General features: G+C 45.3%; 1 protein-coding gene across 1 annotated transcript; it reads right to left on the bottom strand.

The window, feature by feature from the left end:
• Positions 1-14,992: 14,992 nt before the first annotated feature.
• LOC141050072 (olfactory receptor 1496-like) lies at positions 14,993-24,601 on the bottom strand. Its single transcript, XM_073546902.1, has 4 exons — positions 24,546-24,601; positions 23,477-23,581; positions 23,337-23,397; positions 14,993-15,925 (listed from the first exon to the last, which is right to left on the bottom strand). The coding sequence occupies exons 1-4, from the start codon at positions 24,599-24,601 to the stop codon at positions 14,993-14,995; spliced, it is 1,155 nt and encodes a 384-aa protein (XP_073403003.1).
• Between the last annotated feature and the right edge of the window lie 47,488 nt (positions 24,602-72,089).

Raw genomic sequence — 72,089 nt, forward strand, 5'->3', positions numbered from 1 at the left:
GTAGGTCAAGAAAGTACTCAGTCTCTCATCCGCGTACACTGGGTTTGAACGCCCACATTGCCAAACTAATCTCGTTTGAGATGATGCCCTTTCGGTTGGTGGAAAGCACACCTTTCCGCGAACTCATGGCCTATGCAGTACCACGCTATGACCTACCCAGTCGCCACTTCTTCTCTCGCAAAGCCATCCCAGCCCTCCACCATCATGTGAAAGACCGCATTGTCCATGCACTCAAGCAGTCAGTGAGCGGAAAGGTGCACCTCACAACTGATGCATGGTCCAGTCGGCATGGCCAGGGCCATTACGTGTCCATCACTGCGCACTGGGTTAATGTGGTGGATGCAGGGTCCACAGGGGACAGCGGTGGTGGGACAGTGCTGCCTAGCCCACGGTATAGGAAACAGTTGGCTGTAGGCGTTCGACCCTCCTCCTCCTCCAGAAGCGAAAGCTCGTCCACAGAGCGCAGTCGTACGAGCACTCCATCTGCAGCTGCCACTGTTGCACACGATGTGTCCCCCTATCGAGCAGCTAGTGGAAAGCGTCAGCAGGCTGTGTTGCAGATGATGTGTTTGGGCAACAGACACACCGCCGAGGTGCTGGCCGAGTACTTGAAGCGACAAACTGAGTCATGGCTGGGCAGTGTACATCTTGAGGCAGGCAAGGTAGTTAGTGATAACGGCCGTAATTTTGTGGCAGCCATAGCCCTTTCAAAACTCAGCCATATACCTTGCTTGGCTCACACCTTGAACCTGGTGGTGCAGTGCTTCCTCAAAAATTATCCGGAGTTAACAGCCCTGCTCCAGAAGGTGCGAAGACTGTGCGCGCACATCCGCCGGTCGCCTGTACACTCCGTTCGTATGCAGAAGCTGCAGCGATTGCTCCACCTTCCCAACCACCGCCTCATTATCGACATTGCAACAAGGTGGAACTCTACCCTGCACATGGTGGAGCGGCTGTGCGAGCAGAGGCAGGCCATAATGCATTTGTGGGAGGATACACGGCCAGGCACTTTGAGAGCAGACATGGAGTTGACAGGTGTGCAGTGGTCGAAGCTGAAAGACCTCTGTAAAGTCCTTCAGTGTTTTGAGGAATGCACACGGCTGGTAAGCGCAGACGACGCCATCCTAAGCATGAGCATCCCACTTATGCGTCTGCTCATGCAAACTTTGACGCACCTTAAGGAGCAGGCGTCTGCAGCCAATGTTGATGAGGAGGAAGAGGAGGAGGGAATCCTTGATGACATTCAGCCATTGTCTGCTCAGGGACCTCTCCTGGACGAGGTGGAGGAAGAAGAGGAGGAGGAGGAGGATGATGGGGATGATTACTTATGGGAGGAGGATGCATCTCATGGGGCAAGTGAAAATGTTGGCGTGGCAAGGTCTGGTACAGGGTTTGTGCTTGACTGGAGGGATGTGGATTTGCCAGAAAGTGCTCCTCCAACCAGCACTCGCAGTGCATCATTGACACCGGGAAAATTGGCCCACATGTCAGATTATGCCTTGCAGATCCTAAAAAGGGACCCACGCATTGCCAAAATGATGAACGATGACGACTACTGGTTGGCCAGCATCCTGGATCCACGCTATAAAGGCAAATTACAAAACATCATGCCACAGGAGAACCTTGACCTAATATTGGCTAATAAACAAGCAACTCTGGTAAATCGGTTGCTTGAGGCATTCCCAGCACACAGCAGCGGTGATGGTTCTCACACGAGCCGTACGGGCCGGGGGCAGCTTGGCAGAGGTGTTCGTGGTGCACACAGCAGAAGTGGCGTTGGAGACAGGGGTTTCATGACAATGTTGTGGACTGATTTTTCAAGTACCGCTCACACAACTGGTAATACTGCATCGATGGAAAGTGACAGGAGACAGCAGTTGTCAACAATGGTTACAAACTACTTTTCCTCCCATATCGATGTTCTCCCACACAGGTCATTCCCCTTTGACTATTGGGCCGCTAAACTGGACACCTGGCCTGAATTGGCCCAATATGCCTTACAGGAGCTCGCTTGCCCAGCTGCAAGTGTGCTATCGGAAAGAGTCTTCAGTGCAGCTGGATCAATCCTGACAGAAAAAAGGACCCGTCTGTCAACCCAAAATGTGGATGATCTAACCTTCATTAAAATGAACCACGCATGGGTTTCCAAGGATTTTGTCCCACCTTCCCCTGATGACACATAGGGTGACAGAAAAATGGCTTGCTTTGGTCCACCTCTTCCTGGGATTTGACCTATTTCACCTTTTGCATCAGCTGAATGTCCAACATCAACATATGCCACTTTCTAAAACTCCCTAACTGTGCTGCCTCCCCCCCCATGGCCGGGGTCACCACCTAGCGCACGACACCATGCGAGTGCCGTTGCCCTGGACAGGTGGGTAGGCCGACTCTTGGGCGCGGGCACTGGCACAGGGTCCTTCATAGTGCAATCAAGTGTCTCTGACGGTGGTGGTGCACACCCGCCGTCAGACACACCGCCGTACTATGAGGGGCCCAGTGCCAGTACCGACGCCCACGAGTGGGCCCCCCTTGCTTGGGCAGGGCCCCAGCATTTGCAATCTTTACCTCTACCTGCTCCTCCCCTGTGTAGTCTGGGCCGTCAAATCCATACTGTGCCTGACACCGTCTGAGCCTGCCTCCAGATGTATAGACATATATTTTGAATGTGTACGCTATCCATACATGTTATCTGGGGATACGGTACCCTTTCTCACCTTTGTGCAATCACGTGTAATCCACACTGGGCGTGAGAACGGCTGGCGAGCTGTTAAGCAAGCTACAGCACCTGTGGCTTGCACACGTAAGTTTTTCATTTTTTCAGGAATGACGGTTAGGCCTAATTCCGGAACTGCGGTTGACCTGCACTTACTGGGAAATCATTGTTCGCGGGTAATAATTGTAATCAGTGACCCCCATCACTAACGTTGTTCAGCGGGTTATCTGCACCTGTAAGCGACAAACGCTGGCCTTTTCAGTGTAGCGCACATGCAGCCACGGACATGTAAGGGCATGACACACCAGTTATTGGCCATCTCATGTGCCAGAGCCTCACGTGTCCCTGTAGTCTCGTTCGTTAACGGAATTAAGCTTGCAATGTGTGCATCTGTTCTGTAGCTGGCATGGTTGAGGTTTCCCAGGTGGAGTCGAATTTAACCGTAGGATCCACTCCTGGTGGTGCCCTTCTGGACATTCCTTTAAGGTTCAGCTTTGCAACCATACTGCCCACGTAAAACAAACACTTTGCCTTCATGAACGCTGTTTGGAGGGTCATGACTCGTGGGAATAACGCCGCCCAATCAGTTAACCTGCTAGAGAGATCGTTCGTTGCTCCCAAGCATGACATCACACTCCCTAGGAAGAAGGTAATGCCACTGTGGCGACCGTACTCCTGGGGGCGACACAAGTGCACTGATGCCCAGCCACTGCTCGATGAATCTGCTGGTACATTGACCCAGACCACTACATTCCCCTCGCACACTACACGACCTGAATCTGACCCTGATGAAACTCAGGTTACCCTTCCCATATACAGTTCCATCTTACACGGTGACAAAGAGGAAGCTGCAGATGAAAGTGCAGGTTCGGCCCACCCGCCATCAGACACACCACCGTACTATCAGGGGCCCTGTGCCAGTGCCGTCGCCAACGAGTGGGCCCCCCCTGCTTGCTCAGGATCAAAGCACTTGCAAAGTTGAAATACTGTGCAGTGAGATGGAAGATGGGGACGACGAGGAGTCCAGACAAGTACAGGGATTCCCTAGCGAGGAGACTTATTTGATTGTTTTCAATGTTGGGACAGCAATATTTGGGGAGCACTATACTCTGGAGAATGATAGATGGGGCCCACCATACACTGGAACATTCCAAAGGTGGACATCAGACACTGGAGCAACATTTACAGGGCCCATTATACACTAGAGCATTAGAAATGGGGCCCATTATGTTTGGAGCATTATTTGGGCCCATAAGACAGTGGAGCTTCATCCATGGGGACCAACATATACTGTAGCATTATGTGGAGCTCATCATATACTGTTTCAAACATTATATGGGAGCAATGATTTTGTATGGAGAAATAGATGGGCCTCGTCATGAGATGTAAAAAGTGAGGTATTTTTCATTGTACTATACCGCTATTTCTCTGCCGTATCGGAGCATTATGAGTTGTGGTATGTGTTAAAGGGGCGCTCTTTCACCCAGGGCACATGAAAACCTGCAGCCAGCCCTCCCCCCCCCACAACTTTAGCCAAATAACCCCCATTTTTCTGTGCATTACTTGTATTATGAAGTTAATTAAGGTTGACAAGCTTAAGTAAGAAGAATTGATGCTTTTGGCATTCAAATGGGCACTGTAGGTGTGTTTCCTGTCCTCCTCTCACTGCCGACTTTTATTCCCCATTGACTTACATTGGGTTTCGTGTTTCGGGACGACCCCGACTTTTCCCTATAATCGGACGATCTTGCTCGACCCGACTTTTGGAAAAGTCGGGTTTCAGAAACGAAACGCGACCCTAAAAAACCAAAAGTCGCTCAACTCTAGTACCAACCAGAACATTCACCCACTTACATTCTATGATATCTAAATTTCTTTGGTTGGGGAAAAGGCCTAGAATTGCGCAGAAGGCCATGTTCCTCCATAGGAAATTGGGAGGATTGTCCTACCCTAATTTTGTACTTTACTATGGATCAGCCCAGATTGCCCAACTAATCAACACCTGTCAACACCGGAATACACCAAAATGGGTTCTCCTGGAATCCTTTCTATCCAGACCATACTCATTATCAGGCTTAATCTGGTCAACAGAGCATTTACCACAGAATCTAATAAATATGGCCCCTTACACAGTCCATTCACTAATGCTCTGGAGGAAAATTAGGTTTAAATATGAGATGCAATCCAACCCATAGAATCATAGAATCGTAGAGTTGGAAGGGACCTCCTGGGTCATCTGGTCCATCCCCCTGCTCAAAGAAGGATTCGCTGAATCATCCCAGACAGATATCTGTCCAGCCTCTCTTTGAAGACTTCTATTGAATGAGAACTCACCAACTCTCGTGGCAGCCTGTTCCACTCATTGATCACTCTGTCAAAAAGTTTTTTCTAATATCTAATCTGTGTCTCCTCCCATTCAGTTTCATCCCTTCACCACTCATCAATATTTTTCATAACCCTATTTTCTGACCAGGGCTGGAACCACAACTCTTTTCATGGTGGTTGACTAAGGGGATTTACCTACTCATGAACCTCTGCTCTCCATTTAATGTATTGTGGGAGAGACAAGAATTTATTCAAAAATTCACACCTCCTGCAAGGGACATGATGTGTATAAACCAGGTATTTCTCCTTCGCCTCATAGGGGGACACAGGTACTGTGGGTGTATGCTACTGCTGCCAGGAGGCTGACACTAAGTGAAAAAAAGAGGTTAGCTCCTCCTCCGCCATATACACCCTCGCCCCGGTTGCAGGCGGAATCAGTTTTTGCTTAGTGTTCATTGGAGGAACACGTCTGGTCTTTTTTTCTATGTGGGACATGATGCCGGACTGAGCCCTGACCACCCTAACGTCGAGAAACCCTAGGCTGTACAGAAGCCTGCTAACAGTCCGTGTGGCCCCCACTGCATCACCAATGCCAAACAGCAGTGATGGAAGATAGCAGATGGTTCTTCTCCTCATCCCCTTTAAGGGAAGATGGAGCTAGGGTGCTTGCATCATCCTTAAACTTTTTTTCGGCCCTCCTTCCCCCCCTAACCTGAGGATGAAGATGGACATTGAGGGGTGAGGCATGGAAGGAGGTGGGCTGGAAGGGCTCCTGCGGACCCCCGTGGTCGGCGCTCCTGGTGTCGTTCTTAGGCTGGTTTCACACTTGCGTTTTTTTTGCACCTGTATTTTAGCGCTAAAAAACGCATGCGCTTTTTTCCCTATCTTTTGCATGGGATGCGCTTATGTGCGCATACACATGCGTTTGTATGCGTTTTTGCGCGCATGCATTTTTTGTGGTATGCGCTCAGGCGCACAAAATGCATCCTGTTGCATTTTTTGGGCGTCCGACTTGCTGTAAAAAATGCATGCGCGCGCAATGCGTTTTTTTACAGCAAGACACCCATTGTAAGTCTATGGGTGCGCACACATGCGCATTGCGTTTTTTTGCCCATGCATTTTTTTTTTGCCCTTTGGTTAGACAATGGAAATTATGGGTTTGGGTTAGAGTTAGGGTTAGTTAAGGGGGTTTTGGGTTTGGGTTAGGGTTAGTAGGGTTTGGTTAAGGTTAGGGTTTGTAGTGTTTGGTTAGGGTTTAGGGTTAGGAGTTAGGGTTAGGGTTTAGGGTTAGGGGTTAGGGTTTAGGGTTAGGAGTTTGTGTTAGGGTTGGGGTTTAGGGTTAGGGGTTTAGGGTTAGGGTTTAGGGTTAGGGTTAAGGGTTACGGTTAGGGTTAGGGTTGGGGTTTACGGTTAGGGTTAGGGTTTAGGGTTAGGGTTAGGGTTTAGGGTTAGGGTTTTGTAAAGTCATGGTTTGGGTTACTGTTAATCCTAACCCTAGGCCAACTAATGTTGGAAAAAAACACAAACGCGGTAAAAACGCACTAAAAACGCATACAAACGCATAAAAACGCTGCATTTTTTTCATGCATGCGCATAAAAAAGCTTGAAAAAAACGCAGCATTTGTATGCTTATGTATGTGTTTTTTACATGCGTTTTTTTGCGGGGAAAACGCGCTGCAAAAAAAAGCAAGTGTGAAAGTAGCCTTAGGCATCCCCAGGCTCCCTGGGTGTGCCACATAGCGTGGCAGCCAGCGGCGCAGGCTTCTGGCCCGGTGTCGGTGGCCCCGCCCCAAGTCCGGGCACACACCAGAAATTTAGTACCCGGCTTTTCCCAGAGCTAGGCCGCGGGCGGAAGTCCCACCCCCCGTGAAGCGGCCACTTCCGACGAACACACCCATCGGGGCCTCTGGCGGACGACAAAATTTAGTCCCCGACTTCTGCTAGGGACTAGGCTGCGGACAGAAGTTCCACCCCATGACACCCCGGGGCCGCCTCTTCATCCGGAGGTCCGACCACATGCCATTGCGCGCTGTTTTTTAAAGAAGAAACAGCTGGGCGGCGGACTGGACATCTGGCAGGTCAAGGACAGGGGACACAGGACTTGGGTAAGTGCTACCCCTGGAGGAAGGCCACCCTCTGTGTGTTTTCCAGAGGCTAAGCAGCGTTTTGGTCCTTGGCATATCACTTAGCAGCCATTATGTCCAGAAAAGCAAAGGCACACACATTCTTATATGTCGAGTGCACCTCCTGTCAGTCCACTTTCCCATGGGCGCAAACCAAGCAGATTTGCGAAGCCTGCGATTCTGAATGTGCCCAGAAGCCCTCCCCTGCGACTGAGGCCAGTGTACCGAATGGGCTCTGTCTCTGTCGCAGTCCATGGCATCACTTACGAGAGCAATCGAGTCCCTTCGGGTCCCAGATAGGGGCAGGGATAGTGGCTCACCTGTGTTAGAGGGGTCCTCCACCTCACAGGAGCCTCCGGCCTGCAGGGGCTGCTCTCACTCCAGGCAGACGCGGGGGAAATGAACCCACACAGCGTCTCCCAGTCCATCTGGTGCTTCGGCATCCATAAGTTCGGCCTCTCGCTCACCTTCACCAAGGGTCGTTAACGGGAGCTCAGATTACGACTAGGATGAGCCGCTTGATTCAGGTACTCCAGAATACCGGGAAACAATTGACAGTCTCATTGTGGCCATCAACCAGACCCTTGGGATCGAAGATGATTCCACCTTGACCTCATGTCACAAGATCTCATTTAACCCTGCTGTTATGTTCGGTCAAAAATGACCGTTTTTGAACTTTGAACTTTTTAAAAAAATTCATTATGCGGTTCTGAAACTTGTGGTTACTTCTATTTTCCTAATTTGAGGTGTCCTTTTTTTTTTGGTTTAGTTTTTGCCCCACATTTTTTTTTTAAGTTGCAGATTAACACGTTCTTAATGCAATTTTGAATTAGTAGAGGACTGCAGTTTTTAACCCTGCTGTTATGTTCAGTCAAAAATGACCGTTTTTGAACTTTGATATTTTTTAACAAATTCAAAGAGACATGTGTATTATTGTTTTCCTGAATGTAAACGATAGAATTAATTTCCAGAAAAAAACTGATTTTTTTTTTATTATTTTTACTATTTTTTTCAAAATGTTTGCACGCAGTTAAATTTTATACTATTGTTAATTTTAGTTATAGTTATAGTTACAGTAGTTAAAGTTGTTATAGTAGTAGTAGTAGTAGTTGTTTTACTTAGTTAGTTAAGCTCAAATTTGTAATTTCTGTGCAGAATTCAATAAGCCCTTGTAACCTTTATAAACACAAAATAAATAAAAAAAATTGAGTTTTTTACGTAGTTTTTTTTTTTATAATGACCAACCATGTTCACATACAGTATAATAATGCAACAGGTATTCCAAAAAAATTTTTTAAGTAGCTTAAACAGCATTTTAATAGGTCCGGTCAAAAGTGTTTATTTCTCACCCAGAGTTTGAGGACATAGTACAACAACAACAGAGAGCAGCCTGACAAACGGTTCTCAGGGCAAAAGGCGCTCGAGGCAAGGCATTCGTTCACCCCAATCTCCGTAAGAAATGGGCAGAGTCCCCAATGGTAGATCCACCCATGTCACGCTTGGCCTCTAGGACCCTGTTATCCATATCTAGTGGGTCCTCTATCAAGGATCCCACTGACCGTCTTATAGAGAGCCTAGCTCGCTCAGTATTTGAGTCATCAGGTTCAGCACTCTTCCCCTCATTTGCAGCAACCTGGGTAGCAAAAGCCATGATGGCTTGGTCAGAATCATTGAACAGAGCCCTGCATGGTATGGACCTACCAGCATAGGTATCAGAGATCACAAATCAGATCACTTTGGCCGGGGACTACCTAATTAATGCATCTTTAGATGCGGCCAGCTGCGCGGCTCTCGCTGTGGCAAATGCGATCTCCATTAGGAGGGCTTTATGGTTGAGGACATGGCAGGCAGACACAACTTCCAAGAAATCCCTGACTTCCTTGCCTTTTCAGAGCGGTCTCCTGTTCGGGGAGAAGTTGGATCAGCTCATCTCTGATTGCACAGGTAGAAAGAGCAGTTTCCTCCCTCAACAAAGGGTTAAACAGCCGTTTCATCACCAACCTTAGACATGGTTTCAGTCATTTCGCAACCCCGGGTGGGCTGCAGCGACCAATCCCACCGCTTCAGGTCATCCCAGCCAGGACAGGGATCAGCAGGTCTCATATAGAGCAAACCTGTTGGGGAGAATGCGTACCCACCAGCCCAGATCAAGAGGACCTAGGTCCCAGAGATCTGCAGCCAAATGACTTGAGGAAATCTCAAGGCGAATTCAGCAAGATAGGCGGCCGCCTGCTTTGGTTTTGCCACGCCTGTCTCTCTGTCTCACATGAATCATGGGTAACGGAGCTGGTATCCTCAGGGTAAAAGATAGAATTCATAAAATACCTCCCAAGACGGTTTTATCTTTCCCGTCCTCCAAAAATAATCGCCTGAGCAAGGGCTTTACTCAAGGCCATAAAATTACTCCAGCACAACAGAGTCATTGTTCCCGTACCGGAGAACGAAAAATCTCAGGGGTTCTACTCCAACCTGTTCACGGTGCCCAAAATGGATGGGGCCGTCAGGCCCATTCTGGACCTAAAGCTCCTGAACAAGTTTATCAGGATTAGATATTTCCGGATGGATTCTATCAATTCAGTCATATCTGCCATGGGGCGGGGAGAATACTTGGCCTCTATCGACATCCAAGACGCCTACCTACACATCCCCATTTTTCCCCCGCACCAAAGGTTTCTGCGCTTCGCCATCAACGGCCTACACTTTCCGTTCGCAGCACTGCCCTTTGGATTGGCCACCGCTCCCAGGGTATTCACAAAGGTCCTGGCAGTCATCATGGCCACCCTGCACTCCCGGGGCATAGATGTCTTTCCTTATTTAGACGGCCTCTTGATCAAAGGCCTTTCCTTTCGGGCATGTGAGCAGAGTGTCAGCATCACGCTAGATACCCTTTCTCGATTAGGATGGTTGGTCAATCTGAAAAAGTCATCCCCTGTGCCAGCTCAGAGGATCGCCTTCTTAGGAATGATCTTTGACACTTCTCGAGGGTTGGTAATTCTCCCTCAGGACAAGGCCTTAGCTCTCCGTCAGGGAGTCCGGAAGCTACGCCATCCGGTCCCTCATACTATCTGCTTCTGCATGAGGGTCCTAGGAAGGATGATGACAGCAATGGAGGCAATTCTGCTTGCCCAGCTCCATCTTCGCCCCCTGCAGCACTCCCTGTTATCAGTCTGAGACAAAAACCCATTCTCTCTCAATTGCCGGTGTCGGTTACCCACGCGGGTCAAACGGGCACTCAGGTGGTGGGCAGCCAGTGCCTCACTTCTCCAGGGCAAGCCCTTTCCCCCAGACCATTGGTTGGTGGTGACAACCGACGCCAGCCTCCTCGGCTGGGGTGTGTTTTTTTGCCACCACACAACCCAGGGATGGTGGTGGCCACAGAAGGCACGCCTCCCAATCAACTTGTTGGAAATACTGGCAATCCGGCTAGCTCTGCAATGCTTTCATCCCCTTCTAGCAGGCCGGCCTGTTCGGATTCAGTCAGACAATGCCACGGCTGTGGCTTACATAAATCATCAGGGGGGCAACGGCAGCAGGGCATCCATGTGCGAGGTAGGGCATGTGCTTCATTGGGCCGAGAAAAACCACTCAGCAATATCGGCAGTCCACATCCCGGGCGTGGAGAACTGGGCGGCAGACTTCCTCAGCCAGCAGGGTCTTGCATCCGGGGAATGGTCACTTCACCCCGAGATCTTCCAGCAGATTTGCCAAAGATGGGGGACTCCGGATGTGGACCTAATGGCCTCCAGAGTGAACGCCAAGGTACCAGCGTTTGTCGCCCGATCCGCAGGCAATTGCCGTGGATGCGCTGGTTCTGCCATGGAACCAGTTTCACCTCCCATACCTATTTCCCCCTGTTGCCACTACTTCCGAGGGTCATCAAGAAGATCAAGGCGGAAGGGGTGCCAGTGATTCTGCTGGCCCTAGATTGGCCTTATCGGGCATGGTACGCAGACCTAGTACAGCTACTCGCCGACGTTCCTTGGTGCCTGTCAGAGCGCCCAGACCTTCTGTCCCAGGGCCCGATCTACCACCCGAACTCAAGGGCCCTGTGTTTGATGGCTTGGCCATTGAATCCTGGATTCTAACCCGGGCTAGGTTCGGCCGCAATGTGATCGCTACAATAGTTAGTGCCCAGAAGCCGGCCTCAGCATGTATTTATCACCACACCTGGAAGGTTTTCTTCAAATGGTGTCGGAACCAGGGTTGTTCTCCACTGAGATTTTCTATTCCCAACATCTTCGCTTTTCTCCAGTCTGGCCTAGACTCAGGCTTGGACACAAGTTCCCTCAGGAGACAAATATCGGCCTTACCCGTTCTTTTCCAGCACAAGATTGCTACCAATCTGCAGGTGAAGACTTTCATTCAGGGAGTCTCCCACTTGGTACCTCCTTATAGGGCGCCCCTGGATGCTTGGGACCTTAACCTGGTCCTACGTGTTCTACAGGAGGCTCCATTTGAGCCGTTACAGGAGGTCTCTTTAACCTACCTTTCTTGGAAGGTACTATTCTGGGTAGAAGGATTCTCCAAGCAGTGGTGGCACACCTTTAGACAGGAGGTGCATGCAGATTGGATCGGTGAGTCAACTTCCCACCCAGGGACTGCTTTAGGACGTCCCACAGTACCTGTGTCCCCCAATGAGGTGAAGGAGAAACATGGATTTTTGTGATAAACTCATCGTAAAATCCTTTTCTCCCAGACGCTCATTGGGGGACACAGCACCCACCCTGATAGCCAAATTGGCTTCTGTTTTGTTTAATTAATATACCTTTTTGAATGATATTAGGGTAGTGTTTTTTCTAGACATGTTGTTACCTTTATTAAGGTTGATATTGTCTGATTTTTGTTTGATCTCCTATTGCACCAAACTGATTCCGCCCGCAACCGGGGCGAGGATGTATACAGCGGAGGAGGTGCTAACCTCTTTTTTTCACTTAGAGTCAGCCTCCAGGCGGCAGTAGCATACACCCACAGTTCCTGTGTCCCCCAATGAGCGTCTCAGAGAAAAGGATTTTATGGTGAGTTTATCACAAAAATCCATGTTTCATTTTGCTAAGCAAATTCTCCCAGGAAAAACTCCTCTCCGGATAACAGGTTTTGAGAACAAATGCTTACACGATCAGTTGGGGAAAGGAATGATTTCTTTGATTACTCTGCTATTAGTCCACTTTACGATGAAGGAAAATTAGATGATATGTTACAGTGGGAGGAAGATTTAGGATTTGTCATGTCGATTGATGACTGGTACTGTAGTAGTGAGACATTATCTAAAGGTAGTTATCAAACTCCACTGGTAGAGACTTCTTTGAAGGTTCTACATAGATACTACTATGTACCAGAGAGAACTCATAATATGCTCCCTAGTGTCTCGCGTGATTGTTTCAGGGGCTGTGGGGTATCGGGGGACATGAAACACATCTGGAGGTATTGAACAGTGGTCTCGGAGCTGTGGAGGAAAGTGAAATGTCTGGTAGAACAAATGTTTGAGGAGCAAATCGATTTTTTTATTGGGTACTAAACCACCGAGGTTCTCAAAAGTTTTCATAAATTGGTGAATTATTTGTGTATGGCAACAAAGATTCATATAGCCACAAGATGTAAAACCCCTTCACTATCGATATCTTAGGTAAAAGAAAGAATGAATACCATCATGCTATATGAGCGGATAGAATCCACTAGATCTAATACATGGAACTTATTTCTCAAGGTCTGGAATCCTTGGATATAGTTACATCCAAATACACAACTAGACTTGGCCTTGCGACTTTCCCCTTGACCGTTTATGACTTATAGAAAAGGCCTTACCAGACCTCATAACAAACATTGGATGTTTACTTGAGGTGGATATTTCAAATTGATTCTTCATATTAATATTAAGCATTGTATGGCTGAACTCCTGCTGTCTGTCCTTCCCGTACCCCTGTCTTGTCCTTTTTCTTGTATGTCTAATTTGTTACTATGAATATAATAATATATGCTCCCTTGCAAAGGGAGAATGGTTATTGTTTTTTGTGTTTTCATATGATGTTTTAAATAAAACTTATTGAAACAAAAAGAGTTCATAATACAAAAATTTTAACATCCTTTTTATTCCTTTATTAACCTACTCAAAATATGAACAGGCCAAAAAGAGTCCAATTAGATGAAGACTTAAAAATATTTTTATTTAATTACACAATAAAAGGGAAACCGAACAAACCAAACTCCTTGAGAAACTCGCTATAGGCGAAAAGTACGTTGGAGGGAGCTAGAGACACATTGAGCCACTTATCACGGGTATTTACGATCATTTTACATATCCTATGCACTTTATTTGGGTATACAGACTTTTAGTCTGTCTATTATATGCACTTTATATTGTCCATGGATTTTTTATGATCACAGTTACTTATGGCCCATGTGTTAATCATGTCATTATCTCCTTACTATGATTAATTATGGTATTATATTATGTCCATTTGTTTGGTTTCTCTTTTATTGTGCAATTAAATAAAAATATTTTTAAGTCTTCATCTAATTGGACTCTTTTTGGTCTGTTCATAATTTGAGTACGTTAATAATATCTTTCTTGAACATCCCTATATGTTATATGATAAGTGAATGCTTCTCACTAAGTTGTTGGTGTTCCTTTTCATACCTGGTAAAACTTAGTTTATAGGGAGGTTGAATAAGCATGGCTATCCAATACACGTGTCAGATATACAAATTCCAACAATTAGCTCGCCATATTCACCACCAAAATCAAGCAATCAAGCATCCTTTTGACTAACTCACCCAACTCCTCCTTTGAAGGCATGTGTTATTTGAGGCTACATTCACATGATGAGTGGTTGGTGAGTTTTTCATGTTGAAAATTTTCTGTACCATTTCTGAACCCACTGAATAAGATACGATACTTGCATTTTTTGAGAATATGAACCAAAAATTCATCATGAGAACGTAGTAACAAAGGGAATCTGCCAACCTTTTTTTTGGAGTATGAGCTGCCAGCATTGACATCAGGGGCTTTTCTACAGCATTCTGTAATGCTGTAGATAAGCCCCCGATGTAACCTGAAAGATAAGAAAAAAGAGTTAGATTATACTAAACGGAGGGGGCGGTCCAGTCCGATGGGTGTCGCGGTCCGGTCCTGTGCCTCCCATTTTCACACAATGCCGTCCTCTTCTTCCCTTCCTGTCGTGGCTCTGGCGCAGGTGCACTGCTCTGCCCTGTTGAGGGCAGAGCAGAATACTGCAGTGTGCAGGTGCCAGACCTCTTCCAACGCCTGAGCATTGCAGGACTCTGCTCTGCCCTCAACAGGGCAGAGCAGTGAGCCTGCACCGGAGCCACGACATTAAGGGAAGAAGAGGAAGGCATCTTGTGAAGATGGGAGGCGCCGGACTGGACCACGACACCCATCGGACCGGACCGCCACCTCCGGAGAGTATAATCCAACTCTTTTTTCTTATCTTTCAGGTTACATCGGGGGCTTATCTACAGCATTACAGAATGCATTACAGAATGCTGTAGATAAGCCCCTGATGTCAATGCCGGCAGGTCATACTCCAAAAATAGGGTGACAGATTCCCTTTGCTCATTTATTTCACACTGACTGACAGTCTCATTCCCTGTCTGTGTCTGTTATAACTCAGTGTCTCTCTCCTCATCGACTTGTTGCTGCTTTTCCTACTCCTCATTTTTATCCACAAATGAGGGCCTAATTGGTTCTTGCCTTAAATTGCTACTTTACAGACAAAACTCTTCTCTAAAATTATATTATATAATAATGAAAAAAAAAATCTGTTTCCAAAATCTAGAAAATTATTTTCCAACCATATAAAGTTTCTAGAGAATATCATATAGTTGATAAACTTGCGCATTTCTTTATTATTTCCTGTAGAGATTTTTTTATGTCCTTATTTCTCAGACTGTAGATAATGGGGTTGATCAATGGAGTGAATACAGTATATAGAAGTGATAGGAATTTACTAAAGTTTAAGGTCTCTTCTCCTTTAGGAAACAGATAAATGCTTAATAGAGTGAAGTAGAAGAAGGAGACTACGATGAGGTGGGAGCTACAGGTGGAGAAGGCTTTCTGTCTACTGATATTGGACTGGAACTTTAAGATAGTGACAATTATATTAACATAAGATATTATAATCACTGTGAGAGGGATGAAAAGGATCGGGAAACACATTATGAAGACTTCCAACTCAATAGCGTAAGTGCTAGAGCAGGCATTTTCCAGTAAGGGGGTAAGATCACAGAAAAAATGGTCAATGATATTTGGTCCACAAAACGTCAGCATCGATATTGTTATACAGTCCATCAGTGTAATTGAAAAACTCAACCCCCAACACATGGCGGCCAATACCACACAGCGGTCACTTGTCATGATAGAGGTATAATGGAGGGGTTTACAGATGGCCACATATCTGTCATAGGACATCACTGCGAGGAGGAAACATTCAAATGCTTCTGCTGCACAGAAAAAATAAAATTGAGTGATACATCCATTAACCGTAATGGATCCCCCATTATTCAGTAGGATGTGAAACATGTAGGGGGCAATATCTGTGGTCAGCATGATGTCACTGATGGACAGTTGTGAGATGAAGTAGTACATCGGAGTGTGGAGGTTCTTGCTGGTGGACACCAGGGTGATGATCAGGAGATTCCCACATATTGTCCCACAGTAAACCATCAGGAGAAGACAGAAGAAGAAAAAAGATAAGTGTGGGTCATTTTGAAATCCCAAGAGGAAAAATTCCACAGTCAGATTGTTCATCTGAATAGTGAGCAAAAAAAATATGTTAAGTCATACAGTGCAAGACTAGGAACGTTATGAATTTTGAGAAAATAAAACTAAATTGAGATATTGTTTATGTGAGTAGATGGGTAAAGGGGCATCCGGATAACACAAAGTGGTTTTATTTTGCTTAAATATATCATTGTTTGTTCCTATGATCCCACCATAGATCCTGAGTATTACGGGGCTACATTGTAGTTTACTGCAGAGTGAGTGACAAAGGCGGTGACAAGGATACTTGTTATGATTAGGTAATCGAGGAGGATAGCCAGGGAATAAGCTAGGCAACCAGATAACCAGAGAGGTTGGTAGCTAGTGGATTGCAGACCCCTAAATTAACAACACAACTAGAATTAGCCGTGGGACGTACCTACGATGCCCTAGACGCCTCGGCACAGCCACAGAATTAACTAAGCCTAAAGAGAGAAATGGGAAAGCTAAACTTCCCTGGAGTAGAACTCTAAAGGAATAGATAGCCCCTGAACATATATTGCCGGTAAGAAAAGATGAAGCACAAAACACAGGCAGAAAATAGAGTAAGCAAATGATGGGGCCCAAACTGTCTAGATAGAACAGGACAGGAAAGGATACTGTCTGCAATCACGCAAAAAACCCTAAGAAAAATCCAACACATCTGATATGCAAAAATACTGAGGCCACTCAACCTCTCCCCCACTAGATCAGAACTGGTTACTAAAAAGACTAACATACGCTGTGAGAAATGGAACAGGGTCCAGCACAGGTCCCAATAGGGAACCAGGCTGAACTAACACCGGCTAAGCAAAAATCAGAGACAAGCAAAAATGGATCCAATGCAAAAAAAGATTCAAGAACACAAATAATTTATCTGAAAGATGCAGGACGGAGCAGGAGACAAGCAAACTTCAAAATATGCTCAGCAAGCAAACCAATTCACCGGCAAGAGCTGAGGGAAGGTTGTTCACTTAAATCTCCCCCCATCTGTAACACCTGACCTCCAATCATCCAGCTCAGGTGATTGACTTCTGTCAGGTAGACCAGCTCCATCACCAGGAGCAACCACCAGAGGGAGCCCAAACTCAGAAGCCAGGTCAAAAGTGTTTACAACAGTTACTATTAGAGGGTTTCAACTAAGCTGCCACACTTTCTCTTACATACACGTATCGGTTTCAGGATTTTTGTTTAGTATCAAAATCAGGGAGAGGGGTATTAAATTATGCTCCTTGTTTTCAGTGTGAAAGGAGTAAGAAAATGCTGCTCTTAAGGTTCAGATACTGTAGTATAACACAGATCAAGCAATTCACAGTCACACTGACTATGCAGGTCCAGCACTTCCCTATCATTGCTTTGTTTAATTATTCACAAAACTTAGACTACCACTGTCATTTTCAATGTGCTGCAGTGATGCATCAGTATACCATCATCAGATTTAGTCCTTTTTCTATCACTAAATGTAATGAACTGAGCACTCTGAATTGTAAACTGTTTAATCCCAAAATGGCGCTGCTTGGTTGACAACCATCTTTCATTCTGGCTGTGATAATCCTCATTGGCTGCCTGCCTTAGATTATGTAATGAGGTAGCCACAAGGAATTATGGGGAAGCCTGTGTGGCTGGGATTTAAGTTATACTTCTTTTTGTTTATGATTAGTGTTGAGCATTCCGATACCGCAAGTATCGGGTATCGGCCGATACTTGCTGTATCGGAATTCCGATACCGACTTCCGATATTTTTTCAATATCGGAATTCGGCATCGGAATCGGAAGTTCAAAGTTGATTGACAGCCTGACGTCATCATGATGCGCGGTGTGTGCGCATCATGATGCGCCGTCATTTCGGGCCTTCCGGGGGTCTCTGCCGGCCTGCCGGGGGCTGTGTGGACTGCCCGGGGTCTGTACCGGCCTGCCGGGGGGCTGTGCCGGCCTGCCGGTGGTCTGTGCACCCTGTGGGGGTCTGTACCGGCCTGCCGGGGGGCTGTGCCGGCCTGCCGGTGGTCTGTGCACCCTGTGGGGGTCTGTACCGGCCTGCCGGGGGGCTGTGCCGGCCTGCCGGGGGGCTGTGCTGATGTCCGGGGGTCTGTGCAAGCATCGTCCGATGGGACTACAAGTCCCATCTGGCGATGCCTGCTACCATGACAGTGATTGACACATTAGCCAATGATGGGACAGTAGTAGTCCCATCATCCGGCTAATGTGTTAAATGTTAAAAAAAAAAAAAAAAAAATACTACATACATACTACATACATACTACATGCATGCTACATACATACTACATGCTACATACATACTACATATATACTACATGCATGCTACATACATACTACATGCTACATACATACTACATATATACTACATGCATGCTACATACATACTACATGCTACATACATACTACATATATACTACATACATGCTACATACATACTACATATATACTACATGCATGCTACATACATACTACATATATACTACATGCATGCTACATACATACTGCATGCTACATGCATACTACATACATACTACATGCTACATACATACCACATATATACTACATACATGCTACATGCTACATACATACTACATACATACTACATGCTACATACATACCACATATATACTACATACATGCTACATGCTACATACATACTACATACATACTACATACATGCTACATGCTACATACATACTACATATATACTACATGCATGCTACATACATACTACATACATACTACATGCTACATACATACCACATATATACTACATACATACAATACATTCATACAATACATACATAGACATACAGTACATATAACATAGAGTAACATACTTACCAATACTTGTCACATTGTTCCCCGAAGCCATTGTCTTTTCCGGAATAAATATTAACATAACAAACCACAAAAATACTCACCCACGATCCGAAGCAGTCCACGAGTGTGTCCCACGACGATCTTGGGTAGAGAACGGCAGCATCAGATGATGCTGCCGTTCTCTACGGGCTGCAGGAATCCAATGACGGAAGGTAGGTATCCTTCCGCACTGTATTCCTCCGCCACTTAAAAAAAAAAAAGTCCCTAGTCTCACTTTATGCCATTGCTGTGTGTGGCCACGCATACCTACCTTCCGTCATTGGATTCCTGCAGCCCGTAGAGAACGGCAGCATCAGCTGATGCTGCAGTTCTCTACCCAAGATCGTCGTGGGACACACTCGTGGACTGCTTCGGATCGTGGGTGAGTATTTTTGTGGTTTGTTATGTTAATATTTATTCCGGAAAAGACAATGGCTTCGGGGAACAATGTGACAAGTATTGGTAAGTATGTTACTCTATGTTATATGTACTGTATGTCTATGTATGTATTGTATGAATGTATTGTATGTATGTAGTATATATGTGGTATGTATGTAGCATGTAGTATGTATGTAGTATGTATGTAGCATGCATGTAGCATGTAGTATGTATGTAGCATGCATGTAGTATATATGTAGTATGTATGTAGCATGTAGTATGTATGTAGCATGCATGTAGTATATATGTAGTATGTATGTAGCATGCATGTAGTATGTATGTAGCATGCATGTAGTATATATGTAGTATGTATGTAGCATGTAGTATGTATGTAGCATGCATGTAGTATATATGTAGTATGTATGTAGCATGTAGTATGTATGTAGCATGCATGTAGTATATATGTAGTATGTATGTAGCATGTAGTATGTATGTAGCATGCATGTAGTATATATGTAGTATGTATGTAGCATGTAGTATGTATGTAGCATGCATGTAGTATATATGTAGTATGTATGTAGCATGTAGTATGTATGTAGCATGCATGTAGTATATATGTAGTATGTATGTAGCATGTAGTATATATGTAGTATGTAGCATGTAGTATGTATGTAGCATGCATGTAGTATGTATGTAGCATGCATGTAGTATGTATGTGGTATGTATGTAGCATGTAGTATGTATGTAGCATGCATGTAGTATATATGTGTTATGTATGTAGCATGTAGCATGCATGTAGCATGCATGTAGTATGTATGTAGTATGTATGTAGTATGTATGTGGTATGTATGTAGCATGCATGTAGTATGTATGTAGTATATATGTGGTATGTATGTAGCATGTAGTATGTATGTAGCATGCAGTATGTATGTAGCATGCATGTAGTATATATGTAGTATGTATGTAGTATATATGTAGTATGTATGTTGCATGTAGTATTTATGTAGTATGATTGTAGCATGTATGTAGCATGTAATTTTTTTTTTTTTTTTTTTACATTCAACACATTAGCCGGATGATGGGACTACTACTGTCCCATCATTGGCTAATGTGTCAATCACTGTCATGGTAGCAGGCATCGCCCGATGGGACTTGTAGTCCCATCGGACGATGCCTGCACAGACCCCCGAAGCCTGCACAGACCACCGGCAGGCCGGCACAGCCCCCCGGCAGGCCGGCACAGATCACCGGAGCCTGCACAGACCACCGGCAGGCCGGCACAGCCCCCCGGCAGGCCGGCACAGCCCCCCGGAGCCTGCACAGCCCCCCGGCAGGCCGGCACAGCCCCCCGGCAGGCCGGCACAGCCCACCGGAGCCTGCACAGACCACCGGCAGGCCGGCACAGCCCCCCGGCAGGCCGGCACAGACCACCGGAGCCTGCACAGACCCCCTGGCAGGCCCGCACAGCCCCCCGAAAGGCCCGTACAGACCCCAGAGAGGCTGTACAAGGCAAAAACAGGGTTTTTCTTATTCCGATACCGGAAGTCCCATAGACTTGAATGGGACTTCCGGTATCGGAATCGGCGATACCGATACTTTTTTTAAAGATCGGCCGATCCATTCCGATCCGATACTTTGAAGTATCGGACGGTATCGCTCAACTCTATTTATGATCCTTGTAATTGAATTGTAAAGCAGCCTTTGAATTTGTGGAAATTCTATTTGAATGCAATCCACAGTTGATCAATCCATGTAAAAATATGATCTGTTTAATAGTAAGGAATATGGCTAATTGTAGAGACTTGATGAGAAACATTTCTCAAAATGGTGGCTAAAAGTCATGGACGGTGTTAGAAAACCTTTACAGAGCTGAAAATTACTATATGCATTGTATGTTTCGATTGAACTTGAGCATGACTTCTATCTGAGATCAGAAATACTAATTCATTTCTCCTGTTGATCTGAACTCATTCCTCCTATACAGTGGGGAAAAAAAGTATTTAGTCAGTCAGCAATAGTGCAAGTTCCACCACTTAAAACGATGAGAGGCGTCTGTAATTTACATCATAGGTAGAAATCAACTATGGGAGACAAACTGAGAAAAAAAAATCCAGAAAATCACATTGTCTGTTTTTTTTTCATTTTATTTGCATATTTTGGTGGAAAATAAGTATTTGGTCAGAAACAAGCAATCAAGATTTCTGGCTCTCACAGACCTGTAACTTCTTCTTTAAGAGTCACCTCTTTCCTCCACTCATTACCTGTAGTAATGGCACCTGTTTAAACTTGTTATCAGTATAAAAAGACACCTGTGCACACCCTCAAACAGTCTGACTCCAAACTCCACTATGGTGAAGACCAAAGAGCTGTCAAAGGACACCAGAAACAAAATTGTAGCCCTGCACCAGGCTGGGAAGACTGAATCTGCAATAGCCAACCAGCTTGGAGTGAAGAAATCAACTGTGGGAGCAATAATTAGAAAATGGAAGACATACAAGACCACTGATAATCTCCCTCGATCTGGTGCTCCACGCAAAATCCCACCCCGTGGGGTCAGAATGATCACAAGAACGGTGAGCAAAAATCCCAGAACCACGCGGGGGGACCTAGTGAATGAACTGCAGAGAGCTGGGACCAATGTAACAAGGCCTACCATAAGTAACACTACGCCACCATGGACTCAGATCCTGCAGTGCCAGACGTGTCCCACTGCTTAAGCCTGTACATGTCCGGGCCCGTCTGAAGTTTGCTAGAGAGCATTTGGATGATCCAGAGGAGTTTTGGGAGAATGTCCTATGGTCTGATGAAACCAAACTGGAACTGTTTGGTAGAAACACAACTTGTCGTGTTTGGAGGAAAAAGAATACTGAGTTGCATCCATCAAACACCATACCTACTGTAAAGCATGGTGGTGGAAACATCATGCTTTGGGGCTGTTTCTCTGCAAAGGGGCCAGGACGACTGATCCGGGTACATGAAAGAATGAATGGGGCCATGTATCGTGAGATTTTGAGTGCAAACCTCCTTCCATCAGCAAGGGCATTGAAGATGAAACGTGGCTGGGTCTTTCAACATGACAACGATCCAAAGCACACCGCCAGGGCTACGAAGGAGTGGCTTCGTAAGAAGCATTTCAAGGTCCTGGAGTGGCCTAGCCAGTCTCCAGATCTCAACCCTATAGAAAACCTTTGGAGGGAGTTGAAAGTCCGTGTTGCCAAGCGAAAAGCCAAAAACATCACTGCTCTAGAGGAGATCTGCATGGAGGAATGGGCCAACATTCCAACAACAGTGTGTGGCAACCTTGTGAAGACTTACAGAAAACGTTTGACCTCTGTCATTGCCAACAAAGGATATATCACAAAGTATTGAGATGAAATTTTGTTTCTGACCAAATACTTATTTTCCACCATAATATGCAAATAAAATGAAAAAAAAACAGACAATGTGATTTTCTGGATTTTTTTTTCTCAGTTTGTCTCCCATAGTTGAGGTCTACCTATGATGTAAATTACAGACGCCTCTCATCTTTTTAAGTGGTGGAACTTGCACTATTGCTGACTGACTAAATACCTTTTTTTCCCACTGTAACTCCTCATCCAAGTACAATACTACACATCAGATATTTTACCACTTCCCATCTAGCTCTCCCACCTCCGCCTCCTCTAACTTTTCTACCTTTTATTCATCAGTGTCTCCACCACCCTCAATTCTGCACCTTCATTGGCTGCTGTGTAACCAGAAAATATGAAATTAGACGGCCTGATTCATCATACCTTTTGCTCCAGACTTCTGAAGTAAAAAGCTTTGAAAAGTCACAAAGGTTTGGAGCAATGCAAGATCGCACTAAAATTTTACAACTTTTGGCATTCTCATGTCATTTTCGCCCAGCTCTAACAGAGTGCGTGGACCTGGGGCAAGACACTGGCGTGGCAACTCTTGTTTGTCAAATTCATGACAAGTGGTGCATTCGATATTTCACAATTCTTGCTGGATTTGTGGCGAGGCACACAAGGATGCACACACCACTTTTCAGATGTGCCTGACTCATTAAGATGCGCTTGTCTTTAAATGAATCAAGATTATATGACACCAACATGCATCCACAATAAGGCCGGCGCCGAATCTTCCAATCCGCTTAGATCTTCCCGCATCTTATATTGATACATTACAACATCTTAGGTACTTGGGTAAAACTCGACATGTACTGAAGGTCAACAACAAGCAGTTGAGAGTTGTGATTAGTGCTAGATAAATAATAATATTAATACAGCAATGACTATTCATAAAAAGAAAAAAAATCAATATTATTATAAGATATCTCACAATGAAAATATTCTCAAGTCAGATTTGATCACTTTCCTACAGTATATATTCAATCCTCCATTAGTTAGAATTATGCTGCATTCTCCTGTTTGCTTGAAAATCTTCCTGCGAATAAAAAGCTCAAAAAAGAGTAATCAAGCAGACATAAAATAGGACAAAATGGATTTCCTAGTGATCCTCCATGAGACAATCAGACATAATGTAACTACCTGAATGTACGTAAACACCTTACGGGAAGAGTCAGACGGCCGTATAACTCAGACTGGGATCGCAGCATAATGATTGGACTGCCCGGCGGTTCTCCCGACCTGAGTGCGAGAGCTGCATAGAAATACAGGATGTCACGCTTGGGTTGGGATTTCCAATGACCAGTCTGAGCATTGCGCTGTGATCCTTATTCGAGTTGCATAGCCTCCTGACTCTTCCTTAAAGAGAAAGTAGTAAAAAAAACTACTAGGTAAACTAATTTCCTCCCTTGTCTCCTTTTTTTTCTAGATCACTGAGGAGGACTCCTAAGATTGATTAAGTGCTGTAAAAAGGTGTTGAAAAAGTGGAGCAAGTTCAGAGAAGAGCTACCAGGATGGTGAGCGGACTGCAAAGAATGTCCTAATAGGAACGGGTAAAGGATCTGGGAATGTTTAGCTTGTAAAAAGAAGGCTAAGAGGAGACTTAATACCTGTCTACAAATATGTTAAGGGCTGTCACAGTGTAGCGGGATCATCATTATTCTCATTTACACATGGAAACACCAGAAGCAATGAAATGAAACAGAAGGTGGTGAGTTCTACATTACTGGAAGTCTTCACACAGTGGCTGGACAAAGGACATGAGGACACGAGGACTCTGGAGGGCTCTACTAACTCTAACATTCTAGGATTCTATGACTAAGTGAAAAGTAAACCTTTCCCAAATGTATGTAAGACAAAAATAATCTATTAGAAAAGTAATATAAAGTCAATCAACACCCAAGCAATAAACTGAGAAATGAGGAGAGGATGGAAAAATAAATAACAATTGTGAGCAGCTTATAATATGGCACCAATACTTATCAGAAAGTAAAGTCTAATACCTCTGCTTGGCATCAGGAGAAGCAGCCATTAATGACTGAGATGGCTCTGGAGCCATTCAACGCTGAAAGTAGTGACACCGATTGTGCTATTTCTGTTGCTCCCTTAGAAGTGAATATGGGAGCTGCACCTCTCTTATTGGCATGGCTCTAGTCATCTTCTATAGGAACAGTTATTATTAATTATTTTAGAATTTTAGAGCGTCATTGATTCCATAGTGCTGCACATGATAAGGTGTAACATACAAAATACAGATATAAATTACAGAGAGCAAACTGACAATGATAGACTGGTACAGAGGGCAGAGGACCCAGCCCTTGTGGTCTTATATTCTACAGAAAAATTGGGATGGTGAAGACGGTAGGTTGGGGGTGTTTCAGAAGTTCCGGTTTTGGTGAGGTGGCAGCGGGGTTAGTGTAGGCTGTAAGCTTTCATGAAGAGATGGGTTTTCAAATTTCACATAAAAAAATCCGATTGTGCCAGATAATCAGGCATGTTTAGGCACAGAATTCCAGAGGATGGGACATATTCGGGAGAAGTCTTAGAGGCACTTGGGTGAGGAGCTTATAATTGTGGAGGAGAGAAGGTGGTCCTCATTCTCATTCTCTGAGCAGAACACAAACTAGACATAATGTTATAACTCAGACTCCTCTTTATAGGAACAGTCTGTGGCAGCAGCACAGCTTTTCCTTAGAGATTTCTATACATATGAGACATTTCACACGGTAAAAACAGAAATACATAACTGACTTCTACAATTATTAAGAATAATAAAATTGAACAGGTAAAATATATTAATGGCCCCATCACCGAAACAATGAATGTAAACACAATAATCAACCTACAGAATAACTTTTCTTCCGAATCCAAATCTCCTACATACACAAAGCCAAAAAGCTTCTTCCCAACTTCAATCAAGAGCCATGATCCTGAATATTTCACCGATAATAATATTAATATAATCATAGCCAAGTCAAAGATCAGATTCTCAAAGAATCACTCCTTCCATCAAAGTTGTTATCCTCTTAATATATAGCAATCATCATGTTATATATCATTATGTACTTACAATTGCTCATTTTACCTTTCTACCCAGTTATTTTTTCTCTTTTTTATTAGGTCTAAGACATCATGTGATTAAGAATGAACTAGCTGAATCCATCTGAGTTCTATGTATAAGAAAGTAGTATATTTTCCCCTTTATGAGTCATGATTCACTGCAAAAGTCCTTGGAAAGAGGGGATGGGGGAATAGTTGAGTCAGGATTTGAAAAGGGGATGATAAGTGCAGGGAAAAGAGACTTGTTGTTCCTACATAGAGCACTTTGTAGTCCATTAGCTCCTAAAAAGGCACAATCCCACCAGCTTTGGATGCAGAGGGTGCCCCCTTACCTCTTGGACACCTGTACATCATGTTCACTCCTTGTAGAGAGAGTGGTCCTCATAGGCTTCTGAATTATAGTGATGTCAGGGACTCTCATAGAAAACTAACTGCAATGGTGGAAAAGCCAAAAAGCAATGTTTGGAGAGAAACATCCTTGTATATTGTGAGCCCTCACGGGCAGGGTCCTATCTACTCCTGGACCAGTCGTGACCAGTGTTGTTTAAGATTACTGTACTTCTTTTTAGTTATGTACACCCCTCATCACATGTAAAACGCCAAGGTATAAATGGTTAATAATAATAATAATAATAATAATAATAATGATGCGGGAGGTTGCCTAGCTGGATAGGAGGAAACAATCAGACACTTGGCCGAGTACATGAGGGTGGTGAAGGGTCCAACTGATACATAAGAAAATACACTAGTAGTGCAAAAGTGGTTGCCCCAGTACAGAACTTGCACTATTGTTTAGGAACTTCTAATTGCTTTGACTCAGTCCATAGCATTTTATGAATTAAGCTAGGCAGACAGCATGAAATGAGAATTCTGTCATGCTGAGATAGCTCAGTACATTTAGGTATCCTTATGCCTGATATTATTATAAAAAATTTCCAGAAAGGGCAACATGTACAAAAGGTATTACACAATAGTAACAAATAGAGTTGAGCGATACCAGCCGATACTTGAAAATATCAGATCGGAATGGATCGGCCGATCTTAAAAAAAAGTATCGGTATCGCCGATTCCGATACCGGGAACCAATGCAAGTCAATGGGGCCAAAATATCGGAATTAAAAAAAACCCTTTCTTTCCTTGTAGGTTAATTCTACATGAAGAAAAACAACTAAGAATAATGTAGAATGTATTGTGGGAGGTGGAGGAGACATTAAAGCCATAGAGGTTTAGCCCAATCAAATGGAATAGCAGGAATTAAACTTTTTTTTTAAAGACGTTAGGAGTTACAAAGATATTGACTATGTTAGCCTCATTTATATTTTGCCAGATATGTACAGTATGTCTTCTTCTTCTTTCTTCTTTCTTCTTCTTTCTTATTCTTCTTCCTTTTTTTACCTTCTTCTTCTTCTTCTTATTCCTTTTTTTACATTCTTCTTCTTCTTCTTCCTTTTTTTACATTCTTCTACTTCCTTTTTTTACATTCTTCTTCTTATTCCTTTTTTTACATTCTTCTTCTTCTTCCTTTTTTTAAATTCTTCTACTTCCTTTTTTTACATTCTTCTTCTTCTTCCTTTTCTTACATTCTTCATATTCTTCTTATTCAACAATTATTATTCTACATATTCAACTTCTTCATCTTCTTCCTATTCTTCTTCATCATATTCTTATTTGTGTCAGGCATTCCTGTAGTTGTTATCTAGAAAAGTTAGAAGTTTACACCTTCCGTTCTGCCTGTCACAAAAGATTTACAACAGGATTTGTCCGCGTTCATAACTAGTTATGGGAATGTGGACAGAGCAGGCGACATTGCCGGACACACATCAGGGGATTAACTGACCGGACTGAACACCTGTAACACAGGAACAAGTGTGGATTGTGCAGACGCCACTTCGGAGCTGTAACTGGCGGTGTTGGAGGACAGGGGAAATACGAATATCAGTGAAGCCACAGGCCTAAGTGGAGCTTGGTTAAAATTAGTAGAAGTCTACAACCGATCTTAAAATTTCTTCAATGCAGCCTCAGCCTGCTCCGTGCTTGTCCCTGGGCTTCAACACAGCCAGTTGTTGCTCGGAAGTGCCGTCTTCACAGAGTAAAACACTAGCTCCTGTGTTTGTGGGGTTCAGTAACGTCAGCTGTTCCCCTGCTGTTTTGATGGCAATCTGTCCTGCTGCCTCCCAATTGACAGCACATCAGGCCTCAGCCTGCTAAGTGCTTGTCCCTGGGCTCCAACATCGCCAGTTGCTGCTCATAACTGACTTTGGCACGGGTACTCCCTCCTGCCCAGCTTGGTTCCAGCCCTGCCTGCTGTTTCCGGGAAGTGTCAATGTCAGTTTGCCACCCGAAGTTGCCATGTCGTGTTGCGGTTGGGTTAGCCGAGGCTAGGGTGCCAGCAGTTTAGGTGCTTCCTATGTGGACTGCGGGTTCTGGTAAGAAAGGCTTGTTCCGTAGTGCCAGTAGGACAAGCACCCCCTGTAGGACTGTGTGATTCGGTAACTGCGGCCAGCTTGCGGCATGCCAACTTTGCTTTTCAGGGGTAACTTCAGCTGCCCCTCCGGGTTCCAGCACCGTCAGCTGGTTCTCGTCAGAGCCTTTGGATTAGGTACCTCCATCTCGGTATCCGAGTTCCGGCAACGTCTGCTGGTCCTTGGCAGTGCTTTGTAGCACAGGTACCTCCTGCTTAGTATCCGGGTTCCAGCACCGTCAGCTGGTCCTCGGTTGTGCCATTGGCTCTTATTCCTTCTGCTGCCCCTCCGGGTGCCAGCACTGTCAGCTGGTCCTCGCTATTTCCATTTGCTCTTGCAGCTTATGCTACCCCTCCGGGTTCCAGCACCGTCAGCTGGTTCTCGTCAGAGCCTTTGGCCTAGGTGCCTCCATCTCGGTATCCGAGTTCCGGCAACGTCTGCTGGTCCTTGGTATTGCTTTGTAGCACAGGTACCTCCTGCTTAGTAACTGGGTTCCAGCACCGTCAGCTGGTCCTCGGTTGTGCCATTGGCTCTTATTCCTTCTGCTGCCCCTCCGGGTGCCAGCACTGTCAGCTGGTCCTCGCTATTTCCATTTGCTCTTGCAGCTTATGCTACCCCTCCGGGTTCCAGCACCGTCAGCTGGTTCTCGTCAGAGCCTTTGGCCTAGGTGCCTCCATCTCGGTATCCGAGTTCCGGCAACGTCTGCTGGTCCTTGGTAGTGCTTTGTAGCACAGGTACCTCCTGCTTAGTAACTGGGTTCCAGCACCGTCAGCTGGTCCTCGGTTGTGCCATTGGCTCTTATTCCTTCTGCTGCCCCTCCGGGTGCCAGCACTGTCAGCTGGTCCTCGCTATTTCCATTTGCTCTTGCAGCTTATGCTACCCCTCCGGGTTCCAGCACCGTCAGCTGGTTCTCGTCAGAGCCTTTGGCCTAGGTGCCTCCATCTCGGTATCCGAGTTCCGGCAACGTCTGCTGTTCCTTGGTAGTGCTTTGTAGCACAGGTACCTCCTGCTTAGTAACCGGGTTCCAGCACCGTCAGCTGGTCCTCGGTAGTGCCATTGGCTCTTGTTCCTCCTGCTGCCCCTACGGGTGCCAGTACCGTCAGCTGGTTCAAGAGGACAAAGAACAGGAAGACAACCACCAAGATGCAGAACAACAAGAGAGAGAAGACAAAGAAGCATAAAAGAACAAAGCAGAAGAACATTAAGCATAAGACTAATACTCTGAGCAAATGATATCTTATTTATAAGCAGAAGAAGACTAAGCAGTGTATGGGGGTGAGTCCGTTCCTCCTCGTGGTGCCCCTGGAAAACTAGTTATGGGAATGTGGACAGAGCAGGCGACATTGTCGGACACACATCAGGGGATTAACTGACCGGACTGAACACCTGTATCACAGGAACAAGTGTGGATTGTGCAGACGCCACTTCGGAGCTGTAACTGGCAGGGTTGGAGGACAGGGGAAATACGAGAGACAGTGGAGCCACAGGCCTAATTGGAGCACGGTTAAAAATCAGTAGTAGTACGACTGTGTAGGCAGCAGGAGACTTTGCCATCCACACAGCAGGGGATCAGCTGACATTACTGAACCCCACTGAGACACGGGAGCAAGTGTCTCTTTCCGTGTGGACGGCACTTCCGAGCTACAACTGGCTGTGTTGAAGCCCAGGAAATAGGAGGGTGTAGGCAGAGGCCTACTGTATTTGGAATGTGGTGACAGCAGGAGAGACTGCCATCCACACAGCAGGGGATCAGCTGACGTTACTGAACCCCACTGAGACACGGGAGCAAGTGTCTCTTTCCGTGTGGACGGCACTTCCGAGCTACAACTGGCTGTGTTGAAGCCCAGGAAATAGGAGGGTGTAGGCAGAGGCCTACTGTATTTGGAATGTGGTGACAGCAGGAGAGACTGCCATCCACACAGCAGGGGATCAGCTGACGTTACTGAACCCCACTGAGACACGGGAGCAAGTGTCTCTTTCCGTGTGGACGGCACTTCCGAGCTACAACTGGCTGTGTTGAAGCCCAGGAAATAGGAGGGTGTAGGCAGAGGCCTACTGTATTTGGAATGTGGTGACAGCAGGAGAGACTACCATCCACACAGCAGGGGATCAGCTGACGTTACTGAACCGCACTGAGACACGGGAGCAAGTGTCTCTTTCCGTGTGGACGGCACTTCCGAGCTACAACTGGCTGTGTTGAAGCCCAGGAAATAGGAGGGTGTAGGCAGAGGCCTACTGTATTTGGAATGTGGTGACAGCAGGATAGACTGCCATCCACACAGCAGGGGATCAGCTGACGTTACTGAACCCCACTGAGACACGGGAGCAAGTGTCTCTTTCCGTGTGGACGGCACTTCCGAGCTACAACTGGCTGTGTTGAAGCCCAGGAAATAGGAGGGTGTAGGCAGAGGCCTACTGTATTTGGAATGTGGTGACAGCAGGAGAGACTGCCATTTACACAGCAGGGGATCAGCTGACGTTACTGAACCCCACTGAGACACGGGAGCAAGTGTCTCTTTCCGTGTGGACGGCACTTCCGAGCTACAACTGGCTGTGTTGAAGCCCAGGAAATAGGAGGGTGTAGGCAGAGGCCTACTGTATTTGGAATGTGGTGACAGCAGGAGAGACTGCCATCAACACAGCAGGGGATCAGCTGACGTTACTGAACCCCACTGAGACACGGGAGCAAGTGTCTCTTTCCGTGTGGACGGCACTTCCGAGCTACAACTGGCTGTGTTGAAGCCCAGGAAATAGGTGGGTGTAGGCAGAGGCCTACTGTATTTGGAATGTGGTGACAGCAGGAGAGACTGCCATCCACACAGCAGGGGATCAGCTGACGTTACTGAACCCCACTGAGACACGGGAGCAAGTGTCTCTTTCCGTGTGGACGGCACTTCCGAGCTACAACTGGCTGTGTTGAAGCCCAGGAAATAGGAGGGTGTAGGCAGAGGCCTACTGTCTTTGGAATGCGGAGACAGCAGGAGAGACTGCCATCTCCACAGCAGGGGAACAGCTCGCAGGTGAAGGCAGCAGGAGACTTGCCATCTCCACAGCAGGGGAACAGCTGGCAGTGCTGAACCCCACTAACACTTTAACGAATGTGTTTGGCTCTGTGGAGATGACACTTCTGAACACCAACTGACGCTGTTGGAGCCCAGGATTAGGCGAGGAGCAGGCTGGGGCCTACTGGATTTTGGCAGGTGTAGGCAGCAGGAGACTTGCCATCTCCACAGCAGGGGAACAGCTGGCAGTGCTGAACCCCACTAACACTTGAACGAATGTGTTTGGCTCTGTGGAGACGACACTTCTGAACACCAACTGACGCTGTTGGAGCCCAGGATTAGGCGAGGAGCAGGCTGGGGCCTGTTGCTTTTGGCAGGTGAAGGCAGCAGGAGACTTGCCATCTCCACAGCAGGGGAACAGCTGGCAGTGCTGAACCCCACTAACACTTGAACGAATGTGTTTGGCTCTGTGGAGACGGCACTTCTGAACACCAACTGACACTGTTGGAGCCCAGGATTAGTCGAGGATCAGGCTGGGGCCTGTTGCTTTTGGCAGGTGAAGGCAGCAGGAGACTTGCCATCTCCACAGCAGGGGAACAGCTGGCAGTGCTGAACCCCACTAACACTTGAACGAATGTGTTTGGCTCTGTGGAGACGACACTTCTGAACACCAACTGACGCTGTTGGAGCACAGGATTAGGCGAGGAGCAGGCTGGGGCCTGTTGCTTTTGGCAGGTGAAGGCAGCAGGAGACTTGCCATCTCCACAGCAGGGGAACAGCTGGCAGTGCTGAACCCCACTAACACTTGAACGAATGTGTTTGGCTCTGTGGAGACGACACTTCTGAACACCAACTGACACTGTTGGAGCCCAGGATTACGCATGCCGCATGCAGAGGCCAATGGGCAGCGGTTTTTATGGAGGTTGTTGACTACTACTGATTCTAACCATGCTCCACTTAGGCCTCTGGCTCCACTGTCTCTACTATTTACCCTGGCCTCCAACCCCGCCAGCTACATCTCTGAAGTGGCGACAGCACAATCTACACTTGTTCCTGTGTTACTGGTGCTCAGTCCCGTCAGTTGATCCCCTGATGTTTGTCCGGCAAGTTCGCCAGCTCTGTCCTCATTTCCACTACTGGTTATGGGAATGTGGACAGAGCAGGAGACCTTGCCGGACACACATCAGGGGATAAACTGATGGGACTGAGCCACAGGAACAAGTGTAGATTGTGCTGACGCCACTTCAGAGATGTAGATGGCGGGGTTGGAGGCCAGGGGAAATAGTAGAGACAGTGGAGCAAGAGACCTAAGTTGGGCACGGTTAAAAATCAGTAGTGGTTTGAATGTTGATGGAGCTGGTGACTTTGCCGTCCACACAGCAGGGGATCAGCTGGCGTTACTGAACCCCACTAACCCAGGAGCTAGTGTGTTTCTCTGTGCAGACGACACATCTGAGCGACAACTGGCTGTGTTGAAGCACAGGGATTATAGTTCAGGTGGTAGAAAAATGAACACACCAGCAGACCTGGATACAGTTGACAACCACTAATTTAGTCTGTAAGAGGAATGGCAAAGTCTTTGGAGATCCAGGCCTTGTTCATTTTCGGAAAAGTCAGCCGGTCAACATTATCGGAAGATAGTCGCGTGCGACGGTCTGTTAGTACACCACCTGCGGCACTAAAGACACGTTCCGATAATACACTGGCAGCAGGGCAAGCCAGCACCTCCAATGCATACTGGCTAAGCTCTGGCCATGTATCCAGCTTAGAGACCCAAAACTTGAAGGGGGAAGAGCCATCTGGGAGTACAGTGACAGGGCAAGACATGTAGTCTGACACCATCTGACGGAAGCGTTGCCTCCTGCTGACTCGAGGCATCGCTGATGGTGTAGACAATTGTGGTGGACACACAAAACTTTGCCACATTTGGGCCATAGTGGTCTTGCCTTGTGCTGCGGCGCTGCCTCTTTGTGCAGAGTTTCCTCCACTGCCTCGACGCACAGAGCTGCTTTGTAAAGCACTAGCAACAATGCTGTCGGGTGGAATGGAAAACATTATGGACTGCACCAGTGACTCTTCGTACTCCCGCAGTTTACGCTCCCGGTTCAACGTTGGTATGAGCCTTTGTACGCTGTCCCGGTAGCGAGGATCTAGGAGGGTGTACACCCAATAATCAGCTGAGACGAGAATGTGGGCGATGCGGCGGTCGTTTCTCAGGCACTGCAGCATGAAATCAACCATGTGCTGCAGACTCCCAACTGCCAAAGAACCGCTGTCCCCTGTTTGAGGCGTGACCTCGGCCTGCTCTGCATCACCCCACCCTCGCTGTATATACTGAGTAGAGGTTTGTGTACCTCCCTCCTCTGGAGAGATGTCTTCCTCCTCCATCGACTCCTCCTCATCCTCCTCACAAAGTGTCCCCTGCCTAGGCCTTTGTGAGGAAACACGTAGCGCAGACTGTCCAGAAGCAGATGGCATTTGGGACTCCTCATCCTCCACCTCTTCCGAAATCTCATCCCTTAGTGCTTGCAGTGTTTGTTGAATCAGGCAGATAAGGGGGACAGTCATGCTGACTAGTGCATCATCTGCACTCGCCATCCTCGTGGATTCATCGAAGGCACGCAAAACGAGGCAGATGTCCTTCATAGAGGCCCACTCAATGGTGCTGAAGTGTGAACGGCGCACAGTGCGACTTGTTTGCGCCTGATGCAGCTGGTACTCCATGACTGCTGCCTGCTGCTCACACAACCGCTCCAACATATGTAACGTTGAATTCTACCGGGTGGGTAGGTCACATATGATGCGATGTTCCGGAAGGCCAAATCGTCGCTGCAGAGCAGCGAGGCGCGATCTTGCCGTGCTGGAACGCCGCAAGTGAGCGCACTCTATGCGGACCTTGTGCAACAGTGCATCAAGATCCGGATAGTCCCTCAGAATGCTCTGCACGACCAAGTTAAGCACATGTGCCAGACATGGGATGTGTGTGAGGTTGCCTAGGCCAAGAGCTGCCACCAGATTTTGGCCGTTGTCACACACTACCAAGCCCGGCTGGAGATTCGCTGGCCCAAACCACACATCGCTCTCCTGCTTGATAGCATTCCAGAGCTCCTGCGCTGTGTGGCTTCGATTCTCCAAAGAAATTAATTTGAGTACAGCCTGTTGACGTTTGGCCACGGCTGTGCTCATATCGGTCGTAACAGGCTCCTGCTCTGCTGTTTCTGAGGAACTTGAGTAGGAGGAGGAGTCTATGTGTACAGACTGGAGTCCTGCAATCCGTGGCGTTGGAAGAACACGTACAGCGCCACTCTCCAGATCTGTACCCGGCTCCACAACATTGACCCAGTGGGCAGTGAGGGAAAGGTATCGTCCCTGTCCATAGTTACTGGTCCACGCATCGGTGGTCAGGTGGACCTTGCTACTAACGGCGTTTAGTAGCGCATGTTTTATTTTGCCCTCAACATGTTTCTGCAGGGCAGGGATGGCTCGCCTGCTGAAAAAAAAGCGGCTGGGCACGTTGTATTGGGGGACTGCCAATGCCATTAAGTCCCGGAAGGTGTCAGTGTCCACCAGCCTGAATGACAGCATTTCAACTGCCAGAAGTTTGGCAATGCCAGCATTCAGAGACTGTGCTCGGGGATTGTTTGCCGAGTAAGGGCGCCTTTTATCCCATGCCTGTGCTACCGATGGCTGTGATGGATGGGAACGTGCTGCTATGGGTGGAATCTGACAGGGTCTCCAGACAACAGTGGCAGAGGTTCTTCCTTGGCGATCCTGTGAGGAAGCCGAACCAGCAGTGTGTGAGCTGGAGGAAGAGGCCCCAACACGAACTGAAGAGGTGGTAGGTGGTGCTGTACGTTGGCCTACGTCTTCAGGGTGTCTCTGCAACTCCAACTCGTGCTTGGTGCGCACATGTTTCCACATATTTGTGGTATTGAGGTTGCTGACATTTCTCCCTCTTTTGACTTTCTGATGACACAGCTTGCATTTGACAAAGCAAATGTCATCTGCAACTGTGTCAAAAAAGGACCACGCACTGCAAGTCTTGGGAGCGCCCGTTTTGCCTTTGGAAGGAGGAATGCTCCTAACGGGTACCGAAGTGGAGGGTACAGGCAACCAAGTCTTCCCCCTCCCTCTGCCTCCTGTTTTGGCCGGTAGGGGAATCTCTTCCTCCGAGCTGCTCCCACCACCTTCCTGTTCCTCACGCCATGATAGGTCAAGGACCTCATCATCTTCCCTCCCCTCTTCAAACAGCTGCTTCTCCGGGGTTGTCTCGCCAGCACCGTACGCACCAGAAAGTGGCAACTGAGTCTCGTCATCATCTGATGCGTACTGAGGTGTGCTGACCATAGGCACTGGCCCACTCGCCTCTTCAGATTCAGAGGGACAAAGAAGTTGCGCATCACTGCATACTCCCTCTTCTTCACATTCAGGAATGCTGCTTGGCTGGCCCCCTCTTTCCAAGCCAACAGATTCCGAGAACAGAAGTAGAGACTGTGATGGCTCCTGTCCATGTCTCTCTGACTGCCTTGGCACTTTGGCAGGTGGTGAAGAGACAGATGGTTGCTCTTCGGTGCTCTGGTCCTGAGAGGCTGTGGAAGTAATTGAAGTCGATGCGTTAGCTGCCATCCATCCAACAACGGCTTCAATTTGTTCCTCCCGCAGCAGTGGGGTACGTTGAGGTCCTACAAAGCTACGCATAAAGGACTGTTGCCTGCTAAAACTGGGGGATGCTGATCCACTGGTGCCCGCAGCAGGCCCAGAATCCCCACGTCCTCTACCTGCAGAATCCCCACGTCCTCTCCCTGCAGAATCCCCACGTCCTCTCCCTGCTGAAACTCCACGCCCACGCCCACGCGCCTTACTCCCTGCCTTCTTCATCTTGCCAGACTGCTTAAGATAGGCAGAAAAGTACAAAGGGGGGCCTTAGTGTGCTTATTCCTGAACAGCTGGTTACAGGTACAAGAAACACTAATTTTATGAAGTGTGTGTGTGTGGACTACACTTTAATAGGAGCTGATGTGGCCTACACAAGTTCCAAATGTAGTGTTTGGTGAACTTTTTTTGTGGTTTCTTTGTTGGAAACAAACTCAAAGTATGTGAACAAAGAATTGAAACTGATAGTATCACCAACTTTTTGGAGCTATTACAATGCAGGCAGGTAACCTACAATGCAAAAGATGAGGCTCCAAAAAAATTGGGTAATACTAATCTGGCTGCGCCGGCAGGGCACAAGCCAGAAAAAAAGGCTCCTCTATCTACTCCTATATAGTGTTTGCAACCAACCAATGTTGATGGATACGGATGGATGCAAACTAATAGGAGAAGAAAAAATGAGCTGCACTCAAAGACAAATATGTGTGAGGCAGTGATGCACGTTGAGCGTCCTACAACCAGACGTAGCTGCAGGACACTCTACTCTGCGTGAGCTGCACTCACACACAGTCAGAGACCTCTCAGACAGCCGTGAACAGTGCAGCTAAGTGGGCACTGGCACTGACAGGCTGCAGAAAGGCTCCGCTGTGTACTCCTATATAGTGTTTGCAACCACCGTAGATGGAGACGGATGGATGCACACTAATAGAAGAAAAAATGAGCTGCAATAAAAGAAAAATGTGTGAGGCAGTGACATGCTGAGCGTCCTACAGCCAGACGTAGCTACAGGACACACTACTCAGCGTGAGCTGCACTCACACACAGTCAGAGACCTCTCAGACAGCCGTGAACAGTGCAGCTAAGTGGGCACTGGCACTGACAGGCTGCAGAAAGGCTCCGCTGTGTACTCCTATATAGTGTTTGCAACCACCGTAGATGGAAACGGATGGATGCACACTAATAGAAGAAAAAATGAGCTGCACTCAAATAAAAATATGTGTGAGGCACTGACGCACGCTGAGCGTCCTACAACCAGACGTAGCTGCAGGACACACTACTCAGTGTGAGCTGCACTCACACACAGTCAGAGACCTCTCAGACAGCTGTGAACAGTGCAGCAAAGTGGACACTAGCACTGAAAGGCTGCAGAAAGGCTCCGCTGTCTACTACTAGTGTTTGCAACCAACGTATATGGATACGGATGGAAGCACACTAGATTGAAATTATGTAAAAAATGCAGCTCAAAAATTAAAAGATGTATGAGGCAGCAGTGATCACACTGGGTGGCCTACAGCCTGATGTGGCTGCAGGACCCACTCCACAGCGTGAGCTGCACTCACACAGCCCTTGCAGACAGCTGTGAACACTGCTGCTAGGGCAAAGAAGGCTACAGTGGTGGTTTATGTAGCCTGGATAAAGCACTAGATGTTTGGTGGAATCGCTATTTCTAACTGTCCCTCACAGTCTTCTACAGCAGCCTGTCCCTAACTGAATTCACAGCAGAGTGAACAAGAAATGGCAGCTGCGGTGGCTTTTATAGTGCATCATGACATCATTTCGGCAGCCAATCACAGCCATGCCAATAGTTAACATGCCTACATGCCTAACAGGATGTGCCCACACTTCGGAGGATTCCCATTGGCTTAATCAAAGCAAGCAGGCTCATAGCATGATGGGAACTTCCGATTCCGATTCCGGTATCCGATATGACAAAAGTATCGGAAGTCAGTATCGGAATTCCGATACCGCTAATATCGGCCGATACCCGATACTTGCGGTATCGGAATGCTCAACACTAGTAACAAAGAAGCAAAAAAGTTTTCACTGTATTTTAGTTTAATTGAACAGAGTGCTGCCTCCAATTGGTCCTACTATACTGAGTTTTTATTTTATTTTTTTCTTCACTCCCCCACTGTTCCAAAGTTATTTCCCCTGGAAATAAAGATGGAAATGTTCCCTTAAACCATTTGGACATATATAACAGAACTTCTCTCTGTGTATGAACATATTTATATTGGCCAATGTCAGAAGGAAAAAAAGTCCACAGTCCGTTTGGGTTAACCCCTTCATGACCCAGCCAGACTATTTTGACCTTAATGACCTAGCCATTTTTTGCAATTCTGACCAGTGTCCCTTTATGAGGTAATAACTCAGGAACGCTTCAGCGCAGCCTAGCGATTCTGAGATTGTTTTTTCATGACATATTGGGCTTCATGTTAGTGGTAAATTTACATCGATAATTTTTGCGTTTATTTGTGAAAAAAATGGAAATTTAGTGAAAATTTTGAAAATTTCACAATTTTCAAAATTTGAATTATTATTCTGTTAAACCAGAGAGTTATTTGACATAAAATAGTTAATAAATAACATTTCCCACATGTCTAGTTTATATTAGCACAATTTTGGAATCAAATTTTTTTTTTGTTAGTAAGTTATAAGGGTTAAAATTTAACCAGCGATTTCTCACTTTTACAACAAAATTTACAAAACCAATTTTTTTAGGGACCACCTCACATTTGAAGTCATTTTGAGGGGTCTATATGGCAGAAAATACCCAAAAGTTACACCATTCTATAAACTGTGCCCCTCAAGCTACTCAAAACCACATTCAAGAAGTTTATTAACCCTTCAGGTACTTCACAGGAATTAAAGCAACATGGAAGAAAAAAATGGACATTTTAATTTTTACAACAAAAATTTTGTTTTATCATCAATATTTTCACTTTCACATGGGCAACAGGATAAAATGGATCCTAAAATTTGTTGGGGAATTTCTCCTGAGTACACCGATACCTCATATGTGGTCATAAACCACTGTTTGGGTGCACAGCAGGGCTCAGAAGGGAAGGAGCGCCATTTGACTTTTTTGAATGGAAAATATACTGGAATATTTAGCGGTTGCCATGTTGTGTTTGGAGAGACCCTGTGTGCCGAAACACTGGAGCACCCCCACAAGTGACCCCATTTTGGAAACTAGACCCCCCCAAAGAACTTATCTAGATGCATAGTGAGCACTCTGAACCCCCAGGTGCTTCACAAATTGAGCCGTAAATATGAAAAAGTACTTTTTTTTTTCACAAAAATTTTCTTTTGGCCTCAATTTTTTCATTTTTACATGGGCAACAGGATAAAGTGGATCCTAACATTTGTTGGGAAATTTCTCCTGAGTACACCGATACCTCATATGTGGTCATAAACCACTGTTTGGGTGCACGGCAGGGCTCAGAAGGGAAAGGAGCGCCATTTGACTTTTTGACTGGAAAATTAGCTCCAATCCTCAGTGCACACCATGTCGCGTTTGGAGAGCCCCTGTGTGCCTAAACATTGGCGCACCCCCACAAATGACCCCATTTTGGAAACTAGACCCCCTAAGGAACTTATCTAGATGCATAGTGAGCACTCCCAACCCCCAGGTGCTTCATAAATTTAGCCATAAATATGAAAAAGTACTATTTTTTCACAAAAATTTTCTTATAGCCTCAATTTTTTTATTTTCACATGGGCAACAGGATAAAATGGATCCTAACATTTGTTGGGAAATTTCTCCTGAGTGCACCGATACCTCATATGTAGTCATAAACCACTGTTTGGGTGCACGGCAGGGCTCAGAAGGGAAAGGAGCGCCATTTGACTTTTTGACTGGAAAATTAGCTCCAATCCTCAGCATACACCATGTCGCGTTTGGAGAGCCCCTGTGTGCCTAAACATTGGAGCACCCCCACAAGTGACCCACATTTTGGAAACTAGACCCCCCAAGGAACTTATCTAGATGCATAGTGAGCACTCCGAACCCCCAGGTGCTTCATAAATTTAGCCGTAAATATGAAAAAGTACTTTTTTTTCACAAAAATTTTCTTTTAGCCTCAATTTTTTCATTTTCACATGGGCAACAGGATAAAATGGATCCTAAAATTTGTTGGGAAATTTCTCCTGAGTACACCGATACCTCATATGTGGTCATAAACCACTGTTTGGGCGCACGGCAGGGCTCAGAAGGGAAGGAGCGCCATTTGACTTTTTGACTGGAAAATTAGCTCCAATCCTCAGCGTACACCATGTCGCGTTTGGAGAGCCCCTGTGTGCCTAAAGTTTGGAGCACCCCCACAAGTGACCCCATTTTGGAAACTAGACCCCCCAAGGAACTTATCTAGATGAATAGTGAGCACTCCTAACCCCCAGGTGCCTCACAAATTGAGCCGTAAATATGAAAAAGTACTTTTTTTCACAAAAATGTTCTTTTAACCTCAATTTTTTCATTTTTACATGGGCAACAGGATAAAGTAGATCCTAAAATTTGTTGTGAAATTTCTCCTGAGTACACTGAGTACACCAATACCTGATATATGGGGGGGAACCACTGTTTGGGCGCACGGCAGGGCTCAGAAGGGAAGGAGCGCCATTTGACTTTTTGAATGGAAAATTAGCTCCAATCGTTAGCGGACACCATGTCGCTTATGGAAAGTATGTAGTGTATGTCAGGTTGGTGTGTGGTGTAGTATACACCACCCACACACACGACAACAACATGATGTACACTATATTACACCACACAGCAACCTGACGTACACTACGCCACACACACCAACATGACACTAGGTCAGGTTGGTGTGTGTGGTCTAGTGTACATCAGGTTGGTGTGTGGTGTAGTGTACGTCAAGTTGGTGTGTGTGGTGAAGTGTACAGCACACATACTCACCAACCCGACGTACACTAGGTCACACACACCAACCTGATGTACACTACACCACACACACCAACCTGACACACTTCGTCAGGTTGGTGTGTGTTGTGTAGTGTACATCAGGTTGGTGTGTGGTGTAGTGTACGTCAGGTTGGTGTGTGTGGTGTAGTGTACATCAGGTTGGTGTGTGGTGTAGTGTACGTCACGTTGGTGTGTGTGGTGTAGTGTACAGCACACATACTCACCAGCCTGACGTACACTAGGCCACACACACTAACCTGATGTACACTACACCACACACACCAACCTGACACACTACGTCAGGTTGGTGTGTGTGGTGTAGTGTATGTCAGGTTAGTGTGTGTGGTGTAGTGTACGACAGGTTGGTGTGTGTGGTGTAGAGTACAGCACACATACTTACCAACCTAATGTACACTAGGCCACACACACCAACCTGATGTACACTACACCACACATACCAACCTGACACACTACAGCAGGTTGGTGTGTGTGGTGTAGTGTACATCAGGTTGGTGTGTGGTGTAGTGTCGTGTACAGCACACATACTCACCAACCTGACGTACACTAGGCCACACACACCAACCTGATGTACACTATACCACACACACCAACCTGACACACTACGTCAGGTTGGTGTGTGTGGTGTAGTGTATGTCAGGTTGGCGTGTGTGGTGTTGTGTATGTCAGCCTAGTGTGGGTGAGCTCTGTCGTGGAATGTCTGGATGTGTTTAGTCCTTGGACGTGTGATGAATTCTGAAGCATTCATTCAAACACAGTCCAGGTTTGTCAGGACATGTTTCACATTGGAAACGAGTCGTTTTTCTTGTCCCCCTTTTATAGCACACCCGGCACCTTTTTCTTGTTATCCCCTCACTGGGAAAATGTTGCCCTGGTACCATATGGGAAACTTGAGTTCCAGGGGTGCTGGGGCGTGCTCCGTCCTCCTCTCCAAAATTCATGGCCTTTATCACCGCCTCCTGGAACTCAAGGAAGGAGTGGTTCTGGCCTGCACATCGTGATAGCACACATGCATTATACAGTGCCATTTGTACGAGGTACATAGCCAGTTTTTTGTACCACACCTTCGCCTTCCACATGGCATTATAGGGCTGGAGGACTTGATCAGAAAGATCAACTCCCCCCATGTGATGGTTGTACGCCAGGACACAGTCCGGTATGTGGACCGGTGCTGGGGTACCTCGAACGGTGGTGGCCATGGTGCCGGGACCATGGATTGTGGTCAAGACAAAGACTTCTCTTTTGTCTTTGAACTTGACCACAAGCATGTTGCCGCTACATTGGGCTCGGCTCTCACCCTTTCGGAGAGGCTGCTCAATTAGCGGCAAAGGGAGACCCCTCTGGTTTCTGTGCACGGTACCGCAAGCGACGGTAGCTCTGGCAGAGAGGGATTGAAATAGTGTGATGCTTGTATAAAAGTTATCAACGTACAGATGGTAACCTTTATCAAGCATTGGGTGGACCAAATCCCACACTATTTTCCCACTCACCCCCAAAGCAAGTGGACATTCTGGGGGCTGGATCCTACTGTCCTTTCCTTGGTAAACTCTAAAGCTGAGAGTGTACCCTGAGGAACTCTCACACAGCTTGTAGAGTTTTATCCCGTACCTCGCCCTTTTGCTGGGCAGGTACTGATGGAATTGAAGCCTCCCTTTGTAGTGGACGAGGGATTCATCCAAACAAATTTCCCTTTCGGGAATGTACACTTCAGCAAACTTGTTGCTGAAGTGTTTGACGAGCGGCCGAATTTTGAACAGTCTATCAAAATTCGGGTCATCGCGGGGAAGGCTTTCAGTGTTGTCCCTGAAATGGAGAAATTTATGAATCGCCTCAAAACGTTTGCGAAACATAACCATGCCAAATACTGGAGTTTGATATAAAATATCGGTACTCCAGTATTGGCAAATTTCTGGTTTCTTAACAATCCCCATGTGAAGGACCAGTCCCCAATATTTAATCATTTCTACAGAGTCCACGGGACTCCAAGTAGAGAATGAAGAAATTGGGTGTTCCGCTAAAAATTGTTGGGCATACAAGTTTGTTTGCTCCACCATGAGTCTGACAATTGACTCCGAGAAAAAGACTTTGAAAAAGTCTATTTCCCTGAAGTTGGCAGTCTCAAACTGGATTCCTGATTGGGGAACAAAATCAGGAATCTGTGGAGCAAAATTTTCAGGGACGGGGGTCCAGGAGGGAGCACTAGTGCTAGGTTGGGCGTGACTAGCACTAGGTTGGGGGAAACTCACACTTGACTGTGGGACTTCCTCCAAGGTACCCGACTCTTCCTCTAAGGCCTCCAACTCTTCCTCCCTGGGCTCCGGACGATTTCTCGTCCTGCGAGATCTTGATGGTGGCAAGTCTATGTCGCTGGAAGAGGAAGAGTGGGAGGTATAGAGAAAGGTGGGGTCCTCCTCACTATCAGTTTCGGAGGCAATAATTTCATATGCCTCCTCAACTGAGTAGACCCTTTGTGACTGGGATGACTGGGATGAGCGGGACATTGGGTGTGTGGTGTGTGCGTGTGTAAAAAAGCTTTATTATAGTGTGCGTGTGTATGTGCGAGTGCTTGGTGAAAAACTTTCTACTGCAGGACGGGGCTGTCAGGCGCGGGTGAGGGCTGTCAGGCGCGGGCGAGGGTTGTCAGTCACAGGCGAGGGCTGTCAGGCGCGGGCGAGGGCAGTCAGACGCGAGCGGGGCAGGAAGGGGCTGAGAAGATGCAGCAGCAGATGGAGCCGGCAGTAGCAGCAGGTGATCAGGGGGTGATCAGCGGGGCAGGGGGTGATTGGGGTGATCACTGGGGGGTGATCACGAGGGGAGGATGGGGCTATCAGTTGCTCGGGGGGAGAAGGGGAGCCAAGGACCAGCTACAGATGGAGCCGGCAGCAGCAGGTGATCAGGGGGGTGATCAGGGGGGCACGGGGTGATCAAGGGGGCACAGGGTGATCAGGGAAGCATGGGATGATTGGGGTGATCACTGGGGGGGTGATCACCAGGGGAGGATGGAGCTGTCAGGCGCTGAGGGGGCAGGAGGGGAGCAGAGGACGAGCTGTTTATGGAGCCAGCAGCAGCAGTAAGTGATCAGGGGGTGATCAGGGAGTGATCAGGGGGCACAGGGTGATCAGGGGGGCACGGAGTGATTGGGGTGATCACTGGGGGGTGATCACCAGAGGAGGATGGGGCTGTCAAGTGCGGGGGGGGGCAGGAGGGTAGCAGAGGACCAGCTGTAGATGAAGCCGGCAGCAGATGATCAGGGGGTGATCAGGGGGGCAGGGGGTGATCAGGGGGGCACGGGGTGATTGGAGTAATCACCAGGGGAGGATGGGGCTGTCAGGTGCGGTTGGGGGCAGGAGGGGAGCAGAGGACCAGCAGAAAATGTAGGTGGCAGCAGCAAGTGATTGGGGGGACAGGGGGTGATCAGGGGGTGATCACAAGGGGAGGAGGAGAGAAATGGAGAAAATGGAGCTGTCAGGCGCAGGGGGGGCAGGAGGGAGGAGAGGAGCAAATGGAGCCTGCAGGAGGAGGTGAGAAAATGCAGCATGTGATTAGGGGGGGCAGGGGGTGATCACCCGTTCAGGTGGTGATCAGGGGGGCAGGGGGAGGGAGCGGAGGTCGGGGGGAGTGGAGGACAGGTGGGGGGAGTATCTGTCCTCAGCACAAGCAGCGGTGGTGCTAGCAGCGGCAGCAGGCGGCGGCGGTGGCAGCAGCGGTGGCGGCGGCGGGCAGCGGCGGTGATCGCGGGCTCTGTGGGTCAGGTCAGCGGTCAGGCACCTTGCTCCTCGGCTCCCACAGATGGGATGAAGCTGAGGAGCGAGGCAGACATTGTTTTTCTCCGCCCCTCCACATCTGATTGGAGGGCTAGCGTCACATGGACGCTAGCTCCAATCAGATCTGAGGGGGTGATAAAAAGGTCACCAGGAGTGATCGTAGACCCGGGGGGGCTAAGCCACCCCCCCGAGGTCAAGTATAGGTCCCCCTGTACCTGCAGGCCGGGTGACCTTTCATTCACCCCGGTCACCCGGCCCGCAGGAGGGCGATCATTCTGTGACACAGGGTATGTGTCACAGGTCGGATTGGCACCGACTTTCAAGACGCATACGCTGTGTCACAGGTTGGGAACTGGTTAAAGGAAAATTAGCATCTGATCCAGAATCAGTGAAGCAGCAGCAATAGACGTGGTGCTCAGTTTTAATAAAAAAAACAAATAAATGATCCCATCTAAAGGGGATGTCCACTACTAGGATAACCCCTTCTTAATCTGAGTGTTTATCCCTATTAGAATGAAAACACTCATTCTCACCTCCGGCGCCGACTTGGCACTTGCGTTGGCAGGGCTCATGTGAGGTTACTACGTCATATGAGTCCTTCACCCAAATAGAGCTGGCTTCACTGTCCCACCTTTTGAAGAATCAAACATCAACAGAAAGTCAGAGCTATGGCTGCTAACTGACTTCCTCTTGATTACTTAAATGTTCCGAAGGCTGGGACAGTGAAGGAAGTGCCCATTGTGCACCGGGCTCACATATCATAATAACCTAATCTGAGCCCCAGGATTGGGAGTGTCGACAACGCTGGAATGACACCAGTAAGGGAGTTGAGTAATAATAATAATTTTATTTCTATCGCGCCAACATATTCCGTAGCACTTTACATTTTAGAGGGGACTTGTACAGACAATAAAATACTTTACAGCATAACAATAATCACATGAATCAACAGAAACCAAGAGGAATAAGGGCCCTGCTCGCAGCTTACAATCTATGAGCAAATAGGGGAGACACGAAAGGTGGATGGTAACAATTGCTTTCGTTGTTCTGATGTGCCAAAATGTGTTCATGTAATGCTAGATGAGCCGGTTATCAACCAGAATATGTAAATGTACAGACACAGAGGGCTATGAAATGCATAAAGCATGTGACAACATGATACGAGGAACCTGGCTATGGTAAAAATTATATAAAAGGGCCATACAGGGACAGTTAAATTAATGTATTGAGGTGGTAGGTCAGTCTGAAGAAATATGTTTAGGGCATGCAATCAACTTTGAGTATTTGGAATTAATTGAATTTTCCTGGGTAGTGCATTCTAAAAAAGTAGCATGCGAGATGTCTTGGAAATGGAGGTGGGAGGCTCTGATTATTGAGAATGTTAACCGCAGATCATTAGCAGAATGGAGGGCATGGGTAAGGTCATAGACTGAGACTTGGGAGGAGATGTAGGGTGGTGCTGAGCCATGGAGTACTTTGTGGGTGAGAGTGATAAGTTTACATTAAATTCTGGACTGGATGCATAACCAGTGCAATGACTGGCACAAGATAGAGGCATTGGTGTAATGGTTGGCGAGGAATATGATCCTGGATGCAGGATTCAAGACAGATTGGAGAGGGGAGAGCTTGGTAAGAGGGAGACTGAGAGTTACAATAGTAGAGACAAGAATTTATAAGGGTAACAGTAAGAGTTTTTGCAGAGTCGAAAGTAAGAAAAGGTCGAATTCTAGAAATGTTTTTGAGGTTCAGATAACAAGAGCGAGCCAATGATCGGATGTGGGGGGAAGAGTTAAAACTCTGAGTCAACTATAACCCCAAGACAGCGGGCATGTTGCTGAGGAGTAATGGTAGAACCACACACAGAAATGGCAATGTCGGGCATAGGTAGGTTAGTAGAAGGAGGAAACACAAGGAGTTCAGGATTTGACAGGTTCAGTTTAAAGGGAATCTGTCACTCATATTTAGTGATATCATGTAAAGATATCACTAAATTGTGCGTCCCATAAGGATTCTATTCGGGCTTTTGACTCCCCCCGACCCCGCACCTTTGAGGCATAAATACCTTTTCTAGCTTGTTGTGGATACATGCAAATCGCCTCGGTCCGGTCCGATGGGCTTGGCTTAGGAGTCTTCTCCCCCCCTCCTCCTCGGCTTGCTTCACGTAATCTTCGTCTGTGAATACCACAGACACCATTGGTTTCCGCGCTAGCGCAATGTAAAGGCCCCCAGCGCCTGCGCAGTATGCTTTGCCCAACTGTGGGCAAAGCATATAATCGCTACTGAGAGGTGGGAGGAAAATCAGGAAAGAATGGTGTCCTTGAGGCCGATGGAGCAGAGCATAGTGAGGAGCAGCTGATGATCCACAGTGTTGAATGCTGCAGAAAGGCCAAGGAGAATTAGCATGGAGTAGAGACCGTTAGATTTATTGGTTAGTAGATCATTAGAGACTTTAGTGAGGGCAGTTTCAGTAGAGTGTAAAGAGCAGAAACCTGATTGAAGAGGGACGAGGAGAGAGTTATCTGAGAGATAGCGGATAAGACGGGAATGGACCAGGCGTTCCAGGAGTTTAGAGATGAAGGGAAGATTACAGACAGGTCTATAGTTAGCATCACAGTTTTGGTCGAAGGATGTTTTTTTAAGCAATTCATGTATGATGGCATGCTTAAATGAGGAAGGAAAGACACTGGAAGAGAGAGAGAGGTTGAATATTTTTGTTAGGTGAGTCGTGACAGCTGGAGAAATGGACTGGAGGAAATGTGATGGAATAGGGTAACTGTGACAAGTAGTAGGATGAGAAGATGCTAGGAGCCTGATTACTTTTTCTTCTGTGACTGGTTCAAAGTCAGAGAGTGAGCTAGATGCAGTGTGGGAGGGAGGGTAGTGCATGTTATGAAAGGATTGGGAGAAAATTTCCTGTCTGATATGGTCAATTTTTTCTTTGAAATAATTGGCCAAATTGTAAGCGTAAAGACCTATGGATGAGGCCTGCACTCTTGGGATGAGTAGGGAATGAAAAGTGTCAAAGAGACGTTTAGGGTTATTGGATAATGAGGTGATGAGGGTTTTGAAATAGGTTTGTTTAGAGAGGTGAAGGTCAGTGTTGTATGTTTTAAGCATAGACTTATAATGGATGAAATCTTCGGGCAGATGGGATTTTCCCCACAGATGTTCGGCGCACCTGGAGAATCGCTGTAGGAAACATGTTTGCAGAGTGTGCCAGGGTTATCGCCATCTGTGCCGAGTTGTTCTATGTATAGGAGGCAAAGCTCCATCCAGGGCACTCTGCAGTGTTTCGTTAAAATGCTTCAACGTAGGACATGAGAAGGAGGAGATTGGGGCCAATGATGACTGCAAGTCTTTCATAAGTTTCTGGTTGTTAATGGCCTTTTTATTTCTATAAGTGTGGAAAGTGGGATTGTCCTGAAAGGAAAGGCAGTACTTGACAGTGAATGAAAGAAGGTTGTGGTCAGAGAGTGGGAGAGGGGAGTTGGTAAAATCATACACTAAGCAAAGCTGGGAGAAGACAAAGTCAAGGGAGTTTCCGTCTTCATGTGTAGGAGAGTTAGTAAGCTGTGAAAGACCGAAGGAGGAGGTTAGAGATAAAAGATGAGAAGCAGATAGGGAGAGAGGAAATGGGAAAGTTAATGTCTCCCATGATGAGGGTGATGATGTCACAAGAGAGAAAAAGTGAAAGCCAGGTGGCAAAGTGATCCAGGAACTGATGGGAGGGGCCGGGAGGACAATACACCACTACCACTCGCATGGGGAAGGGGATGTAGAGCCTGACGGCATGGACCTCAAAAGAAAGGAAGATAAGTGAGGGTACTTGAGGGATAAACCAACTCCTCCACCTGCTCTTTTGTCCGTTCTTGGGTCTGAATAACTCTCTGAATCTATTGACCCTCACTGAAACCTGGATTCTGGGTTATGACACCGTCTCCCCTGCCACCATTTCCCATGGTGGCTTACAATTCACCCAATCCCCCGAGACCCACAAACAGACCTGGTGGTGGAGTCGGCATACTCCTGTCTCCACAATGTACTTTCCAGGTCATCTCCCCCAGTTCCATCCCTCTCATTCCCTTCTTTTGAGGTTCACACTATCAGGCTCTTCTGTCCCCTACCCCTCAGAGTAGCTGTCATATACCGGCCACCAGGCTCAGCCACCCACTTCCTTGACCACTTCTCAGCCTGGCTGCCGCACCTCATGTCCTCAGAACTACCAATCCTCATCCTGGGAGACTTCAATATCCCCATCAACAGCCCCACTTCCACAGCTGCATCCCAGCTTCTATCACAAACCACTTCTCTCTCTGCCGCTCACAGCTCTCAACCTCTGCGACACATAAAGAAGGTAACACCCTTGACCTGGTCTTTGTCCGGCTCTGTTCAATCTCCTACCTAAATAACTCACATCTTCCCCTCTCGGACCACATTCTCTCCTTCATGCTCACAAATACTTGCCCACCCCTGCACACTCCTACCTACCACACATTCAGAAATCTACAAGCCATTAACCCTCAGATACTTTCAGACTCCCTACACTCATCACTGTCCCCATCTCCTCTTTTTCCTGTCCTGATCTGACTGTACATCACTACAACAACACTGTTAGAAGCACCCTTGACCAAGCAGCACCCCTCACCCTCAGAACCTCCAAACATAGAGTAAAACAGCCCTGGCTCACATCGCAAACTCGACTTTTCCATCATTGCTCTAGAAGTGCTGAACGCCGTTGGAGAAAAACCTGCACACCAGACGACTTCATCCATTTCAAATTTATGGTAAGAACCTATAACTCTGCCCTTCACCTCACCAAACAGACCTACTTCACCACCCTGATCTCACTAGCCAACAACGCCAAGAAATTTTTTGACACCTTTCGCTCCCTCCTCAGGCCAAAAGCACAAGCCCCTATCACAGACATTTGTGTGGATGACCTGGCCTCCCACTTTATAGAGAAAGTAGATAATATCCATCAGGAAATCTGCTCCCAACCACCAATTGCTGTGACTCCCATCCCTCCCAGCATTTCCCCTGGCTCACTTTCCACATTTGATCCCATCACAGAAGAAGTCTCCAGACTCCTCTCTTCTTCTTGTCGGACTACATGCACTACTGACCCCATTCCCTCACATCTCCTCCAGTCTCTTTCTCCAGTCGTCACAACTCACCTAACTACTATCTTTAATCTCTCCCTCTCCTCGGGCATTTTCCATCCTCCTTCAAACACTCTATCGTTACTCCATTACTAAAGAAACCTGCTCTCGACCCATCCTGCACAAACAACTACAGACCAGTCTCCAATCTCCCCTTCATCTCTAATCTTTTGGAGCGCCTAGTCTACTCCGGCCTTACCCGTTACCTCTCCACTCACCCTCCTAGACCCTTCATAGTTTGGCTTCTGCCCACTACATTTGACAGAAACTGCACTCATCAAAGTGACCAACGACCATCTGACAGCAAAATGTAACGGTGACCACTCTGTGCTCATTCTTCTCAACCTTTCTGCAGCTTTCGACACTGTCGACCACTGTCTCCTCCTCTCTAGGCTCCAGTCACTAGGCATTAAGGACATTGCTCTCTCCTGGTTCTCTTCCTACCTTTCTGACCCCTCCTTCAGTATTTTGTTTGCTGGCTCCACTTCATCTCCACTTCCTCTCACTGTCGGGGTACCTCAGGGCTCAGACCTTGGCCCCCTTCTCTTCTCTCTCTACATGGCCCCAATTGGACAGACTATCAGCAGATTTGGCTTTCAGTACCATCTTTATGCTGATGACACACAACTATACACGTCTTCCCCCGACCTTACCTCTGCAGTACTACAGAATGCCTGTGACTGTCTGTCCGCAGTCTCCAACATCATGTCCGCTCTCTATCTGAAACTTAACCTCTCAAAAATTGAACTTATTCTGCTCCCGCCGTCTACTAACCTCACTAAATCTGACATTTCCCTCTCCGTTGGTGGTACCATAATAACACCCTGGCAGCAGGCGCGCTGTCTGGGTGTTATGTTTGACACCAATCTCTCCTACACATCCCATATACAATCTTTTTGCCCGCTTTTGTCGCTTACACCTAAAGAACATCTCTAGAATCTGCCCTTTTCTTACCATGGAAACAACAAAAACCCTCACTATCGCATTGATCCACTCCCGCCTGGACTACTGCAATGCTCTATTAATTGGCCTCCCAGTTACTCAACTTTCCCCTCTCCAGTCCATACTTAATGCAGCGGCCAGGGTTATTTATCTGGCTAATCGGTACTTGGACGCATCCGCTCTTCGCCAATTGTTACACTAGCTTCCCATTCATTATAGGATCCAATTCAAAGTACTTGTTCTCACCCACAAAGCTCTCCACAGTGCAGCACCCCCTTACATCTCCTTCCTCATTTCTATCTATCAGCCTAACCGACAGCTGCGCTCTGCAAACGACCTTCGACTAACCTCTGCACTAATCCGCACCTCCCACTTCCGACTCCAAGATTTCTCCCGTGCTTCACCAATCCTCTGGAATGCTCTACCCCAAGAAATTAGGACTATCCACAATTTACACAGCTTTAGGTGCTCCCTCAAAATGCATTTGTTCAGAGCGGCCTATCACATTCACTAATCAGTCATTTTATCTGTAAGTGTGCATTTGTAGCCCATTCACTATCTCAATCTATACCTCACTCCCTCAAGGTGGCTGGACCATTAATGTAAATACATCATTGTAAATACACTCCTGTACTCTGTATATCTCCCACCTCATTGTAGATTGTAAGCTCTCACGAGCAGGGTCATCTTATTTCATCTTATTTTGCTTTAATTATTGTGTTAACGTTGTTACTTATGACTTGTGTTTAGAAACAGTTAAACTGTAAAGCGCTGCGGAATATGTTGGCGCTATATAAATAAAGATTTATTAATATTATTATTATTATGATAGAAATGTAGTCCACCATATGAAAGCGCAGCAGAAGCCGTGGTGGCTGACTGCTGGATCCAGGTTTCAGTAAGAGCCAGAAGGTTCAGTGTTTTCTTTTACATTCAGATTGAGAAGGGGTTGTCGTAGTAGTGGAAATCCCCTTAATCAACTAATTTTTTTTTGTATATTTTCTTTATTTAGAAAACTTCAATAATATAACAGGAAAGGAAAATTCCATTTTCCAGAAATAGTGAAAGAAAGAAAACAATCGTAATAAACAATGATAACACTACAAGGCTTCGGATTTGCGAAGCAAAAGGGTAGTAAGAAGAGTTTAAAAAAACAAGGGGCATGGGAAGGAGAGGGGAGGGGAAGGAGTCAGAAAATCCTGCTTAAAATATAAAGGCTAACTAAGCGATGATTTGGGAGAACAAGCTCAAATCAAGGCATGAACATTACAGAACAAGCTATATGTAAAGAAAAAAAAATGAATAACAAAAGAAATTTGTAGAGGGACAGAAATAAAGGATTACTGGTTGTGCTTATTTAGTGATCCTCTAAGGCGTTCAACCAGGCTATCCATGCGTTTAGAGTCTTTAAGTTTCATGCATATTTCTTTAACTCCTGAACACAGAAGTAATTTAGCCTCACTCTTGCCATTTAACCCCTTCACCCCCAAGGGTGGTTTGCACGTTCATGACCGGGCCAATTTTTACAATTCTGACCACTGTACCTTTATGAGGTCATAACTCTGGAACGCTTCTATGGATCCCAGTGATTCTGACATTGTTTTCTCGTAACATATTGTACTTCATGTTAGTGGTAAAATTTCATTCAAATAACTTGCGTTCATTTGTGAAAAAAATGGAAATTTGGCAAAAATTTAGAAAATTTCGCAATTTTCCAACTTTGAATTTTTATGCCCTTAAATCACAGAGATACGGCACACAAAAAACTTGATAACTAACATTTCCCACATGTTTACTTTACATCAGCACAATTTTGGAACCAAAATTTTTTTTTGTTAGGAAGTTATAAGGGTTAAAAGTTGACCAGCGATTTCTCATTTTTACAACACCATTTTATTTTTAGGACCACATCACATTTGAAGCCACTTTGAGGGGTCTATATGATAGAAAATACCCAAAAGTGACACCATTCTAAAAACTGCACCCCTTAAGGTGCTCAAAACCACATTCAAGAAGTTTATTAACCCTTTAGGTGCGTCACAGGAATTTTTTTGAATATTTAAAAAAAAATGAACATCTAACTTTTCACAAAAAAAATACTTCAGGTTCAATTTTTTTTATTTTACCAAGGGTAACAGGAGAAATTGGACTGCAAAAGTTATTGTGCAATTTGTCCTGAGTATGCTGATACCTGATTTTTTGGGGGGAACGACTGTTTCGGCGCATGGCAGAGCTCAGAATGGAAGGAGCGCCGTTTGACTTTTTCAATGCAAAATTGGCTGGAATTCAGATCGGACGCCATGTCACGTTTGGAGAGTCCCTGATGTACCTAAACAGTGGAAACCCCCTACAAGTGACCCCATTTTGGAAACTAGACCCCCCAAGGAACTTATCTATATATGTGGTGAGAACTTTGAACCCACAAGGGCTTTACAGAAGTTTATAACGTACAGCGGTACAATTAAAAAATCATATTTTTTCCACAAAAATGATCTTTTCACCCCAAATTTTATTTTCCCAAGGGTAACAGGACCCTAAAAGTTATTGTGCAATTTGTCCTGAGTACGCTGATACCCCACATGTGGGGGTAAACCACTATTTGGGCGCATGGCAGAGCTCGGAAGGGAAGCAGCGCCATTTGACGTTTTTGGCTGGAATTGAGATCGGACACCATGTCGCGATTGGAAAGCCCCTGATGAACCTAAACAGTGGAAACCCCCCACAAATGACACCATTTTGGAAACTAGACCCCCCAAGGAACTTATCTAGATGTGTGGTGAGCACTTTGAACCCCCCAGTGCTTCACAGAAGTTTATAACGCCCGGGCGTGAAAATAAAAAATTCGTATTTTTTCCACAAACATGATCTTTTAGTCACCATTTTTTTTATTTTCCCAAGGGTAACAGGAGAAATTGGACCCCAAAAGTTGTTGTCCAATTTGTCCTGAGTATGCTGATACCCCATATGTGGGAGAAAACTACTGTATGGGAACACGTCGGGGATCGGAAGGGAAGTAGTGACGTTTTGGAATGCAGACATTGATGGAATGGTCTGCGGGTGTCATGTTGCCTTTGGAGAGCCCCTAATGTGCCTAAACAGTGGAAACTCCCCACAAATGACCCCATTTTGAAAACTAGACCCCCTAAGGAACTTATCTAGATGTGAGGTGAGCACTTTGAACCCCCAAGGGCTTCACAGAAGTTTATAATGCCAGGGCATGAAAATAAAAAAATCGTATTTTTTCCACAAGCATGATCAATTATTCCCCAATTTTTTTATTTTCCCAAGGGTAACAGGAGAAATTGAACCCCAAAAGTTGTTGTCCAATTTGTCCTGAGTAAGCTGACACCCCATATGTGGGAGAATACTACTGTATGGACACACGTCGGGGCTCAGAAGGGAAGCAGTGCCATTTTGGAATGCAGACTTTGATGGAATGGTCTGCGGGTGTCATGTGCGTTTGGAGAGCCCCTGATGTACCTAAACTATTGAAACTCCCCACAAGTGACCCCATTTTGGACACTAGACCCCCCCACGGAACTTATCTAGATGTGTGGTGAGCACTTTGAACCCCCAAGTGCTTCACAGAAGTTTATAACGCTCGGACGTGAAAATAAAAAAATCATTTTTTTCCACAAAAATGATATTTTTGCCCCCAATTTTTTATTTTCCTAAGGGCAACAGGAGAAATTGGACCCCAAAAATTGTTTTGCAATTTGTCCTGAGTAGGCTGATACCCTACATGTGGGGGTAAAACACTGTTTGGGGGCATGGCAGAGCTTGGAAGGGAAGGAGCACCATATGACTTTTTCAACTCAGAATTGGCTGGAATTGAGATCAGACGCAATGTTGCATTTGGAGAGCCCCTGATGTGCCCAAACAGTGGAAACCCCCAATTCTAACTCCAACCCGAACCTCAACACACCCCTAACCCTAATCTCAGCCCTAACCCAAGCCCTAACCCTAGCCCTAACCCTAACCCTAACCCTAACCCTAGCCCTAACCCTAACCCTAGCCCTAACCCTAACCCTAACCCTAATGGAAAAATGGAAATAAATACATTTTTTTAATTTTATTATTTTTCCCTAACTAAGGGGGTGATAACGGGGGGTTTGATTTACTATTTATGGTGGTTTTTATTTTTGGCAGCTGTCGCACGCTAAAAGACGCTTTTTATTGTAAAAATAGTTTTTGCATCACCACATATTGAGAGCTATAATTTTTCCGTATTTTGACCCACCGAGTCATGTGAGGTCTTATTTTTTGCGGGACGCATTGACGTTTTTATTGGTACCATTTTCGGGCATGTGACATTTTTTGATCGCTTTTTATTCCGATTTTTGGGACACAGAATGAACAAAAACCAGCGTTTCATGAATTTCTTTTGGGGGAGTGCGTTTACACCGTTCCGCGTGCGGTAAAATTGATAAAACGGTTTTATTCTTCGGGTCGGTACGGTTACAGCGATACCTCATTTAGGTCGTTTTTTTATGTTTTGTCGGTTTTATGCAATGACAACTATTTTATATAAAAAATAATTATTTTTGCATCGCTTTATTCTGCGAGCTATAACTTTTTTATTTTTTCGCTGATGATGCTGTGTGGTGGCTCGTTTTTTGCGGGACAAGATGACGTTTTCAGCGGTACCATGCATATTTATATGCGTCTTTTTGATCGCGCGTTATTACACTTTTTGTTTGGCGGTATGATAATAAATCATTATTTTTTGCTTCGTTTTTTATTTTTTAAGGGGTTCGCTAAAGGGGTTAACTAATGGGACAGTTTTATAGGGCGGGTCGTTACGGACACGGTGATACCTAATATGTGTACTTTTATTGTTTTGGTTTTTTTTTATTTTCAAAAAATGAATTTATTGGGGAATATTTTTTTTTTTTTTACAAATTTATTTGGCGATTTTTTTAAAATTATTTTTACACTTTTTTTTTATTTTTTTTTTACTTTATTACATAGTCCCAGGTGGGACATCACTGTCCTGTGACAGATCGCTGATCTGTCACATCACAGATCACTGTGACAGATCAGCAATCTGTCACAGGCAGTGCACAAGGCTTCCTCATGCCTGTGCTTTGCAGGCACTGAGGAAGCCAGCTTCCTCCAGGCCCCCGAAGGCCCCCGTCGCCATCTTGGATCCGGGGGCCTGGAGGAAAGGAGCCCCCCGCAGCAGCGCTGCACATTGCCCTGCTGTGGGGGGCTCAGGGAAGCATGGAGGGAGCCCCCTCCCTGCCGATGCTTCCCTTTAACTCCCGGTACACCGCGATCATGTTTGATCGCGGTGTGCAAGGGGTTAACGTGTCGGGGGTGGTCCGTGACCGCCCCTGACACATTGTGCCGGGTGTCAGCTGTGATAATCAGCTGACACCCGGCCGCGATCAGCGGCGCTCACCATCTGGGTGCCGCTGATCACGCTAGACGTACTATCCCGTCCATGGGCATAGGGGCCCGGGTCCCATGGATGGGATAGTACGTCTGATGTCAGGAAGGGGTTAAAGAATGCTCATCCTTTGCATATTTGGGAACCAAACTTAGCTGCTCTCATTTATGCCTTTTTGATTTAAACTTCAAACCATTGTTCCATTTGGTCGAGTCTACCTTATCAAATTGGAGAGATGTCCCGGTTTCATGGTTCGGTAGAGTCAACCTTATAAAAATGATAATTCTCTCCAAAGTCCTATGCCTTCTCCAAACCCTCCCAATAGACATTCCTCAACAATTTTTTCAAAAACTCAAAAATATAATTTCAAAATTTATATGGGCAGATAAAAACCATAGGATAAACCATAAAACCTTGGTAAAATCAAGAAGTAGAGGAGGTTTATGTCTCCCTAATTTTGAAAGATATAGATTATCAACCCACATATCAAGAGTGATTGAGCTGCAATCCCCTTGTCCCACAAAACTTTGGGTTCTACTTGAGTTGAATGATCTTCATGATGGTTTCGCACACTACCTATGGCCCACCCCATTTAATAGATTTAAATACAATAATATCACGAACCCGTGCACTATGTCTACCCTCAGATTATGGCACAAAACAAATAAAAAAATGAATCTTTTTCCAAATATATGCAAAGCCACTCCTATCTTGCATTTGATCCCTAATAAATATAAATCTCTTAAGCGGAAAATCAGGCTCTCGATTCCCTTTAGAAACATGCCGATTTACTCATTGGTGCACAAAAACAGATGTATGAGCAAGAAGAAGATCAGCTCACTCACTAAAAACCTTCACTTGAAAGATGAGGAAATTCAAACTCAACAGGAAGTTACAAATATTTATCTCCCAGACATTTCTAACTCAGCACCTGATCCGCCAATTCTTAAACTAATTATAAATACAAAAGGAAAGGGAAAAATGATAGCCAAAACAAATAAGAACCTAACCCAAACACAGGAGATCCCAGATTTCATAAAAAAATGGGAATTAGAACTAAACACAAAATTTCTCCCAGAAGATATTCATTCAATCTTCAAAAACATCCACTTCCTAACATCTTCAGTGAGATTCCAAAAACTTAATTATAAAATTATATCAAGATGGTATAAAACACCTGACAGATTGAATAAAATAGACTGCTCAATCTACCCTCTTTGTTGGAGATGCTCCAGAGAGAAGGGTTCTCCGTCTCACATTTGGATGGAATGCACAAAAATTAAAAGTTTCTGGGAGAGCGTTAGAGAGCATATAAAGAAAACCTTAAACGTAGACATCCCATAACGTCAAATTTCATTCTATTCTATCTGGATCCTTCAAATTTACACTCAAAAGGCTCACTGATACCTCACCTGCTCAACGCAGCTAAAATAACTATCGCAAGACACTGGAAAGATGTAGAGACCCCTACCTGCAAAGAATGGATAAAAGAATCCAACCACATCGGTATATACGAGAAAATTAGACTTTCAGGATTTAATCAACTAATTTAGATACAAGTGCTTCTCACTAAATTACAATATCAACGAAAAGATAATTTATCTCTGTTCTTCAATACAAAAAGTGAAACTCATATTATATAGAGTCATTACAAACAGAGTGATCTATTCCAAGTGTTTATTTCTGTTATTGTTGATACTGTCACTAGAGATGAGCGAATTTATTCTAAAAATAAGATAGCACTTGCTATGAATTTAATTAAAAACTTCAGATTCTAGTGATTCAAAATTTTATAAAATTCGATTTGCACTAATCTAACAGAAGCCATATTTTGCTGAATTGTAAGGGCTGGGATGAGGTTTAAACGGAATCTGTCACCTCATTTTTGGCCTATGAGAAGCGGCCATCAGGGGCTTATCTACAGCAGTCTGTAATGCTGTAGATAAGCCCCCAATGTAACCTGAAAGATAAGAAAAATGAGTTAGATTATACTAACCCGGGGGTCCGGTCCGATGGGAGTCGTGGTCCGGCGCCTCCCATCTTCTAGCTATGACGTCCCCATTCTTACTTCTGCCACGGCTCCTGTGCAGGCGTACTATATCTGCCCTACTGAGGGCAGAGTAAAGTACTGCAGTGCGCAGGCGCTGGGAAAAGTCAGAGAGGTTCGGCACCGGCGCACTGCAGTACTTTACTTTGCCCTCAACAAGGTAGATAATGTACGCCTGCCCTGGAGCCGCGGCAGAAGTAAGAAGGAGAACATCATCGCTAGAAGATGGAAGGCACTGGATCGCGACACCTATCGGACCGGACCAGACCCCTGGGTGAGTATAGTCTAACTCGTTTTTCTTAACTTTCAGGTTACAGAATGCTGTAGATAAGCCCCTGATGGCGGTGGCCGCATCTCATCGGCCAAAAATGAGGTGACAGATTCCCTGTAAAAACAATAAAATACCCTATTCCCCTCTCTTTTGTCTACCCCCTCATAATTCCAGCTCAGACCTCTGTATCTCTCTCTTGATCATCTTCTTCTATGTCTTCCAACACAGACTAGGACCTACACTATCAAGTAGGGTGCAGGGGACTAGTCTGCAAATCCAGATGAAAGATAAAATCAGAGGATGTAGGAGAGGAATTATGGCCTTTATTTTATGGTTTTGTAGAATATTTTCACCAAATTTGAATTACAAATGTAATCTACCAGAATTGTGCAAATCTGTAAAATTGAATTTTTTGAAATTCGCTCAACTCAACTGTCACTATTCCCATCAATTCCTGCCAGCACGAAGGGTCAATTTAACATAAACAATTTAATTTGTCAGAATGCATTTTTACTTGCACATGAGTGGGAAAATATAGACATTTTAGATTAATGGTGGACTTGAATTGGTTTTGGATACAAAACTTGTTGCTACAAGATAACAATTCTGAACACTGACACGCTATTCTTCTTTTATCCACACGAATTGTTAGCAGGCTTCCCAGGCTAATATTATCCAGAGCTCCATACTGACATTACCGACTTGTCTTCTTACTGTAGCTCATCCTGATTTGGACTTAACACATTTTTCAAATCCGATATGTCATTTTTGTGAAAATAGCTATGTAATGCGCACATTAATCCAAGTGACTTGTGCTATATACTGTGCTTTATGCTCTCTCAGCATATTCTTGCTATTTCAGCTACCAGCATCTGTTTTTCTAGATTGACTCCACCTTGTCTTTTACCCATTTTCTCCACCCTGTGTTTTCATGATTGGACACCCTATTTCAGCTGGACCTTGCGCTTCCTTCTTTGTGAGACTATTCTGCTCCCAGCCTTTAGTTTTGTGCTTTCACCTGCTGCTCCTCCATATTGTATTGCTGGTCCAGTGTACTGATCTCCAGGTTCTCACTAACTACACTACCCGCTGCTCCTGCATATTGTATTGTTGATACTTTGGATCTCTGGCTTCCCACTGACTACACTACCTGCTTTTCCTCCATATTGTTCTTCTCTTTCTATGTACTGACCTATGACTTCCCACTGACTATGCTATCTGCTGCTCCTCCATATTGTACTGCTATTTCTATGTATTGGCCTTTGACCATTCCCTGACTATGGCACCTGCTGCTCCTCCATATTGTATTGATGCTCCCATGTTCTGACCTCTTGCTATCCATTGACTATGCTATTTGTTGCTCCTCCATATTGTATCACTGTTCCCGTGTATCGACCTCTGACTATCCACTGACTATGCTACCTGCTGCTTCTCCCTATTTTATTGCTACTCCCATGTACTGACCTCTGGCTTCCCACTGACTATAGTATCTGCTGCGCCTCCATATTGTGCTACTGTTCCCATGTACCAACCTTTGCCTTTAGACTGACTATGCTACCTGACTCTTCTACCCCAGTGGTTGTAATAAATAAACTGCAATCTAAACCCAGATCATTACATCCCCACTTTTTCAGTTCTCAGGTTTTATATTTAATTTGTTATTGACTCTGGGCTGGTGAGTAGAAATTAGCTGCTATGATGTCTCCATTACACAGCACAGCACACAGAAATGGATTCCTGCTCTTTTTTTATTACCATGTAGAGACAGGCGACAATACCATTGAGAATACTACATGGCAGTTATAATCAGTGATAAGAGGTAAAAGACTTGCTAGAGAGCTCAGCTTGATCCTTCTGATTCTCAATTTGCCTGTTTCCTCACTCTGTTCTTCACTTATCTCCCATAATGTGCTGTGTCACATGACATGCCAATACTCTGGTTATCTATTTTGTTTATGTAAAATAGATTTGAACTGTTTTTTTTCATATTGGTTGATTTATTTCAGAGGCAGAGAAGAAGTGGTTGATAAAAGAGGAAGGAAGCTCATTTATCTGATAAGATATATTGCAAAACTTCTTTCATTAGCCTATACTATTGATTTATGCAAAGTATGTTGAAAGTACAGCTCCATTTGCCAATAAGTATTTTTTTTTTGTTTGGAAATTTTAAAAAAATATATTTTTAAGGATTTAGTTCTGAATTGACCCTTTGAAAGGTTAGTGTGTCAGAATCTCTCTATCCATCACCTCAATGTAAAAATGGCAACTCTCAAGCTGTTTAAACATGCACTAAGGCTAGTTTCACATTTGTGTCTTTGTGTTCAGCACATCGTGCGCAAGTAGAAACGCATGCAAAAATGCGCATGCGTTTTTGCATGTATTTGAGTTTTTTATGCGCATGCGTTCTCTAGGTGTCACATTTCACAGGAGGAAAATCCTTGAAACAGACTCCACCAATGGGAAACCAGTGGGCATGTGTCATGGGAAGGGGGTGGTTTAAACCAGTGTCTAGACATGTTTAATCTTAATACGCATGCGTACGCAAACGTAGGCGTACGCATGTCCATGCACATGCCTGCATTCCCATAGACTGTAAAGCGTACGCATGCGGTTTTTTACGCTTTTGGGAAGACCAAAAAATGTTGCGTCCAGCGCGTCTAGACGCACACCTGTAAAAAAAAAGGCATGTGCATGAAAACGCAGACAAATGCATGCAAACGCAAGACCATGCGTACGCCATGTTAAACATAGGTACGCATGATGCATGCGCATGGATGCGCATGATGCGCTGAGCACAAAAATGCTAATGTGAAGCCAGCCTTAGAAGGTTTTTCAATGCTTTTAGATATTTTACAGACATTCAAACATCCATTTTGCATATTTTAAATTTTAGCCCATTTTGGTAGCAAAGGATATTAATAAAGAAATATAGATCACCACATGCTGTGTTTCAATATCTCTTATATGGCTGTAGTTTTCTACCTAACTCAAAAACAAGACTCAGAAATGAATGGGCACTATGGATTTTGGGGGCTTCTTTTTTTACTAGAATACAATTAGTGTGCTAATTACGTATTTCTGAGGCCATGAGGTGCTCATATAAGAATAACTCTTGAAATCACCCCATTTTTGAAAGGACACCCCTCAAGGAATTTAAATAGAGATGTAGTGACCATTTTGACCAGGCTATTGTTTCAGAATTTTTAAAAATTGGAATGTGAAAATGATTTTTTTGTAGCAATATGTAGTTTAAACCCATGTTTGTTTTTAATTTACCATAATAATAATAATGATAATAATAAATAATAATACTATTTTGAGAAAAAGCAGTCAATATTTTTTTGCACAATTTCTTCCGAGTACAGCAAAACCATGAAAGTGGTCATAGAGTACTATGTGGGCACATGGCAAAGCTGTGAAGGGAAGTTGAGCTATTTGGCTTTTGGAGCATATATTTTACTGGACAGGTTTTAGGGTACAAGTGTTAGGCGCCAGGATTCTCCCGCTGTGCAGGATAGAACCCAAGCATTATCTGCTGCAGTCATCTCCCATTCTGGTCCGGCCACTAGGAAGGCTGCTCAGTGGGGACATCGGTCCCAGAGTGGTAAACTTTTGGTTGCTGCTGGCTCTCCAGTCAAGCCTATGGTGACTAGTGATATTCAGGTGCTGCCTTGCGCTTTGGAGTCTAAGTCCAGAGATAGCATTACTGAGCTTGTCCGTGATGTGGCATCTCCACATTGGCCTGCAGGTGATGCCAATGCCGGCTGGGTGTGAGTGTTTGGGGTGGAGCATATGGTTTAAAAGGCTCGCAGTGGTTCAGACCGGCGCGCTAGTATCATTTGTGTCTGGTGTGTGCGGCTGGATACTCAACTACTCTGTCTGCATGTTTTTGTGTATCTGTCTATGCGCAGAGACTGTACATGTTGGCAGGCAGGTTACATACTTACGCGGTTTCGTACCCATGTACTATACTTCCCTGTGGAGTCAACAGGGTTTTGTCCCTAGGGCATCTGTTTCATTCATGTGTGCTGTTAGCACAGTTCAGTTACAGAGCAAACCCAAGCCTTGTTCTCCACCTCTCTGTGAAGTTAACAGAGCTAGGTATTCTGTGCTCTGTTCATATTGTGTGGAGTTAACTCAGTCTGTCTAAGTTGAACGCTCGCTGTTTTGTTCCATCATTGTTCACAAGCAGCAGGTTACATCTCTGTACAGTGGACCCCAGGTTGCGCTTGCACTGTATTTTAATTTTTATTTAGTGCAATCCGACAGCGCTAACAGTACACTAGCGCCAGGGTCTGGCTAGTAATGGTGGTGGATGAGCAACAGCTCCAGTGGTACATCCAACAGCTGGAGAGCAGGTTGTCCTCTCTTGAGTGGGCGGCTCCAACTGTTGATTTCGCTAATGTGTCGGATCAAGCAGCTAGCAAAGCAGTCTCTATAAATTCTGCTGCAGCACATGTTCCACCTGTACCACATGTTTCGCTACGCGATAAATTTTCCGGGACAGCAAGGACTGCAGCGCTTTCGTGAATCAGTGCTCAATTCACCTGGAGTTAATGGTTTGACGATTCCCAACTGAGTGAACCAAGGTGTGATTTGTGATTTCCCTTTTGACAGGCAGAGCGTTGGAGTGGGCTACGCCATTATGGGAGTGAGATGACCAACTTATTCTTAATGCCTCTCATTTTTTGGGTGCTCTGAAAGAAGCCTCTTTGGGGCCACAAGTAATCCATGATGCACTTCAATTCCTGGCATTAACTCAGGATTCATCAATGTTAGTCAATTTGTCATCCAATTTCGTACTCTGGCTTCCAAGTTGGACTGGCCTGATAAGGTCCTGTTACCTATTTTTTGGAGGGGTTTAGCAGATCATGTCTGGGATGCTTTGGCCACTAGGGAGATTCCTACTACTCTGGAGGAGTTGATATCCGTGTCCACTCACATAGATCTTCGGCATACTGAGCGGGGATTGGAGTGAGCTCAGAGTAAATCTGGGGTTTGGTCTGCTCCGGACTTTGCCAATCCTATGAGTCCTCCAACTTAGGTTGATGACCCTGTAGAGTCCATGGATGTCTCTCAAGCGGAAACAAGTACCTACTCTGTACATCCACAACTGGTTTATTTTGCCTGCAGGCACGTCGACCATTTTGCAAATAAGTGTCCCAAGCATCAGAGGTAGTCACAGCATCTAGTGGCTTTAGGGAGAGGCTCACTAATTCCAGTTGATGTGTCTTCCAAATTAGTTTTTGGGTTTTCTTTGACATTTGAGTCAAATACTCTCAATGCTGAAGCTTGTGTGGACTCCGGGGCTAAAGGCAATTTCATGTCATCTACCTTTGCCCAACGCCATGCAATTCCATTAGTGATGCTACCTTAGCCAATATCCATTCATATAGCTAATGGGTCCATTTAACCAACTCTGATTTCCCAGCAGACTATACCTCTTACTCTCACTATGTTTCCAAAACATCAGGAGATATTCTTTTTTCTTATCATCTCTGAGGGTATGGATGAGGTACTTCTGGGGATGACTTGACTGCGCCTCCATTCCCCCCAGATGTATTGGGCAACTGGGAGCATACAGAAATGGGGTAGTTTCTGTGAGAGTTTGTGTCTTAAAGCCCAGGTGCCCCCGGGGAAGATCTATGTGCCACCTAATCTTCAGTCAGAGGGTCACTCTGGGGCACATACCTTCAAACGGGGTGGTCACTCTAGTACTAAAAGGACCACTGAGAGCTTGGATTGAAGGAGAGCTTCGGCCAATGAGAAAGAATACATCCATGCCTCCTAGCTTATGGTGACTTTCAAGTGTGGCAAACGTTGCCGGGGAGAGGATGCTAGCGGGGAGTAATGTTAGGCAGAATAAAAAGAAAAAAGCCTGCTTACCTGAAGGCATGTGTTGTGGGAAGCCCGGATCACATGCAGTCATCACGCAATAGCCAGAAAAAAGAAGAGAGAAGGTCCAGCTTCACAAAAAAAGTCCAATTTATTATTTAAAAATAAGTCCAGAACAAAAAAGAAAATTCATTCACATGAGTAACAGATAGTGGGTTACGCGTTTCGAACAATAGCTTGTTCTTTCTCAAAGCACGAGCGTGTGAATGAATTTTCTTTTTGTTCTGGACTTATTTTTAAATAATAAATTGGACATTTTTTGTAAAGCTGGACCTTCTCTCTTCTTTTTTCCAGTAATGTTAGGCACCTGGATTCTCCCGCAGTGCAGGATAGATCCCCAGCATTATCTGGTGCAACGATCTCCCATTTTGTTCCAGCCGCTGGGATGGCTGCTTAGCCCAGACGTCGGTCCCAGAATCTTGCTCAAGCTTGTGGTATATGTTTGGTTACTGTTGGCTATCCAGCCAAGTCTATGGTGGCTAGTGATATTCAGGTGCAGACTTGCGCTTTGGAGCCTTACTGTCTGTGATGTGGCAGCTCCGGATTTGCCCACAGGCAATGTCACGGCCAGCTGGGCTTGAGTGTTTGGGTTAGAGCCTAGGGTGAAAAGGCTCTCAAAATGGCAAGCGGGTGTACAAATACTGTATCATTTATGTCTAGTGTGTGCTGGTGAATACTCTACCACTTTGTATGCATGTTTTTGTGTATCTGTCTATGCGCAGAGACTGTACATGTTGGCAGGCAAGTCGCATACTTTACGGTTTTTCTACCCATGTCCTATACTTCTCTGTGGAGTCAACAGGGTATTGTTTATAGGGTCATTGGAGTTATTCCACTTGGCTTAGCATCTGTTTCGTTCATATGTGCTGTTAGCACAGTTCAGCTATGGAGCAAGTTCAACCCTTGTTCTCTACCCCTCTGTGAAGTTCTTTTCATACTGTGTAGAGTTAACGCAGTTTGTTTTGTTCCGTCATTGTTCACTAGCAAAAGGTTACATCTCTGCACAGTGGACCCCAGGTTGCGATTGCACTTTATTTTTATTTATTGCAATCTGCCAACCCTAACAACATATCTGCATTTTTAGAGCCTCCTAGGTACTAGAAGAGTGGAAAAACACAAGAAGTTATTTCATATTGGACCCTACATATAACACTCTTCTATGTATTCATGTGAGCAAGTAGTGAGAATTTTGAACCCACATGTGATATTCAGTGTGAATTGAAGCCTCTATTTCATCAGTTTACACTAGTCTTCTAGCAAAAAAAATTTTGACTTTTCTTGTTGTTTGCCTGCCGTGATTAGATATAGAAAAGTGGGTACATCTGGGATGGTGCATTGCTTATCTAACCCCACAAATTCTTTATAAATAAGTCATCACTAAAATGGCTCAACAAAATTCAACACAAGCATTTATTGATCCAGTGTGTATGTGTCTCCAATAAGACATCTGACCTTTGATGTGCTATTCCATCCATGTGTCCTAGGCCCCTATGACCATGGACGCAATAGTACGTCATACGCGATCAGCCGGATCACGGGGAGAGCTCCACTGATCGCGGCCGGGTGTCAGCTGATTCTCACAGCACTCCAGGCACTTTAACCCTCAGCACACTGCAATCAAACATGATCGCAGTGTTTTGGGAGCAAGCAGAGGGGTCCCGATTGCTCCCATGGTAACCCAATGTCATCATGACGACATCCGCATTACCAGAGCTCAGAGACTTCCTGTCATGCGAAGTGCATGTCAGGAAGTCTCAGGGGTTAGTGAGAAATTTCATGCAGCGCTGACAGCTTATATGCCATGCAGGCCTGAATGCCATATAAGTGATCAGCCTGCATAAAATGAGTGTCCCATAGTGGGATTCAGTGGAAAACATAGAATGAAATATTTTTTTTTAATAATTGTAAAAATATGTAAAAAATACTAAAAAAAAGAAAACAAATAAATATTTATTCCATTATTAAAACAATATTTGAATAAAAATATCTAGAAAATAAAAGTCCACATATTTAGTATCACCGCATCAGTAATGACCCGACCTATAAAACTGACCCACTAGTTAACTCATTTAGTGAGCACCATTAAAAAACAAGGAAAAAATGCTTTATCATCCTACCACCGAACAAAAAGTGCAATAAAACGCAATCAAAAAGACGGATATAACTAAATGTGTTGCTACTGAAAACGTCATCAAGCTGCTATACAGCTCCATCATCCGAAAAGTAAAAAAGTTATAGCTCTCAGAATAAAGCGATGCAAAAATAATTATTTTTTCTATATAATACTTTTATTGTTTAAAAGCACCAAAACATAAAAAATGGTAAATGAGGTATCGCTGTTATCGTACTGACCCGAAGAATAAAACTATTTTAACAATTTTACCATACATGGAATGGTAAAAAGCACCCCCCAAAAGAAATTCATGAATTGCTTTTTTGTTAATTCTGCGTCCCAAAAATCGGAATAAAAAGCGATAAATAAGTCACGTGCCTGAAAATGGTACCAATAAAAATGTCAACTCGTCGTGCAAAAAGCAAGACCTCACATGACTCTGTGGGCCAAAAATTGGAAAAATTATAGCTCTCAAAATGTGGTGAAGCAAAAACAATTTTTTGCAATAAAAAGCATCTTTTAGCGTGCGACAGCTGCCAAACATAAAAACTCGCTATAAATAGTAAATCAAACCCCCCTTAATCACCCCCTTAGTTAGCGAAAAATAATAACAATAAAAAAATGTATTTATTTCCATTTTCCCATTAGGGTTAGGGTTGGGGTTAGAGCTAAAGCGAGGGTTAGGGTTGGGGGTAAAGTTAGGTTTAGAGTTGGGACTAAAGTTAAGTTTAGGGTTGTGACTAAAGTTAGGTTTAGGGTTTGGATTAGGGTTAGGGTTGGGATTAGGGTTAGGGGTGTGTTAGGGTTACTGTTGGGATAAGGGTTAGGGTTGTGTTGGGTTAGGGTTGGAGTTAGAATTGGGGGGTTTCCACTGTTGAGGCACATCAGGTGCTGTTGTGAGCTCATCTGTTCATTCACCTTTTGTGTCTGAGAATCTCCCTCTTCTGGTGAAGGAAGGTAGTGAGGCTGATTTGGATGAAAGAAACCAAACACCTGATCAGGTGGATTGTGACTGGGTAACAGGAACTTCAGACTGGATATAAGGCAGCTGACGCCCTTCTGAGTGGCTGGTGATTTCTCTGCTGGATTCTTGGAGACCAGTCTGATTCCTGCTTCCCAAAGATAAGTTTTTGCTCTGCTATTGAACTTATTAGTTTTGGTTTTGTTTACCTTGTTTTTTTGAGTTCAGCCGTCCCCGGCCGGGGGTGTGCTAGATTCTTATTCCTTGATCAGTGTTCTCTTTTGCTCTGCTTTCAGAATATTCTGAGTGCTGATATAGGGTTTGAAGTCTAGTGACTTCAGGGTCCTTTTTGCTTATCAGTTGTGTTGGTAATATTTTTAGCAGGGTTTTCTCGGATTGCAGACAGCAGCTTTTCTGTCCTGTCCTTTTTATTTAGCTTGGGCCCCATCGTTTGCTCAACCTATCTTTCTATCTGTGTTAGTGTTTTCATCTTGTTTCACCATCATTATATGTTGGGGGCTGCCTATTGCTTTGGGGTCTGCTCTGGGGCAGTCACTTTTTCTCTTTTCTCTCTTTAGGCTTATTTATATCTCCGGCTGTGACAAGGTGTCTAGGATCACCGTAGGAACACTCCACGGCTACTGCTAGTTGTGTGATAGGATTAGGGGTCTGCAATCCGCTAGTTTCCAACTTCTCTGATTTTTTGGGCTGAGCTTGTGTTTTGTTTTTTCCTCCTCGGTGACTCAATCATAACAGAATCACCAGCCAAACCGCAGATTCTAGGGTACTCAAAAGCAGGAAGGAATTGTTAAAGAAAAAGTGTCAGATTTTTTTTTTTTTGTGTATATTTTTTCCTCATTTTCTCTGAGGCCGTAGGAGGAATATTTTTTTTTCTGATGGAGTTTAAGCAATTGTCTGATCATGTGGAGCAGCTTGCTGCTGAAGTGCAAGGAATTTCCACCTATCTTGCTCATTCACACGCTGCTAAACCAAAAAAACCCACTCCTGATGTGTTTTTTGGGGATCGGTCTAAGTTTTTGAATTTTAAGAATAATTGTAAATTATTTCTTGCCTTGAAGCCTAGCTCACCGGGGAGCTCTGCGCAGCAGGTAAAAATTGTCTTCTCCTTGCTGCGCAGCGATCCCCAGGATTGGGCGTTTTCTTTAGTACCAGATGATCCAATTCTAACTAATGTGGATGCATTTTTTGAGGCCTTGGGGTTGTTGTATGATGAACCTAATGCGATTGATCAAGCTGAAAAGACCCTGTTGGCATTGAGCCAGGGTCAAGATTCTGCAGAACTGTACTGATAAAAATTCCGAAAGTGGGCGGTCCTCACCACTTGGAATGATGGTGCCTTGGCAGCTCTCTTTCGGAAGGGTTTGTCAGAAAACGTAAAAGATACAATGGTGGGATTTCCTGTTCCCTCTGGTCTTGACGATTCTATGTCATTAGCCATTCAGGTTGATCGGCGTTTATGTGAATGTAAAATTACATGGGAAATGCTGCCACCTGTTGAACAAATGTCTGAACCTATGCAATGTGATAGAGTTTTGTCTAGGGCGCAACGTCAGGAGTTTAGAAGGCGTAATAAGCTGTGTTTTTTCTGTGGAGATGCCTCTCATATTATTTCTGTCTGCCATAAACGAGAGAAACGTTTTGCACACACATTTGCTGTAGGTGGTGTACAACCTAAGTTTCTTCTGGCAATTACTCTGATCTGCTAACTGTCCACATTTTCTGCTAAAGCCTTTGTGGATTCAGGAGCGGCCTTGAACCTAATGGATTTGGATTTTGCTAAGCGTTGTAGTTTCACTATGACACCCCTGCGGACTCCTATTCCTTTGAGGGATATTGATGCTTCTCCTTTGGCGAAGAATATACCTCAGCTTTGGACCCAGGTGGTAATGCGGGTCGCCCCAGACCATCAAGAAAATTGCAGATTTTTGGTGTTGCATAATTTGCATGATACCATCGTGCTGGGGTTCCCCTGGTTGCAAATCCATAATCCAGTTTTGGATTGGAAATCTGTGTCTGTGGTGAGTTGGGGTTGTCGGTGTGCTCTTAGTGACACTCCTGTTTTCTCCACCTCTCCTCAGTCGCATGAGGTTCCTGACTATTTGGCTGATTTTTATGATGTGTTTAGTGAGAGTAAGTCTACGTCTTTGCCTCCTCATAGGAGTTATGATTGTGCAATTGAGCTGAGTCCGGGGTGTAAATTTCCCAAGGGTCGACTTTTTAATTTATCTGTACACGAACATGAGGCTATGCGATCTTATATTAAGGAGTCGTTGGAGAAGGGTCATATTAGACCATCCTCTTCACCCTTGGGTGCTGGGTTTTTTTTTGTGGCCAAGAAAGATGGTTCATTAAGGCCCTGTATTGACTATCGCTCCCTTAACAAAATTACTGTTAAATATCAGTATCCATTACCCCCGATTTCTGACCCATTTTCTAGAGTTGAAGGTGCTTGCTGGTTTACCAAGCTTGACCTCAGGGGGGCGTATAATCTTATTCGCATTAAGCATGGGGATGAATGGAAGACAGCGTTTAATACTCCGGAGGGACATTTTGAGTACCTGGTGATGCCTTTTGGGCTCACTAACACCCCTTCTGTCTTCCAGTGCTTCATGAATGATATTTTCCGGGACTTTGTGGATAAGTTTCTGATCATCTATTTGGATGATATTTTGATCTTTTCCAGGGATTGGGACTCTCATGTGGAACATGTTCGGACTGTGTTCCGGATTTTGAGGGAAAACTCCCTGTATGTTAAGGGATCAAAATTTTTTTTGGTGTACAGAGGATTTCATTTTTGGGATTTTTTTGTCTCTGTCAACTATTGAAATGGACCCGGCCAAGGTACAGGCCATTTATGATTGGGTGCAACCCACTTCTTTGAAGGCTCTCCAGAAGTTTTTAGGTTTTGCTAATTTTTATCGGAAGTTTATAGCCAATTTTTCTGTTATTGCCAAACCATTGACTGATTTGACTAAGAAGGGCGCTGATTTGCTGAATTGGTCTCTAGAGGCTGTTTCTTCTTTTCAGGAGCTGAAGCGGAGGTTCACTTCTTCTCCGGTTTTGCGACAACCCGATGTCTCACTTCCATTTCAGGTGGAGGTGGATGCTTCAGAGACTGGTGCAGGAGCTGTTTTGTCCCAAAAAGATCCTGTAACATCTAAAATGAACCCCTGTGCCTTCTTTTCCTGAAAGTTCTCTCCTTCGGAACGCAACTATGATGTGGGGAATCGAGAACTGTTGGCCATGAAGTGGGCATTTTGAGGAGTGGAGACTTTGGTTGGAGGGAGCTAGACATCAAGTTGTGGTCCTCACTGACCACAAGAATTTGATCTACCTTGAGTCGGCTAAACGCTTGAATCCGAGACAGGCCAGGTGGGCCTTGTTTTTCACACGTTTTAATTTTGTGGTCTCCTTTCTTCCGGGCGCTAAGAACGTTAAGGCTGATGCCCTCTCTAGGAGTTTTTTGGCTGATTCTCCTATTGTGACCAAGCCTGCTACCATCTTAGGTGAGGGGGTGGTTCTTTCTGCCATCTCGCCTGTTTTGAGACGTGCTCTGGAGAAGTTTCAGGAGGATAAGCCTGAGCGTTGTCCCAGTGGTAGGTTGTATGTTTCTGACCAGTGGAGGTGGAAAGTGTTGTCTGTGTTTCATTGCTCCGCGTTGGCTGGTCATCCAGATATTTTTGGTACTAGAGATTTGGTGAGTCGGTCTTTTTGGTGGCCTGCCTTGTCTCGTGATGTCAGAAATTTTGTGCAGTCCTGTGGGACTTGCTCCCGATCTAAGCCTTGTTCTCGTTCTAGTGGGTTGTTGATGCCTTTGCCGGTGCCCAGGAGGCCATGGACCCATATTTCAATGGATTTTATTTCTGATCTGCCTGTCTCTCAGAGAATGACTGTTATCTGGGTGATTTGTGATAGATTCTCTAAGATGGTCCATCTTGAACCACTCCCTAAGTTGCCATCTTCCTCAGAGTTGGTGCCCTTGTTTTTGCAACAGGTGGTTCACTTGCAGGGGATTCCTGAGAACATTGTATCGGACAGAGGAGTTCAGTTTGTCTCTAGATTCTGGAGGGCCTTTTGTTCCAAGTTGGGAATTCAGTTGTCCTTCTCCTCTGCATTTCACCCTCAGACCAATGGGCAGACAGAGAGAACAAACCAGACTTTGGAGGCTTATTTGAGATGTTTTATATCTGCTGATCAGGATGATTGGGTCTCATTTTTACCCTTGGCCGAATTTGCTTTAAATAATAGAGCTAGTTCTGCCACTTTGATGTTACCCTTTTTCTGTAACTTTGGGTTTCGTCTTCAATTTTCTTCAGGGCAGGTGGAGTCTTCTGCCTATCCATGGGTTGACACTGTGGTGGAAAGAATGCAGCAGATTTGGGACCAAGTGGTGGATAAGTTGTCTCTTTCCCAGGAAAAGGCCCAGCGGTTTTCTAACCGGCATAGGACCATTGGTCCCCGGTTTAAGGTGGGTGATATGGTCTGGTTGTCATCAAAGAATATCTCTATGAAAGTGGCTTCTCCAAAGTTTAAACCTAGATTTATTAGACCTTACAAGATTTTGGAGATTATTAATCCGGTCTCATTTCGGTTGGCTCTTCCTGTCACATTTAAGATTCATAATGTGTTTCATAAGTCCTAGTTGAAGAGGTTTGTTGAACCAGTGGTTCCTATGGCGGCACCTCCTGACCCTGTGTTGGTTGAAGGTAACATGGAATATGAGGTAGAGAAGATACTGGATTCCCGTCTGGCTAGACGGAGACTCCAGTATTTGGTTAAGTGGAAGGGTTATGGTAAGGAGGATAATTCCTGGGTCTCTGCCTCTGATATTCATGCCAAAATATTGGTGCGTGCTTTTCATCGGGC

This window comes from Dendrobates tinctorius, unplaced genomic scaffold, assembly GCF_039654945.1.
Source record: "Dendrobates tinctorius isolate UK_male_01 unplaced genomic scaffold, ASM3965494v1 ptg000151l, whole genome shotgun sequence".
NCBI classification, from domain to species: Eukaryota; Metazoa; Chordata; class Amphibia; order Anura; family Dendrobatidae; genus Dendrobates; species Dendrobates tinctorius.

Bases quoted from the DNA above. Each gene is read 5' to 3' on its own strand.
- LOC141050072 (XM_073546902.1), bottom strand. From the start codon at position 24,601: ATGGCTCCAGAGCCATCTCAGTCATTAATGGCTGCTTCTCCTGATGCC. The intron at 23,582-24,545 runs GTATTAGACTTT...TTTTATTCGCAG, and splicing joins TCTCCTGATGCCAAGCAGAG to GAAGATTTTCAAGCAAACAG. The intron at 23,398-23,476 runs GTGAGATATCTT...TTATTTATCTAG, and splicing joins GACTTGAGAATATTTTCATT to CACTAATCACAACTCTCAAC.